The 72,089-nt window shown below is 44.5% G+C and overlaps 2 protein-coding genes and 3 non-coding genes across 5 annotated transcripts; 3 read left to right on the forward strand and 2 right to left on the reverse strand.

Annotated features, from left to right (window-relative positions):
• Positions 1 to 4,527: 4,527 nt before the first annotated feature.
• trnar-ucg (transfer RNA arginine (anticodon UCG)) lies at positions 4,528 to 4,616 on the forward strand. The gene is given in 2 exon segments: positions 4,528 to 4,564; positions 4,581 to 4,616. It is a non-coding gene; the product is annotated as a tRNA-Arg (tRNA).
• Positions 4,617 to 15,663: 11,047 nt separating this feature from the next.
• On the forward strand, positions 15,664 to 43,321 carry LOC137363005 (histone H2B 1/2-like). The gene is made up of 2 exons (XM_068027123.1): positions 15,664 to 15,723; positions 42,953 to 43,321. Exons 1-2 carry the CDS (start codon positions 15,664 to 15,666, stop codon positions 43,319 to 43,321), a joined length of 429 nt encoding a protein of 142 aa, XP_067883224.1.
• trnar-ucg (transfer RNA arginine (anticodon UCG)) lies at positions 21,944 to 22,032 on the reverse strand. Its single transcript is given in 2 exon segments — positions 21,944 to 21,979; positions 21,996 to 22,032. It is a non-coding gene; the product is annotated as a tRNA-Arg (tRNA).
• On the reverse strand, positions 27,769 to 27,842 carry trnat-agu (transfer RNA threonine (anticodon AGU)). Its single transcript has one exon. It is a non-coding gene; the product is annotated as a tRNA-Thr (tRNA).
• Positions 43,322 to 44,221: 900 nt separating the features above from the next.
• On the forward strand, positions 44,222 to 44,984 carry LOC137363006 (histone H2A-like). Its single transcript, XM_068027125.1, has 2 exons — positions 44,222 to 44,587; positions 44,949 to 44,984. The coding sequence occupies exons 1-2, from the start codon at positions 44,222 to 44,224 to the stop codon at positions 44,982 to 44,984; spliced, it is 402 nt and encodes a 133-aa protein (XP_067883226.1).
• Positions 44,985 to 72,089: the final 27,105 nt, after the last annotated feature.

The raw sequence follows: 72,089 nt of genomic DNA on the forward strand, positions 1-72,089 counted from the left end.
CTCCACAAACATCAGTAGTACAGTCCAAAAAATTGGGTGGGAATCAGAAAGTTTCCAGTCAAATCTGGAGTCAGACAGGGCTGTCCTCTTTCCCCTGCCTTGTGTGTTTGCTGTATCGAACCCTTTGCTGAGTCTATTTGGAAGGATGCGGGCATAAGAGGGGTGACAATCCCAGGCAGCGGAGTCACTCAGGTAAAAGCCTCCCTGTACATGGATGATGTTGCTGTAGTCTGATCGGATCCGCTGTCCATTCACAGACTGATGAGCATCTGCGACCAGTTCGAACTGGATTCGGGAGCCACTGTTAACCATGGCAAGAGCGAGGCCATGTTCCTTGGAAACTGGGCTGACCGATCCTTTGTCCCCTTCACCGTCAGGTCAGACTACCTGAAGGTGCTGGGGATATGGTTTGTAAGGGCTGGGACGCGCACCAAAACCTGGGAGGAGCGAGTAGCCAGGGTACAACATAAACTGAGCAAGTGGGAGCAGCGATCTCTCTCTATTATGGGTAGGAACCTGGTCATCGGGTGCAAGGTGCTCACGTTGTTGCTGTAAGTGGCACAGGTCTGGCCCATACCCCACTCCTGCGCTGTGGCGATCACCCGAGCCAATTCCCGCTTTATCTGAAGACGCAAAATGGACAGGGTCCAGAGGGACACGATGTTCAAACCTCTGGATAAAGGCGAAAAAATGTACTCAACATCGCCCTCAACCTGATGGCCGCCTTAGTATGTGGCTGCATCAAGCAGTGCGGAGAGCCCCAGTATGCAAACACCAACTGTCACTATGTGCTGAGGTTCTATCTGACCCCGGTGTTGCGAAGGATGGATCTAGTCACATTGCCACGGAACGCTCCATCCAGTTGGACTCTGCGTTCGTGGAAATGTTTGTGTGGAAAAACACCTTTGACCACCAATCCATCAGGCAGTGGTCTGCACGGAATGTCCTCAAGTATATTTTTGGAAAAGAAAAGTCTGGAAGAGGAAAGACCGGCGGGAAAGCTCGGTCCAAGGCCAAGTCTCGCTCCTCCTGGGCTGGACTGCAGTTCCCGGTGGGCCGTGTTCACAGGCTCCTGAGAAAGGGCAACTATGCTGGGCATGTGGGTGTCGGAGCCCCGGTCTATCTGGCTGCTGTGCTCGAGTATCTGACCGCTGAAATCCTCGAGTTGGCCTGTAACGCGGCCCAGGACAACAGGAATACCCGCAACATCCTCAGACACCTACAGCTGGCTGTCCAGAATGACGAGGAGCTCACCAAGCTGCTGGGAGGGGTGACCATCACTCAGGGCTGGGTGCTGCCTAATATCTAGGCCATGCTGCTGCCCAAGAAAACCAGCGCTCCGGGCACCAAAACCAAGGCAATCTGCCAGGATTTTATCAAATACCCAAAGGTTCTTTTCAGAGCCACCCACAGTATCATTCTTGTAAATCTCCTCTGTACTCTCTACACAGCAATTATGTCCTTTTTGTCATGTGATGACCAGAACTGGACGCAATACTCCAGCTGTGGCCAAACCACCGTTTTAAACAGTTCTCGCATTACATCCCTGCTTTTGTCGACCAAGAAAGGAAAGCATACCATATGCCTTCTTCACCACTCTATATACCTATCCTGTCACTTTCAGGGACCTGTGGACATGCGCTCCAAAGTCTCTCACTTCTTCTACCCATCTCAGTATCTTCCCGTTTATTGTGTATTCCCTTGCTTTGTTTGCCCTCCCCAAATGCATTACCTCACACTTCTCCAGATTGAATTCCATTTGCCACTTTTCCGCCCACTCAATTAATCCATTCATATCATTCTGAAGTCCACAGCTATCCTCCTCACCATCAATTGCACGGCCAATTTTTGTGTCATCAGCAAATTTCCCAATCATAGCTCCCACATTTAATTCCAAATAATTAATTTTTTTTTGAAGCGATACAGCACTGAAAGAGGCCCTTCTGCCCACCGAGTCTGTGCCGACCACAAACCATCCATGTTATCCTAATCCTACACTAATTCCATATTCCTACCACATCCCCACCTGCCCCTATATTTCCCTACCACCTACCGATACTAGGGATAGTTTATAATGGCCAATTAACCTATCAACCAGCAAGTCTTTGGCATGTGGGAGGAAACTGGAGCACCCGGAGGAAACACACGCAGACACAGGGAGAACTTGCATGCTCCACACAGGCAGTAGCCAGAATTGAACCCGGGTCGCTGGAGCTATGAGGCTGCGGTGCTAACCGCTGCGCCACTGTGCTGCCCGTGTGGTAATATACACCACAAACAGCAAGGGACCCAACACTGAGCCCTGTGGAACGCCACGAAAAACCGCTTTCCATTTGCAAAAACATCCGTTGACGACTATCCTTTGTTTGCTGTCACTGAGTCAATTTTGGATCCAACCTGCCACATTCCCCTGTATCCCATGGGCTTTCATTTTATTGACCAGACTGCCATGTGGGACCTTATCAAATGCCTTACTAAAATCCATGTAAACCACATCCACCGCACTATCCTCATCAATGTTTCTTGTTACTTCCTCAAAAAACTCAATAAAGTTAGTGAGACATGACCTTCCCTTAACAAATCCATGCTGACTATCCCTGATTAATCCGTGCCTTTCTAAGTGGTAGTTTATCCTGTCCCTCAGAATTGATTCGAATAATTTACCCACCACTGAGGTCAGACTTACCACATCCTTTTAAAATAATAGTACAACGTTCGCAGAGCTCCAATCCTCCGGCACCTCCCCCATATCCAGTGAGGATTTGAAGATGATCCGCAGCGCATCCACTATTTACTCCCTGGCTTCCTTTAACAACCTCAGATGCAAACCATCCGGCCCTGGTGATTTATTCATTTTGAAGGATGTCAGACTCTCTAGTACTTCCACTCTCATTATGCTTATCGTATCTAATATTTCACACTCCTCTTCTTTTACTACAATGTCTGCATCTTCCCTCTCCTTTGTGAAGGCAGAGACAAAAAACTCATTAAGAACCCCGCCCACATCTTCTGGATCCACACAGAAGTTCCCTTGTACATCTCTGATAGGCCATACCCTTTCCTTAGTTATCCTCTTGCTCTTAATGGACTGATAAAACATCTTTGGGTTTCCTTCAAGTAGTTGTATCCAGTCCACATCCACCAAATCACCTCTCAGTTTTGTAAAATTTGCCTTCCCCCAATTTAGAACTTTTACTTTTCGAGCTGCCCTGCCATTACTTAGCTTTACAAACTCATTATTGCTCGTGTAATAAGTGTAATAAGTAGAATAATTTACCAGTTACTCACCGATCAGCATCTTCCCCTGGACCATGGATGCAGAAAAGGCAGAAGAGACCAAAGAGCACCTCCTTCCCCCAGTCAGTGTAGTCCCTCACACATCAACTCACAGCTTTACACTCTGTCCAAACAGCACTTTCTAATTAGTAATTATTCATAAATTACACTAACTAAAACATTAGTAACCTGACCAATTACAAGGTAGCTATTTGAGGGTTTTTAAACAAAGAGCTTTTCTCCCTATCCCAAAGGCTCTTTTCAGATCCACCCACAGTATCTGAAAGGGCTGATTACTGTCTGAAGTCTGCTGTACCCACACCTCTGTCTATCCCTCTTCATCGAGAACAACCAGCATCATCTTCCATTCCTTTCACCATCATGTGTTTAACTCGCTTCTCCTTATAGACAGTCAGATATCAATGTAATAATGAAATGATCTGTGTCAGTGCTGGCCATTTCCCTGTCCTGATTTCAGACCCTACTCTGGACACTTGTTTCCCATTCCAGGACCTTCTTGTATTAATATTCAGCACCACCTGTCAGTCAGAAACTTGTCTCAATGAACCGATCCTTTTACTGAACTTCCAACTGCTGCTGTCTATTTCTCGAGGGAAAGAGCTGCTCACTGTATAAGGATGTGAGGGGAATGTAACCCGGCTGCTGGTGAGACGGTCCCGTCTTCTCAATCAAAATTTTACTACAGTGATTCCCAGATTCCCAGCTGGTCTGTTGAGGATTTTGTTTTCACAGAAATATCTTGTTAAATACAAATCTGATTCCAACATGTCAGTAACAGGACAGAATGGGAACCTTTTAAAAGGATGAAGCAACTATTTCAGTGGCTTCTCACTGTCCCCCTGAAGCCTGTGTGAAGGGGAATTACCAATAGTCTGTAATTTATTCCTTCCACACCGAGTTTGAGTTATTTGTCGCGTGAAAGATTGCTGAACGGAGTCTTTTACTGTCAGTTACGGATGAGAAGTTGACAAAAATTGGCAACATAAAGCTGTTCATAAAATAGCACCAGCAATTTGAGTCGGTAAAAGCAAAATTGTGTTTTAAAAGTTTATTTAAACCGCTACGGGAAAATAGATTTTTATGTACTTTTCCAGTCGATCACTTCTTTTCCACAGTGAAATTGGCAGCTTTCACAAATTCAAATATTCTGCCAGGTTGACAGGTTCAACCAATGATTTTTTGTATTTTGTGCTTCGAGATTCTCTGATTGAATCATTCATGTAAGCTAATGGCTGTGTGGCCTAATGGATAAGGCGTCTGACTTCGGTATATTCTATGATGTTATCAGAAGATTGCAGGTTCGAGTCCTGCCACGGTCATTTTGACCCAAAGGGATTATGCAGGGATTTGGGGATTGAGTCGGGGACTGAACAGATTGGAAACCCGACATGGACTCAATGGGGCGAATGGCCTCCTCATGTGCTGTCACTGACTTTATGAGAAGAGGGTGACCAATCAGAAGTGGGCTGGGGTAACAGCGGGTTCAAACTGCAGGAATTCCAGGTCCCTGAATGACTGAGCTGAAACTGCTCAGTTTCACTGCAGGAAACACCGTCTCGGGGGAAATAACATCACAAATAATTCCATTTGACTAATTATTCAATTATAAAACAATGTGAAGGTGTGATGTTACTTTTCACTGTGAGGGGAGAATCCGCCATCTGGGTAAATCAGCAACTTTATAACATCGTCTGTACGTTTAGAAAAGAAATGATGAAAACTCTCCCCATAACCCTGGTGTGGTGGAAAGGCTCAATTCAGAGATTGGAATATAACGAGAGCACAACATAAATCATTAACTGATATTTCCGGCATAAAACACACCCCAGCTCCCGTTCCCATGTCACTGCTGTCCCTATGAGGCGGTGGGTGACTCTGAAAAGAGACTTTGTTTTGTGTTTCTGCAGGAAAACCACAAAGATCCTCCCAGGCAGTGAAACTCATCTTCCCAGAATCTCCATACCAGATTGAAACAGAAAACACAAAGACAGTGAGAAAGTTCCAGAGAGTTACTGAGCATTAAAACCAATGAAATAAACCAATTCTAGATAGATGTTGGTGCAGTTTTTTCAGAGCGATTGTGGGTGGCTCTTAAAAGAGCCGTTGTGGTTCGAGTGTTTTCACTACATGGTGGAGTTTTACTTGGAGTTGATGTACTTGGTCACTCACTTTGTCCCTTCTCACATTCCGAGCGCTTTGTTGGGTGGAAATATTTATTCAGGCAGTTTCAACAGCTCAGAGCCGACATTGAGTCAGAAACCAGAAATGGGAGTACGGGACACAGACAAGGAATTTATGCTGGACCTTTAGAAATCTCACTGGTTATAGGCCTCAGTTAGAGCGTTGTGTCTAATTCCATGCTCCACACTTTAGCAGGAATGTCAAGGCCTTAGAGAGGGTGCAGAGGAGATTTACTGGAATGGTATCAGAAATGCAGGAATTCAGCTAATGTGGAAAGAATAGGGGTCTGGGGTGTGTGAAGCTGGGGTCCTTCTTCTTAGAGCAGAATGGCAGTTAATAGTTGTGTTCAACATTGTGAAGAGTTTTTATAAGAATAAAGACGTTTGACTGCAATTAGACAGAGCCTTGGTGAGATCACACATTATGGGCGGCACAGTGGCGCAGTGGTTAGCACCGCAGCCTCACAGCTCCAGCAACCCGGGTTCAATTCTGGGTACTGCCTAGGTGGAGTTTGCAAGTTCTCCCTGTGTCTGTGTGGGTTTTCTCCAGGTGCTCCGGTTTCTTCCCACAAGCCAAAAGACTTGTTGGTAGGTAAATTGGCCATGCTAAATTGTCCCTGGTTTCGGTAGGTGGGAGGGAAATATAGGGTCGGTGGGGATGTGGTAGGAATATGGGATTAGTATAGGATTAGTATAAATGGGTGGTTGTTGGTCGGCACAGACTCGGTGGGCCGAAGGGCCTTTTTCAGTGTTTGTACCTCTCTGTGACTCTGGAGATGCGGATGCTCGTTGGGTATATCCAAGAGAGAGATCGATAGGTTTTTGGATGCTAAGGGAATCAAGGGATCTGTGCTAGTGTGGTAAGATGGAGTTGATGTAGGAAATCAGCTGTGATCTTATTGAATGGCAGAGCTATTTCGATGGGCCGAATGGCCTACTCCAATTTTTTATGTAAAGTTCCATTCCTCTCAGGGAATATTTTATTTTCAAAAAGAGAAATACTGCACACACTGGAAATCTGAATAATAACAGAAGATTCTGGAAACACTCAGCAGTTCCAGCAGTATCTGTGGAGAGAGGAAGGTAGGAGCAATGTTTCAGGTCTATAGAAGGGTCACAGAACTGGACCACTAACCCGAGCTTCTCTTCTCCACAGTTGTTTCCGGACTGGCTGAGTGTTTTCAGTATTTTAGGCTTTTTCTTTCTGTATTTCATCCTTTTCCCACTTGACTATTTGCTGTGAAACTTTCAGCGTTGTGCTCAATTCTTTGTGTCGTTGTGTTTCCTTTATTTGAAGTAATGTAAATAGTTTCCTGAAATGAATTTGCCAAATGGTTGGGCAAATTGTTCCAACCAGTTTTTGAGCAAGTTCTCCACATGCACAGTGAAGGATTCCTTCACATTTGCGAAGACCATACAGGACTTGCATATCGATAGCAATGCCGTGTCCATGTGTCATTTGACATTGCTAGCCCATTCCCAATGTACCACTTCAGGAAGCCATAGATATTTGCACTGCAGTGCTATATCATGGTGATCTATACCCGTCACCATTGTGTGAATCTGTATTCATTGAACTTATGAACTCGGCAACTTGCACAGTTGAGTTCAGTTTTATTGACACCATGCATTGCTGGTGTTGCCATGGGATCCCCTCGAGGCCCAGCTCTCACAAACATCTTTGTTGGATTCCATGACAAAACTGTTTTTAAGGGAATGACACCTAACCTCCGACCGCTTGCATATTTCCAATATGTAGATGATACGTTTGCTAAATTTGAATCCGCAGCTGCATGAAATAATTTCCTTGCACGTCTTCATGGGCTCCATCCTACACTCAAATTCACCTTTGGAATGGAGCAGTCAAATGAGCTCCCTTTCCTTGATGTACTAGTTGAGAAATCTGCTAAGGGGTTTTCTTCCACGGTCTACCGCAAACCTACCTTCACTGGTCAATACACGCGTTGGGACTATTACAGTTCCACGCGCTATAAAATTGGTCTTATCGACAACGTCATAAATAGGGCTGAGCCATTTGCTCACCATGCAAGCTTGATGCTGAAATAGGGCGAATCAAAGACATCCTGCATTACAATGGCTACACTGATCAGATCATTTCTATCTGTATATCACACAAACTTATAAACGGGCTGAAGGACGTCATTTTGAGCCCTGAAAAGTGCCCAGTCTCCCTCAAATTACCCTGGAAGGGTAATATATCCCCAGTATTTGAGTAACAGGTGAAGCGAGCTGTTTCCTGCTGTTACTGTGCAGGAGCAACAAGTGTGGTGTTCGCCACTAACAGGATGCTGCTGTCAAGCAAAAGAGACATCCTGCCTATCACACAAATAGGTAACGTGATATATGAATTTGAATACCAGTGTGATGCTAGGTTTCTAGACCGTACATCCCAAAACTGGCGGATTGTATCAAATAACATGTCCCTTCCGCTGTTCGCAATGTGCCCAACCCAACCAACCCGTGCTTGCAAAACTCAAAACACAGTATCCAACATGAGATGTGATTCCACAAAAGGACAACATTTGCTAAATAATTCTCAGTGTGCTAAGAATTACACTGACAACCGATTTAAGACTGTCAGTAGGGCTCGCAGTGTGGTGCACTGGTGTGTACTGTAAGCTACATATATTAATACACAGGGCCCTGTTCTTTGCAGACAGAAAGAACATGCACACATGTTGTGCCAGTTTCAGCTAAACAAAATAAGTGACAGCCATTCACTGGCTCATTCTACAGGGCAATGCCGTGACCAATCAGAGTCAAGCTGCCTGGTTTAAATTTCAGACAAAGCTGGGCAGTTATCTGTCAGTTACCATAAACTGATGCATTCTGAATGGCAATGCCTCGACCAATCAGAGTTCACTTGCCAACCAATCAGCACTCTCTTCTCATACAGAAGAAAGTTGTTGTTTTCCCTTAAATTGGTATTCTTGTGGATTGCCCTGCTGAGTGCAAGACGAAAACAACTGGCTACCAAAGTTTGGACAACATGTCACCATTTTCACGAAATGATTACTTTTATTTTCAATATAAAAATATAAAGCAATATGAGTGTAACATTTACAGACAAATTCTATTACCTCACATTGCCTGATTCTTTCACACTGACAGACTATGTGAACTACTGTCCCGATTTTGCAGTTCTCACTTCCAGTTAGCAAATGTCAGCAATCTGTGATACAGTGCAGTTTACAGACCAGACCGTCAATCACAACATGCAATAATTGTTCAGCTTATGTTGGACTGGTGGGATTTAGAAATACTAGGAATTGAGATGAGCTGTTATTGTATTTAATTATTTGTTTCATGGGATGTGGACGTCGCCAGCCAGGCCAGCATTTATTGTCCATCCCTAATTGCCCATGAGAAGGTGGTGATGAGCTTCCTTCTTGAACCACTGCAGTCCATGTGGGGTAGGTACACCCACAGTGCTATTAGGAAGGGAGTTCCAGGATTTTTACCCAGCGACAGTGAAGGAAGGAATGGCGATATAGTTCCAAGTCAGGATGATGTGTAGCTTGGAGGAGAACTTTCAGGTGGTGGTATTCCCATGCATCTGCTGCCCTTGTCCTTCTAGGCAGTAGAGGATGCAGGTTTGGAAGGTGCTGCCTGACTAGCCTTGGTGCATTGTTGCAGTGCATCTTGTAGATGGTACACACTGCTGCCACTGTACGTCAGTGGTGAAGGGAGTGAATGTTGTGGACGGGGTGCCAATCAAGCGTGTTGCTTTGTCCTGGATGGTGTCGAGCTTCTTGAATGTTGTTGGAGCTGCACCCATCCGGGCAAGTGGATAGTATTCCATCACACTCCAGACTTGTGCCTTGTAAATGGTGGACAGGCTTGGGGAGTCAGGAGGTGAGTTACTCACCGCATGATTCCTACCCTCTGACCAGCTCATGTAGTCACACTATTTATAAGGCTACTCCAGTTCAGTTTCTGGTCAATGGGAACCCCCAGGAAGTTGATAGTGGGGGATTCAGCGATCGTAATGCCGTTGATGTCAATGGGAGATCGTTAGATTCTCTCTTGTTCGAGATGGTCATTGCCTGGCACTTGTGTGGCGCGAATGTTACTTGCCACTTATCAGCCCAAGCCTGGATATTGTCCAGGTCTTGCTGCATTTCTACATGGACTGCTTCAGTATCTGAGGAGTCGCGAATGGTGCTAAATTTTGCAATCATCAGTGAACATCCCCACTTCTGACCTTATGATTGAAGGAAGGTCACTGATGAAGTAGTGAAGAAGGTTGGGCCGAGGATACTACCCTGAGGAACTCCAGCAGTAATGTCCTGGTGCTGAGCTGATTGACCTCCAACAATCACAACCATTTTCCTTTGTGCTAGGTACGATTCCAACCAGTGCAGAGTTTTCCTCTTGATTCCCATTGACTCCAGTTTTGCTCTGGCTCCTTGATGCCATACTCAGTCAAATGCTACCTTGATGTCAAGGGCAGACACTCTCACCTCACCTCTTGAGTTCAGCTCTTTTGTCCTTGTTTGAACCAAGGCTGTAATGAGGTCAGGAGCTGAATGGCCCTGGCGGAACCCAACTGAGCGTCACTGAACAGGTTATTGCAAAGCAAGTGCCCCGTCGATGACATCTTCCATCACGATACTGATGATTGAGAGTAGACTGATTTGGCAGCAATTGGCTGGGTTGGAATTGTCCTGCTATTTGTGTACAGGACATACCTGGGCAATTTGCCACATTGCCGGGTAGATGCCAGTATTGTACCTGTACTGGAACAGCTTGGCTAGGGGCGCGGCACGTTCTGGAGCACAGGTCTTCAGTACTATTGCTGGAATATTGTCAGGGCACGTAGCCTTTGCTGTATCCAGTGCCTTCAGTCGTTTCTTGATATCACATTGAGTGAATCGAATTGGCTGTAGACTGGCATCTGTGATGCTGGGGACTTCAGAAGGAGGCCGAGATGGATCATCAACCCAGCACTTCTGGCTGCAGATTGTTTCAAATTCTTCATCCTTATCTTTTGCACTGATGTGCTGGGCTCCCCCATCATTGAGGTTGGGGATATTTGTGGAGCCACCTCCTCCTGTTGGTTGTTTAATTGTCCACCACCATTCATCATTGGATGTGGCAGGGTGTAGATCTGATCCATTGGTTGTGGGATCACTTAGCCCTGTCTATTACATGCTGCTTCTGCTGTTTGGCATGAAAGTAGTCCTGGGATGTAGCTTCATCAGGCTGATGCCTCACTTCAAGGTATGCCTGGTGCTGCTCCTGGCATGCCCTCCTGCACTCTTCATTGAATTAGGGTTGATCCCCCAGCTTGTTGGTAATGTTAGAGTGGGGGAATATGCCGGGCCATGAGGTTATAGAATGTGGTTGACTACAATTCTGCTGCTGCTAATGGTCCACAGCACCTCATGGATGCCCAGTTATACATTGCTGGTTCTGTTCAAAATCTATCCCATTTAGCACAGTGGTAGTGGCACACAACACGATAGAGGGTATCCTCAATGTGAAGACGGGACTTCATCTCCACAAGGACTGTGCAGTGGTCACTCCTACCAATACTGTCATGGACTGATGCATCTGCGGCAGGCAGATTGGTGAGGATGAGTTCAAGTATGTTTTTCCCTCTTGTTCGTTCCCTCACCACCTACCGCAGACCCAATCGAGCAGCTATGTCCGTTAGGAATCGGCCAGCATGGTCAGTAGTGGTGCTACCGAGCCACTCATGGTGATAGACATTGAAATCCCCCAGCCAGACTACATTCTGGACCCTTGCCACCCTCAGTGCTCCCTCCAAGTGGTGTTCATCAGTCTTTCGCTGTCTCTTGCTGGTTTGCTCAGTACCGTTCTCTGTCTGTTCCTTTCTGAGTCCTGATAATATCTTCCTGGTTTTCTGTGTGTCTTTCTCTGCCTGCCTCATTGTCGGTGCTGTTACTCCGTGTCCTTGTGTCATTGCGCAGTGAGGGTGAGTCCGTCAGCATGTGTGTTGCTGAGTCCGGGATTCTTGAGAAATCCGACCACAATCCTATTTTTAGAAAAACATTGGGGAAATGAACATATTTCACTAACGGGCAGCCAAACTTTAAAACAGCAGTTAGCAGAGTGGCGCAGCGGAAGTGTGCTGGGCCCATAACCCAGAGAACAATGGATCGAAACCATTTTCTGCTATTTATGCTTCGTAATAATGCAAACTGTTCACTTTCAAAACATCAAGTATTTCCCCATAATAACAAGATGCTTCCAAAGGCACTCTATTGCAATCAGCTTCTTCCTTCCAGTGAACACATCAATCAGTAACAAATCTCATTTGCTCACACGAACACAAGCTGCAAACACGGACCAGCCGAGTCTCTCCCACTTTGTCAACCCCTTCCTGCAGAGCCTCCTCTCCACCACCAGATGGTGATGTTGGCCACAATAAAACCAGGACAAATGGTCACAGTGAGGAGACGGTCAGTCACAGAAAATAAAACAATAACAGGGAAAACCTTTACACAACAACAGGGGACATCTTTACACAACAGAAAACATATTTACACACCAGGAAATACCTTTAGACAACAGGGAGAACACAATCATACAAATGCCTTGTTTCTCCGACTCAGTCTCGTTGTCTCTCTCTCTGTCCCTCAGTTTTGCTTCCTCACTGTCTATTGGTTTTCTGTGTGTTTTTCTCTCTGTCCCGTTGTCGATGGTGTTACTCAGCGTCCTTGTAACATTGTGTAGCCAGGCTGAGCCTCCCAACACCTGTATTGCTGTAATAAAAACAGAAAATGCTGGAAATGCTCAGTAGGTCTGGCAGCATCTGTGGAGAAAGAAACAGTTAACAGTTCAGATCTGTTTCCTTAGCTCACATTAACTTTGTTCTCTCTCCACAGATGCCGCCAGACCTGCTGACTATTTCAAGCATTTTCTGTTTATGTTTCAGATTTCCAGCATCCGCAGTATTTTGCTTTTGTACGTGTGTTGCTATGTCTGGGACTGTTTGAGTGCAATGCTATTGCTTTATAAACAGCGTTGAAACAAACATTTATCTCGCTAACACACAGCACTAATACACAGCTGGATATAAACAGCAGCCTGCAGCAGAGGGCGCAGTGGAAGTTTATTAACACAAATAATTCACCAACACTATATTTACTGCTATCCCCAATCACACCACGCTTCGTCTTAACACGTTTTACTCTTTATTTGCATCAACATCTTCCTTCCAGTAAACACTTCAATTTGGAACACAGCTTCCAAATCACCTTTATTCACAAACCCGAACACACACCAGCCCAGACTTTCCCCTTCCTGTCAACCCATTCCTGCATCACTGCCTCTCCACCAACAATTGTTGCTAGAATCATACAATCATAGAATGGCGACAGCACAGAAGGAGGCCATTCAGCCTGTCGAACCCGTGCTGGCTCTCTGTTAGTGCACTAAAATAAAAGCAAAATACTGCGGATGCTGGAAATCTGAAACAAAAACAGGAAATGCTGGATTCACTCAGCAGGTCTGGCAGCATCTGTGGAAGGGTCACTGACCCGAAACGTTAACTCTGCTTCTCTTTCCACAGATGCTGCCAGACCTGCTGAGTGAATCCAGCATTTCTTGTTTTTGTCTCTGTCAGAGCAACTCACCTCATTTCACTCCCCAGTCAGTTCAATTTTGGAGGTGGGAAAACTTCTCGAAAGAATGATTCGGGACAAAATTAATAGTCCCATGGACAAATGTGGGTTAATTCAAGAAAGCCAGCATGGATTTCTTAAGGGACAATCATGTTTAACTGTCCTGCTGGAGATTTTGATGAGGTAACAGAGAGGGTTGATGAGGGCAATGCTGTTGATGTGGTCTACATGGACTTTCAAAAGGTCTGGCAGCATCTGAAAGGTCACTGACCTGAAACGTTAACTTTGCTTCTCTCTGTACAGATGCTGCCTGACCTGCTGAGTATTTCCAGCATTTCTTGTTTTCATTATGGCACAGAGTTCCCTTTTCAAACTTACAGAATTAACCACAATAGTGTACTCTGAGATTCAAGTTAAATATCAGCCCAATATTTACACACATTATGAGTTTATAAGTTTCAGTATTAATTCCCATAGTGCATCCTGACATATACATTAGATATAACATAACATAAGAACAGAAGAAATAGGAGCAGGAGTAGGCCATTCGGCCCCTCAAGCCTGCCCTGCCATTCAGTAAGATCATGGCTGATCTGCCCCAGACCTCAACTCCTCTTTCATGCCAGCTCTTCATAGAACTCAACTCTCCAATATTTCAAAAATCTATTTACATCCTCTTTAAATACTTTCAGTGATTTAGCCTCCAATACTGACTGGCGTAGAGAATTCCAGACATTCACTACCCTCTGAGAGAAGACATTCCTTTGCATCTCAGTTTAAATGAGTGGCCCCTTATTCTGTAACTATGTCGCCTATTTTGAGATTCCCCCACTAGTGGAAACATCTTCTCAACATCGACCCTGTTAATAAAAACAAGAAATGCTGGAAATACTCAGCAGGTCTGGCAGCATCTGTGAAGAGAGAAGCAGAGTTAATGTTTCAGGTCAGAGACCCTTTTTCACCCTGTTAAGCACCCTCAGAATCTTGTACGTTTCAAAAAGATCACCCCTCATTCTTCTAAACACGAATGAGTAACCTGTTTAGCCGTTCTTCATAAGTCAACCCCTTCATCCCAGGAATCAGCTGAGTGAATCGCTTTTGAACTCCTCCAATGCCAGTACATCCTTTCTTAAGTCTAAATCTCCAGTGCGTCATCAGATTGAGAGAATCTGAAAGATAGCATAACCTGAGATACAAACTGAAATTTCAGTTTAAAACTCCCCTGGATTGTGAAACTAAAAGATACAATAGCAATTCAATTTGTATAGACTGTGCTTTGGATCATATTCCAGCCCTCATACAGTATCAGACTGGAAGATACTGTAGCAATTCCATTAGTGCAGACTCAGCTCTACATTACAGAGCAGGGAACATATTTAAACAACCGGGAACACTTTTACACAAGATGGATCATATTTACACAACTGAGAAGATCTTTACACAACAGGGACCCATTTTACACAATAACAGAGAACATCTTTGCACAACAGCGAATACAGTAACACAACAGAGAACATATTACACAGCAGGAAATATCTTTAAAAGAACACAGGGAACATCTTTACACAACAGAGAACACAATTACATAAGTCATCAGTCTTTCGCTGTCTCTTGCTGGTTTGCTCAGTACCTTTCTCTGTCTGTTTATTTCTGAGTCCTGATAATATCTTCGTGGTTTTCTGTGTGTCTTTCTCTGTCTGTTCCTTTCTGCGTCCTGATAATCTCTTCCTGGTTTTCTGTGTCTCTTTCTCTGTCTGTTCCCTTCTGGGTCCGAATGATCTCTACCCGGTTTTCTGTGTGTCTTTCTCTGCCTGCCTCATTGTCGGTGCTGTTACTCTGTGTCCTTGTGTCATTGGGCAGTGAGGGTGAGTCTGTCAGCACGTGTGTTGCTGAGTCCGGGATTCTTGAGAAATCCGACTCCAATCCTATTTTTATAAAAACATTGGGGAAATGAACATATTTCACGAACAGGCAGCTAAAATTTAAACCAGCAGTTTGCAGAGTGGCGCAGCGGAAGCGTGCTGGGTCGATGGATCGAAACCATTCTCTGCTATTTATGTTTGGTCGGAAGACAAACAGTTCACTTTCAAAACATCAAGTGTTTCCCCATAATAACAAGATGCGCTCGTTTGCGATCAGCTTTTTCCTTCTCGTGAACACATCAGTCAGTAACAACTCACTTTTGCTCACACGAACACAAGCTGCAAACACGGACCAGCCGAGTCTCTCCCACTTTGTCAACCCCCTTCCTGCAGAGCCTCCTCTCCACCACCAGATGGTGATGTTGGCCACAATAAAACCAGGACAAATGGTCACAGTGAGGAGACGGTCAGCAACAGAAAATAAAACAATAACAGGGAAAACCTTTGCACAACAACAGGGGACATCTTTACACAACAGAAAACATATTTACACAACAGGAAATACCGTTACACAACAGGGAGAACACAATCATACAAATGCCTTGTTTCTCCATCTCAGTTTCGTTGTCTGTCTCTCTCTCTCCGTTCCTCACTTTTATTTCCTCACAGTCTATTAGTTTTCTGTGTGTTTTTCTCTCTGTCCCGTTGTCGATGGTGTCACTCAGCGTCCTTGTAACATTGCGTAGCCAGGCTGAGCCTCCCAACACCTGTGTTAGAGAACCTAGAATATAGAACAGTACAGCACAGGACATGCCCTTCGGCCCACGATGTTGTGCCGAACCTTTAACCTACTCTAAGATCAAAACTACCTACATACCTTTCATTCTACTATCATCCATGTACCTATCCAAGAGACGCTTAAATGTCCCTAATGTATCTGCTTCTACTACCACCGCTGGCAGTGCATTCCACGCACCCACCACTCTCTGTGTAAAGAACCTACCTCTGACATCTCCCTGAAACCTTCCTCCATCACCTTAAAATTATGCCCCCTGGTGATAGCCCTTTCCACCCTGGGAAAAAGTCTCTGGCTATCCACTCTATCTATGCCTATCATCATCTTGTACCCCTCTATCAAGTCACCTCTCATCCTTCTTCGTTCCAATGCGAAAAGCCCCAGCACCCTCAACCTTTCTTCGTAAGACATGCCCTCCAGTCCAGACAGCATCCTGATAAATCTCCTCTGCACCCTCTCTAAAGCTTCCACATCCTTCCTATAATGAGACGACCAGAACTGAACACAATATTCCAAATGTGGTCTAACCAGGGCTTTATAGAGCTGCAGCATAACCTCGCGGCTCTTAAACTCAATCCCCCTGTTAATGAAAGCCAACACACCATACGCCTTCTTAACAACCCTATCAAACTTGGGTGGCAACTTTGAGCGATCTATGGACATGGACCCCAAGATCCCTCTGTTCCTCCACACTACCAAGAATCCTGTCTTTTAGCCTGTATTCTGCATTCAAATTCGACCTTCCAAAATGAATCACTTCACACTTTTCCAGGTTGAACTCCATCTGCCACTGATCAGCCCAGCTCTGCACCCTGTCAATGTCCCGTTGCAACCTACAACAGCCTTCCACACTATCCACAACTCCAGCAACCTTCGTGTCATCGGCAAACTTGCTAACCCAGACTTCCACTTCCTCATCCAAGTCATTTATAAAAATCACAAAGCGCAGACGTCCCAGAACAGATCCCTGCGGAACACCACTGGTCACCGAGCTCCAGGCTGAATACTTTCCATCTACTACCACCCTCTGTCTTCTATGGGCCAGCCAATTCTGTATCCAGACAGCCAACTTTCCCTGCATCCCATGCCTCCTTACTTTCTGAATGAGCCTACCATGGGGAACCTTATCAAACTCCTTGCTAAAATCCATATACACCACATCCACTGCTCTTCCTTCATCGATGTGTTTTGTCACATCTTCAAAGAATTCAATAAGGCTTGTGAGGCATGACCTGCCCCTCACAAAGCCATGCTGACTGTCTCTAATCAAACTATGCTTTTCCAACTAATCATAAATCCTGTCTCTCAGAATCCTCTCCAATAATTTGCCCCCTACCGACATAAGACTGACTGGTCTATAAATCCCAGGGTTATCCCTATTCCCTTTCTTGAACAAGGGAATAACATTTGCCACCCTCCAATCATGTGGTACTACTCCAGTGGACAGTGAGGACGCAAAGATCATCGGCAAAGGAGCGGCAATCTCTTCCCTCGCTTCCCGTAATATCCTTGGGTATATCCCGGCTGGCCCCAGGGACTTATCTGTCCTCATGTCTTTCAAAATTTCCAGCTCATCCTCCCTCTTAACATCAACCTGTTCGAGCATATCAGCCTGTTCCACGCTGTCCTCACAAACGTCCAGGTCCCTCTCACTAGTGAATACTGAAGCAAAGTATTCATTTAGGACCTCCCCTACCTCCTCCGACTCCAGGCACAAGTTCCCTCCACTATCCCTGATCGGCCCTACCCTCAGTCTGGCCATCCTCTTTTTCCTCACATAAGTGTAGAACGCATTGGGATTTTCCTTAATCCTACCCGCCAAGACTTTTTCATGTCCCCTTCTAGCTCTCCTAAGTCCATTCTTCAGTTCCTTCCTGGCTACCTTGTAACCCTCTGGAGCCCTGTCTGATCCTTGCTTCCTCAACCTTAAGTAAGCTTCCTTCTTCCTCTTGACTAGCTGTTCCACATTTCTTGTCATCCAAGGTTCCTTCACCCTACCATCCCTTCCTTGCCTCATCGGGACAAACCTATCCAGCAGTCGCAGCAAGTGCTCCCTAAACAACCTCCACATTTCTGTCCTGCATTTCCCTGAGAACATCTGTTCCCAATTTATGCACCCCAGTTCCTGCCTAATAGCATTGTAATTCCCCCTCCCCCAATTAAATATTTTCCCATCCCGTCCGCTCCTGTCCCTCTCCATGACTACAGTAAAGGTCAGGGAGTTGTGATCACTATCACCGAAATGTTCTCCCACCGAGAGATCTGCCACCTGGCCTGGTTCGTTGCCAAGCACCAAATCCAACATAGCCTCCCCTCTAGTCGGCTTATCTACATATTGAGTCAGGAAACCTTCCTGGACACACCTGACAAAAACTGCTCCATCCAAACTATTTGCACGAAGGAGGTTCCAATCAATATTAGGGAAGTTGAAGTCACCCATGACAACAACCCTGTTACTTCTGCACCTTTCCAAAATCTGCCTCCCAATCTGTTCCTCCGTGTCTCTGTTGCTATTGGGGGGTCTATAGAAAACTCCCAATAAAGTGACTGCTCCTTTCCTGTTTCTGACTTCCACCCATAATGACTCAGTAGACAAACCCTCCTCGATGACCTCCCTTTCTGCAGCTGTGATACTATCCCTGATTAACAATGCAACTCCTCCACTTCTTTTACCTCCCTCCCTATTCCTTTTGAAACATCCAAACCCGGGAACATCCAACATCCATTTCTGCCCCTGTGATCTCCAAGTGTCCGTAATGGCCACAACATCGTAGCTCGAAGTACTGATCCATGCTCTAAGTTCATCACCCTTATTCCTGACACTTCTTGCATTAAAATAGACACACTTCAACCCATCATACTGGCTGAAACTTTGCCCTGTCAACTGTCTAACCTTCCTCACAGACTCTCTGCACTCTGTATCTGCCTGTTCAACAGCTACCCCATCCACTGATCCGTAGTTCCGGTTCCCATACCTCTGCCAAACTAGTTTAAACCCTCCCGAAGAGCTCTAGCAAACCTCCCGCCCAGGATATTGGTGTCCCTCCAGTTCAGATGCAACCCGTCCTTCTTGTCCAGGTCCCACCTTCCCCAGAAGGTATCCCAATGATCCACATAACTGAAGCCCTCCCTGCTACACCAGCTCTGTAGCCACGTGTTCAGCTGCACTCGCTCTCTGTTTCTAGCCTCACTAGCACGTGGCACCGGTATCAATCCTGAGATTACTACTCTGCTCGTCTTGCCTTTTAGCTTCCAACCTAACTCCTATATTCGCTTTTCAGGTCCTCATCCCTTTTCCTAGCTATGTCATATGTACCACGACTTCTGGCTGCTCCCCCTCCCCTTTAAGAATCCGAAAGACTCGATCTGAGACATCCCTGACCCTGGCACCCAGGAGGCAACATACCATCCGGGAGTCTCGTTCGTGACCACAGAATCTCCTGTCTGTTCCTCTAACCATTGAATCTCCTATCACTATCGCTCTCCTATTCTCCACCCTTCCCTTCTGAGCCGCAGAGCCAGGCTCAGTGCCAGAGACCTGGCCGCTGTGGCTTTCCCCTGGTAAGTCCCCCCCCACAACCGTATACAAAACGGTATACTTATTCTTGAGGGGAACGGCCACAGGGGATCCCTGCACTGTGTGCCTATTCACTTTCCCTCCCCTGACGGTCACCCAGCAACCTTTATCCTGTGACTTGGGTGTCAGGACTTCCCTATAACTGCTCTCTATCATCCCCTCTGCCTCCCGCATGATCCGAAGTTCATCCAGCTCCAGCTCCCGTTCCCTAACGCGGTCTGTGAGGAGCTGGAGTTGGGTGCACTTCTCACAGGTGAAGTCAGCAGGGACACAAGTGGTGACCCTTACCTCCCACATCCTGCAAGAGGAGTATGCAACTGCCCTAGCTTCCATCCCCTCTGCTCCAAATTGACGACAGAGAATAAAAAAAATATAAAGGAAAACCTTACCTTACCAAACCCTCCACACAAGAGTCCTTTTTTTTGGTTGGAGGAGGAGGATGGGTGGGAGACACGACACGTGTAGTGTTTCGGGTTTAGCCACTGCCCGAATATAGAAGTTCACTTACCCAGCAGTCCCCGTGTCCGCGTCCGCCGAATCGTCAGGTAAGTACTTTATAGTGAAACGTACCTTCCCGGCTGCCCCCTGGCTCGCACTATCACCGCTCCTGCTGATCAAAGGTGTTGCTGTAATAAAAACAGAAAATGCTGGAAATGCTCAGTCGGTCTGGCAGCATCTGTGCAGAGAGAAACAGTTAACAGTTCAGGTCTGTTTCCTTCGCTCACATTAACTTTGTTTCTTTCTCCACAGATGCTGCCAGACCTGCTGACTATTTCAAGCATTTTCTGTTTATGTTTCAGATTTCCAGCATCTGCAGTATTTTGCTTTTGTACGTGTGTTGCTATGTCTGGGACTGTTTGAGTGCAATGCTATTGCTTTATAAACAGCGTTGAAACAAACATTTATCTAGTTAACACACAGCACTAATACACAGCTGGATATAAACAGCAGCCTGCAGCAGAGGGTGCAGTGGAAGTTTATTAACACAAATAATTCACCAACAATATATTTACTGCGATCCTCAATCACACCACCCTTCATCTTAACACGTTTTATTCTTCATTGACATCAACTTCTTGCTTCCAATAAACACTTCAATTTGGAACACAGCTTCCAAATCACCTTTATTCACAAACCCGAACACAAGCTGCAAATGCTGCAAACACACACCAGCCCAGACTTTCCCCTTTCGGTCAACCCATTCCTGCATCACTGCCTCTCCACCAACAGTTGCTGCTAGAATCATACAATCATAGAATGGCTAAAGCACAGAAGGAGGCCATTCGGCCTGACGAACCCATGTTGGCTCTCTGCGAAAGCAACTCACCTCGTCTCACTCCCCAGTCAGTTCAATGTCGGTGGTGGGAAAACTTCTCGAAAGAATAATTCGGGACAAAATTAATAGTCCCATGGACAAATGTGGGTTAATTCAGGAAAGACAGCATGGATTTCTTCAGGGAAAATCATGTTTAACTGTCCTGCTGGAGCTTTTTGATGAGGTAACAGAGAGGGATGATGAGGGCAATGCTGTTGATGTGGTCTACATGGACTTTCAAAAGGTCTGGCAGCATCTGAATGGTCACTGACCTGAAACATTAACTCTGTTTCTCTCTCCACAGATGTTGCCAGACCTGCTGAGTATTTCCAGCAGTTTTTGTTTACATTTCAGATTTCTAGCATCTGCAGTATTTTGCTTTTATTGACTTTCAAAAGGAGTTTGATACAATGCAACACAACAGACTTGTGAACAAAGTTATAACTCATGGAATAAAAGGGACAGTAGTAACATGGACATGGAATTGGCTGAGTGACAGGAAACAAAGAGTAGTGATCAATGGATGTTCTTCGGGCGAGAGGAAGGTTTGTTGTGGAGTTCCCCAGGAGTCAGTGTTGGGACCCTTGCCTTTCCTGATATATATTAATGACCTAAACCTTGGTGTACAGGGCAGAATTTCAAAGTTTATGGATGATACGAAAATTGGAAGCATTGTGAATTTGTAGTAACAATTCTGTGATTCTGTGATTCCAATATTCAAGTCATTTATATATATGGTGGTCCTGACACTGACACTTGTGGACATCACTGTTCACCATCTTCCATTCTGAAAAACAACTAAATGCCACAACTCGCTTTTCTTGATATTTCATACATTTTTTAATCTAAGCAGATACTGACCCTCCTATTCCTGGAACCTGAGTTTTGTTACCCAGCCTTTTATGTGGTAGTTTGTCAAACGCTTTCTTCAAATCAATATCGACAACATCCATTGCTTTCCCTTCATCAACCATTCTGTTACTTCATCAAAAAAATCAGTTATTTATTAAGAGATGCAGTACTGAAACAGGCCCTTCGGCCCATCAAGTCTGTGCCGTCCAACAACCACCCATTTATACTAATCTGACATGAATCCCATATTCCCTATCACAGCCCCACCATTCTTCTCCCACCTCCCTGCACTGGGGGCAATTTACAATGGCCAATTTACCTATCAATCTGCAAGTCTTTGGCTGTGCGAAGAAACCCACGCAGTCACAGGGAGAACTCAAACTGCGCGCAGGTACTGAACACGGGTCGCTGGAGCTGTGAGGCTGCGGTGCTAAACACTGATCGCCCAAAATGACCGTGGCAGGACTCGAACCAACAATCTTCTGATAACCTTGTTAAATACACCGAAGTCAGACGCCTTATCCATTAGGCCACACAGCCAATACTGAAGAAGTAAAAAGGTGCTGAACCTCTCAGTTTTCGGTCTACCCAAACCAAGTTCAAGGTCTGAATCATGAACCGATTGCCTCATTCGTTCTGTGAATAATACAATGATTTAATAGACAAAGTTTTGAAACATTCCTGCCCATAAATCTTAATAACAGAGAGTGTGTGGATCTCCTGACTCAGAATGTTTCATGGATACAGTCCTCAGATCCGACAAGGAACCCCTGAACATCCACAGTAAAGACAGTGTGGATGAGGAAATGTAAGAGCTGGGAGCTGAAACTCAGGGACGGCCGAGCTCTCCTGTCATTGAGCTTGTGTGTCTGCTCTGCTCGCCGCACTTCCGGATCTACTTTGTTTCCAATGAAAAGATGAAAAGGGCCGTTCGGTTTTCCTCTCACTGACAGCGTGTTTCACTCGGGTTAATATAACCCGGGACTTTTGCTGCTGAAATGAATTCTGCAAGGTCCCAGCACACACACCGGCTCCCTCCTTTCTCCCCTCTTTCTATCGGATTGTTTTACCAGGACGGGCTCAATAATAACAAACCCCCTGCAGGGAATGACCGCAAATTGAGCATCCAAATGGGGCAAGTGGGCAGCTTTCTGGGTTCTAGGTTCCCCCTACATCGCCCCTCCCTCCCTCCAGTCCAAGCCCCTCTTCACTTTCTTTGGGACTTTGATGAGGGTGAAATGGGGAAAGTTCCCATTGATGTTTGAATGCTGAATTGCTGCAAAGGTCTGCGCACGCGCGACATAACCCCGCCCCCCAGTGGGACGTCACAATGAGGAGTGGAGCGCATGCGCATCCTTCCCCAACCCAGTCTGTGAGGCCATTCACTCAATCAGGGGAAGATGATTTAAATCAGCTGCGAATGGAGACTTCCCGGGCCCGGGGGAAGGGAACAAACAGCATCTGCTTCCAGCAGCCACTGCTTTGGGAGCGTGTCCGCAGATGTGCTCAGAGATTAGCATTGAGTGGTGGGAAGTTGAGGGGGAGTCGGGGAGTGTTTGTAACAGACACTGTGGAGCAGGAGCTGCTCCCGGAACATGGAGTGAGCCGGGGACACGGGGAAGGGAGAGTTCATTCTCGGACAGTGTCTGTACAGGCTCAGGGAGACACAATGGGAAGAAATCACGATTGAAAATCACTGACAATTTCACCACCCAAAGGAGAGGGAATATTCCTGCTTTAGTTCCAGTCTCTCACTGTTTGTTGGATTGTGAACAGTGGGGGGAAAATAGCTGCAAAATAACGATGTGGACAGTTAGACAAAGAACATATATTGCAGATAACAGGTGAGAAGTGTGAAAGGCACATTTTAAATAGTGGCTGCTGGTTTTTTCGTTGAAATAGAAATGTGACTGTGTGAAGGTCACTGCTCTATCGGACAGTCCCAGTCATTGAGCAGTTCAGGGCTTGTGTTGTTTCTGAATGTCACAAACACCTTGCAAAACCACTGCAAACACCTGGTAAACAGAAGCTGAATACTGTAGTACTGCAGTGGAGTCAGACACTGACACTGTTTGTGTTCCTGGTTTTCATTTTGCGATTGTTCATAATGATTATAATTGGGACGATTACATTGATCGTTTTTGTATCTTCTACCTCATCAATTCTTTCATTCCTGCAGGAAAATACATGAAGGAACCTGACTGGATGTGGTGATTCTTGGACACAAAGAAAAGTGCAGCGAGCTCGTTCCAACGCACAGTCGGTACAGGATCACTCCCAAAGCACAGAGATACTGCCAGCTCATCAGTTCCACTGGAACAAATAAAAGTAGTCAGACAGACACTGATCCCAAAATCGAGAGACACATTTTCAATCCAACAGTCAAACAACAGCAGGACAGACAGAAGTTGTTTCCATTTCACTCCAATTCAGTACAGCTGACAGGTTGATACATCAATCACAGTATAAAAACAAACTCACTATCAGATCTAAATAAAGTCTGTCACCATGGTTACATTTTAAATATAAAACTTGAAACAGAACAGACACAATTTACCTCATTGAAAGGTACAGAATGAATGCAAGGAGGCTTCAAGGGGATTTGGACAGGGTAAGTGAATGGGCAAGAACATGGCAGATGGAATATAATGTAAATAAGTGTGACGTTCTCCACTTTGGTAGAATAAACAGAAAGACAGAGTATTTCTTAAATGGTGAGAGGTTGAGAAGTGTCGATGTCCAAAGGGACCTGGGTGTCCTTGTTCATGAGACACTAAAAGCTGGTGTGCAGGTGCAGCAAGCAATTAGGAAGGCAAATGGTATGATGGCTTCATTGAAAGCGTATTTGAGTACATGGTTAAACATGTATTGCTTCAATTGTATAAAGTCTAGCTGAGACTGCACCTGGAGTATTCTGTACTATTTTGGTTTCCTTATTGAAGGAAGGATAGACTTGTCACAGAGGGAGTGCAACAGAGATTCACCAGACTAATCCCCTGGGATGGTGGGATTGTCTTATGATGAGAGACTGCAGAAACTGGGCCGAAATTCTCTGGAGTTTCGAAGAATGAAAGGTGATCTCATTGAAACTTACAAAATTCTTATGGGGTGTGACAGGGTAGATATGGATAGGATGTTTCCTCTGTCTAGTGAGTCCAGAACAAGGGGACACAGTCTCAGAATAAGGGCAGGCCATTTGAGACTGAGATGAGCAGGAATTTCTTTACTCAGAGGGTGAGAAATCTGTGGAATTCTTTATCCCAGTGGGCTGTGGAAGATCAATCATTGAACATATTCAAGACAGAAATCGATAGATTTCTAAATACTAACGGGATCAAGGGATATGGAGATAGCAGGGAAAAATGGCGTAGAGATAGATGATCAGTCACGATCTGTTTGAATATTGGAGCAGGCTTGATGGGCTGAATGGTCTAATGCCCCAATTTCCTATCATCCTTTGAATCCCAATAATGTACATCAGAACGTTAGACCAAGTTATGCATTACATACCAGTTCAAAAATCCCACAGAGATTAAGACTGAAAGATACAGTATCAATTCCATTACTACAAAATGAAGGACTTGGAGCTTGCAGACCAGCCCATGTATAAGATTGAAAGTTATATTTTCATTCACAATCGTTTTCACAGAGCTAAATATTAAATACCAATCCACAACTTGTACAGGACTACCAAATAAAACCTACAACTGTAAAATACAGTTAATCCATATTTTGAATTAAACACAAGGCAAATAAATATTGATACATTAAGAGAGCTGGAAACAGTGAGAGCAGAGTGGAGCATAAAGAGCCCAGGAGAGGGAGCATGAGTTCACTCGGAGAGCAGGGAACAGTGAGAGCACGCGTCAAAAAAGGCAAAGGAATCCACAATTAATGGGAGAACACTGAATGGTGCAGAGAAAGTGAGGGACATTGGAGTGAATGTCCACAGATCCCTGAAGTAGCAGTACAGGTCAATAAGGTGGTTCAGCAGGTATATGGAATCCTTTCCTTTATTAACTGAGGTATAGAATATAAGTGTGACCTGGGTGTCCATGTCAATAAGTCACTGACAGCTAACATGCAGGTGCAGCAAGCAATTAGGAAGGCTAATAGTATGTTAGCCTTTATCACAAGAGGATTTGAGTACAGGAGTAGTGAATTCTTGCTTCAATTGTATAGAACCTTGGTTAGACTGCACTTGGAGTACTGTGTACAGTTTTGGTCTCCTTACCTTACGCAGGATATTATTGCCATGGAGGGAGTTCAATGAAGGTTCATCAAACTTGTTCCTGGGATGGTGGGATTGTCCTATGAAGAGAGATTGGGGAAACTGGGGCTGTATTCTCTAGAGTTTTGAAGAATGAGAGGTGATCCCATTGAAACCGACAAAATATTGAAAGGACAGTGAGGGTAGATGCAGCTATGTTGTTTCCCCTGGTTGGGGAGTCGAGAACCAGGGGACGCAATTTCAAAATAAGGGGGAAGCTCCTTAGGACAGAGATGAGGAGAAATTTCTTTACTCGGAGGGTTGTGAATCTTTGGAATTCTGTACACCAGAGGGCTGTGGAAGCTCAGTCATTGAGTATGTTTAAAGCAGAGATTGATAGATTTCTAAATACAAATGACATAAGGGAATATGAGGAAAGTGTGGGGAAAAGGGCATTGAAGTGGATGATCAGCCATGATCATATTGAATGGTGGGGTAGGCTCGATGGGCTGAATGGCCGACTCCTGCTCCTATGTTTCGATGTTCCTAATTCCACATGATCGGCGAGACGCAGCCTCAGGCCGACTTGTCGGGTGTTGCAAACAGATAACACTGCTTCTGATCTTCACCAGAACAGAGAGTGAGATGTAACATTGATCATCAAACAAACTGTGAGAGAATACAACAGAATAAAACACATGGAGAGACATTGTGGAATAACAAATAGATTTGATTGGAATGTTGAATTTTGATTGGAATGGATAAAACACCAGAAACAGCAGATTAAATTGGGATTCTCATCATTATATTGATCTGAGACAGAAAAGAGAAACTGATGGGAAGAAGGAAGAATGGAACTGTTCAGTTTTTTTGAGTTTTTCACTCACCCATGAAAGCTGATTAAAAAAAGATGCAAATAACAGAGAATTTCACCAAAAAGGGAGATTAAATGCTGCCGAAACCTTGGATCGAAGGATGCCCCAACAGATCACCTGTTTAACTGTCTCCTCACTGGGGGATTTCAATCAGTGAGCAATATTATTCTCTACCTTTTTTTTGTTAAATGAACCCAGAACTGTCACTTGGAGTTAATATCTGCATTCCGACTCCTGAATATTTTCTGGACACATTTCCTGCTGAAAGAACGAAGAACTCGTTTCTAATTTACACAATACTATATACACATTCATCAAACCTCTTAAGCTAGTATCCTTGGTGCTGCTCTCTCTTCTCCCAAACCTCATCTCATGTGACTGTTACATCACCACTCTGACAGTGGGAGGGGTTGATCCCACTGTCTTCAGCATTAACCCTTTACATCCTTATACTACACTGTCTGTCCAAACAAATGGGTGGAGGGAACTTCCTTCATTTATTCAAACACTTGAAAATCAACTCAAAGCCATCAGAGAGAGAGAGAGAGAGAGAGAGAGAGAGAGTCAGAGCACTTCCTGCATCCAGTCCTGACCCTGTCACACTCAGCAGCTGCTCACCCAGACCCCACTCTCATCAACACTGAACATTGTTACAGAGACCCTTCAAATAATGTTTATAAAAGGCGGAAAAATTCAAAGTTCATCGCAGCCGGATTGAATGGAACAAAGTTTAATATCTTCTCACCGTCTCTCAATACCCACGAGACATAGGTTTTCTTATTTGGTTCCTTTGATTTTTCTTGTTCCTGATTGACAAATATTCCAAACCTCGGATCAACCCTCCCACTTGCGTCATGTCCCCAGTCTCGGTTAAAAGCAACACATAACGACACAAACACTCTGAAATATACAACGCAGTCACACTTTCCTTCAGTGAGATTAATGTCGAGCTGTTTTCCAGATTGAATGTAACCGTGAACAAATTTGTATCAAAGAAGTTGCCTTTGGCGTATCAGCACTGAATTTCTGGACAAGGAGGAACAGCCATTCCCAACTCACATCCTTCACAAAGGCTGTTTTCTCCTGTGACTGAAATTCATCATGTAATTTGAATTCCAAGTTCAAGTTCACAAAACAGAGATATAAATGATTGATAAGGAAACTTCTAAAGCATATCACAAATGTGAAATAAGGCTCTGCTGGGAGTTGAACCCAGTCTCTTCTGTTTACTATACAGGTGCTTTAACCAACTAAGCTACAGAGCCAGATCACAAATGCTTGCGTAGTTGAAATCAGAGGAGGATCTGTTTATTCTCATCACACTTCTCCACTGGTCACAACATATTTTAACTTTTCCTACTTACTGATACAGTCATATACTCTATTTTTCCCAAAACTGAGAATGGAGGTGGAGGGGCGACATGATAGAGGTTGACAAAGTTATGAGTGGCAGAGACAGAGTGGACAGTCAGAAGCTTTTTCACAGGGTGGCAGAGTCAGTTACGAGGGGACATAGGTTTAAGGCGAGAGTGGCAAAGTTTCGAGGGGATATGCGAGCCAAGTTCTTTACACAGAGGGTGGTGAGTGCCTGGAACTTGCTGCCGGGGAAGGTGGTGGAAGCAGGGAAGATAGCGATGTTTAAGAGGCATCTTGACAAATACATGAATAGGATGGGAAGAGAGGGATACGGTCCCCTGAAGTGCAGAAGGTTTTAGTTTAGACAGGCATCAAGATCGGCGCGGGCTTGGAGGGCCGAATGGCCTGTTCCTGTGCTGTACTGTTCTTTGTTTATAGATGTGGTCACCCCACAGCTTAAGTGTATGCAGGGAGAGAGGGAATGGGTGACCACCAGGCAGTCAAAAAGAATCAGGCAGGTAGTGCAGGACACCCCGAGTGCGTCTCACTCTCCAGCAGGTATTCAGTTCTGAATACAGAGGACAATGATGCTTCACCTGGGGAGTGCAGCCGGAGCCAAGTCCATGACACCATGGGTGACTCAGCTGCAAAGGGGAGTATAGGGAAGACTGGAAAAGCCATAGTGATAGGTGATTCAATCGTCAAGGGAACAATCAGGTGTTTCTATGGCCAGAGACGTGAATCCAGGAATGGAGTGTTGGCTCCCTGGTGCCAGGGTCAAGGATGTCATTGAGCAGTTACAGAGCATCCTGAAGGGGGAGGGTGAACAGCCAGCAGTGGTAGTCCACATCAGAACCAACAACATAGGTAGATATAAGGATGTTGTGCTGCAGTCAGAACTTAGGGAGTGAGGTAAGAAATTAGCAAGCAGGACATCAAAAGTAATAATCTCCGGATTACTCCCAGTGCCACGTGCAAGTGAGTACAGGAATAGATGGATAAGACAGATGAATGTACAGGAATAGATGGATAAGACAGATGAACGTGTGGCTGGAAAAATGGTGCAGGAGGGAGGACTTTAGATTTTTGGGACAGGTTGGACGGGTTGCACCTGAACCGAGCCAGGACGGAGTTCCTTGCAGGATGTTTTGCTAGTGCTGTTGGGAAGGGTTTAAGCTAGTTTGGCAGGGAGATGGGGACTGGAAGGTAGAGTCAGATGGGACAAAATCAGAAATAAAAATGGCAGGCAGAAAATTAATGGAGTCTGGAAGAGAGAGGAAACACTGATTAGAAAATTCAAAACAAAAAATGTTGGCAGTGCTCAACGATATCTAAATCAATGCAAGGAGTATAGCAAATGAAGCAGATGAGCTCAGGGCACAGTTAGACACATGGCAGTATGATATCATAGCTATTTCAGAAACATGGCTAAAGGAGGGACAGGCATGGCAGCTCAATTTTCCTGGTTACAGGGTTTTCAGACGTGAGAGGGAAGGGGATAAAAAAGGAGGGGGAGTGGCAATTTTGGTCAAAGAAACTATTACAGCTGTGAGGAGGGATGATATGTTGGAAGGTTTATCAAATGAGACCGTATAGATTGAGCTGAGGAACAAAAAAGTGGCAATCACACTGCTGGGAGTGTACTATAGACCCCTAAACAGTCAGAGGGAGATGGAAGAGCAGATATGTGGGCAAATCGCTGAGAAGTGCAAGAACAATAGGGCAGTAACAGTGGGGGATTTGTACCACCCAAACATTAACTGGGATACTTTTTGTGTAGAGGGAATTGAGGGAGCAGAATTCTTGAGGTGCATTCAGGAGTACTTTTTTTAGCCAATATGTAGCAAGTCCAACAAGAGAGGGTGAAGTTTTGGACTTAGTTTTAGGAAATGAAGAGGGGCAGGTGGAAGGAGTGGCAGTGGGACAGCATTTTGGTGGTAGTGATCATAATTCAGTCAGTTTTAATATAATTATGGAAAGGACAAGGACAGAACAGGAGTTAGAGTTCTCAGTTGGGGCAAGACCAACTTTACTAAGCTGGAGAGTGATTTACCGAAAGTGGACCGGAAACAGGTACTTGACGGTAAATCAGTGTCACAGCAGTGGGAAGAATTCAAAGGGGAGATTCAAGGGGTTCGGAGTCAACATGTTCCCACAAAGAAAAAGGGTGGGAAGGCCAAATCTAGAGCCCCATGGATGTCAAGCAGTTTACGGGTATAATAAGGCAGTAAAGGAAAGTTTATGCCCAACACAGAGAACTGAATACTACAGAAAGCCGAGAGGAGTATAGAATGTGGAGGGGGGAAATCAACATTGAAATTAGGAAAGTTAAGCGTGAGCATTAAAGAATATTGGCAATCAAAATCATGGTGAACCCAAAGATGTTTTATCAATACATTGAGAGTAAAAGGATAAATAAGGAAAGAGTAGGGCACAGAAAAGACCAAAAAGGTAACCTATGTGTAGAGCAGCAGATGCTGACATTGTTCTGAATAAATGCTTTGCATCTGTCTTCACAAAAGAGGGGGAAGATGCATATATTGTAGATAAGGAAGAGGGGTGTGAAGTATGGATGTGATTCATACAGAGGGAGAGAGGACATATTAATGGGATTAGTGTATATGAAAGTTGATAAATCACGAGCGCCGGATGGAATGCACCTCAGGCTGTTAAAAAGAAGCAAGAGAGGAAATAGCAGAAGAACTGATCATCATTTTCCAGACCTCACTGGATACAGGTGTGGTGATGGAGGATTGGAGGACTGCTAACGTTGTACCTTTGTTTAAAAAGGGAGTGAGGGAGACCAAATAATTACAGGCCAGTCAGTCTAACATCAGTATTGGGCAAATTATTGGAATCTATTCTGTGAGACAGAATAAAATGTTACTTCGAAAGGCACAGATTAATCAAGGATAGTCAGCATGGATTTGTTAAGGGAAGATCTTGTCTGCCCAACTTGATCGAAAGTTTGAAGAATTAAGAAGGAAGATAGATGAGGGTAGTGCAGTTGATGTAGTCTACATGGATGTAAATGTAGGGGGTATGAGTTTGCAGATGGCACAAAGATTGGCTGTGTGGTAAATAGCAAGGAGGATAGCTGCAGGCTGCAGGAAGATCTTCATGGTCTGGTCAGATGGGCAGAAAAATGGCAAATAGAATTCAATTCAGAAGTGTGAGTTGCTGCATTTGGGGAGGTCAAACAAGGCAAAGGAATACACAATTAATGGGAGAGTACTGAGAGGTGTAGAGGAAGTGAGGGACCTTGGAGTAAATGCCCACAGATCCCTGAAGGTCGCAGGACAGGTCGATAAGGTGGTAAGAAGGCATATGGAATCCTTTCCTTTATTAGCCGAGGTATAGATTTAAGAGCAGGGAGGTTATGCTGGAACTGTATAAATCATTAGTCAGGCCACAATGAATACTGTATGCAGTTCTGATCACCTTATTACAGAAAGGATGTAATTGCACTAGAGAGGGTACAGAGGAGATTCACGAGAATGTTGCCGGGATTGGAAAAATGCAGCTATGAGGAAAGACTGGATAGGCTGAGGCTGTTCTCCTTGGCACAGAGAAGGCTGAGGAGAAATCTCATTGAAACATACAACATTTTGAGGTGCCTGGATAGAGTTGAAGTGAAGGGCCTATTTACCTTAGCAGAGAGGTCAGTGACTAGGGGAAATAGATTTAAAGTGATTGGTAGAAAGATTACGGGGGAGATGAGGAAAAGTTTTTTTCAGCCAGAGGGTGGTGGGGGTCTGGAACTCACTGCCTCAATTCAATCAAAAGAAGTTTGGATATACATTCAAGTGCTGTAATCTGCAGGGCTGCAGACCAAATGCTAGAAGGTGGAATTAGAATGGGTGGAAAGTTTTTCATCTGGCACAGACACGATGGGCCAAGTGGCCTCTTTCTGTGCCTTAAACTTTCTTTGATTCGATGATACTATAATTACCCAGCTGTTGTAATGGAAATTGAACTTGTTTCTCTGGACCATTAGTGGAGGCTTCAGGATTACTCGTCCTGTAATGTCACCACAAAACCACCATACCGCTGTATGAGATTTTTTACTGGTTTGTTCTGTGGATTTCAGTCTACACAAATGGAATTGATAATCTATTTCACTCTGATAATGTTTGAGATGTTTTTGGCTGGTAAATAATGTGTATCTCAGTCGACTGTATTTTTAAATTCCGCAGTCTGGGTGAGTTCAGGCATCTAATTTACATCACAGTTTGCACTTTCTATCAGCATTACTTAATCTAATACTGTTTTATTTTTGGACTGGCAATGTTTAGATCAATCTACACTCATGGAATTGATACTGTATTTCTGTTTGATATTGTATGAGTTTTTAGAATGGTATATAATATTTAGATCAATCTACACTAATGGAATTGATTCTGTATCTTTCCATTTCACAGTGTGGGTGAGTTCTGAACTGGTATCTAATTTGTGTCTCAGGTTACAATATCTTTCAGCACCTTAGAAACTTTCACTGTAATGAATGTTGGACTTGTATGTAACTTGTATCTCAGGGGACACTATGGGGATGTTTAAACATCCTTTATCATGAATGGATGTGAGCTTTGAGTATGGTATTTAATTTAAATCTCAGGGTACAGCATTACAAGAGATTCTGTGCCATTCAATCAATACCGTGTGCCAATGCTATCTGATATTTAATTGATAGCGAAGTCTGCATTATATTTAGATTGACACATTGTATTTCAATCTGTTAATGAGGGTGACTTTGACCTGGGATTGATGTATCTGACTGTCAATGGGACTGAATTGGGGTGAAATGGAAACAACTTATTTTTCTCCTGCTTTGTTTGATTGTTGGATTGAAAATGTGTCTCTGGAACTCGGGATCAATGTGGGCCTGACTACTTCTGCAGTCTGAGACTAGGGAACTGATGAACTGTCTATCCCTCTGTACTCTGAGTGATAATGTACCTACTGTGTGTGAGAGGAGCTGGCTGCACTGTTCCTTGTGCCTCGAGTGCAGCAACCATCACATTCATCACGATTCCTTCAAGTATTTGCCTGCATGAAGAAAAAATATGTCTTAACTCAAGAACAGGGGAGGTGCAAAATATCAAAGAGCTGAATTTAATTTCGCAATTAATAATCATTAAAAACACCCACAAATGAAAACCAGTGTCAGTATCTGTCTCCACTGAAGTACTGAAGCTCCCAGCTCCTGCATCACAAGTATTCTGGGCAGATCCATCTAGACAAAACACTGCACTGGGATCGTCCCAACTTCTCTATGCTCTACACATATTTCCAGCCACCCTGCTTCATATGCACAAATAAACAAAAATAAAGCCCACTCTGTATGTCCCTCAATTCCTTTCTTCCCATACAGTTGTTCCACCTCCCCTTAAATGCATCAATACTATTTGCCTCGACCTCTCCCTGTGGTTGCAAATTCCAGATTCTAACCACTCACTACGTAAATACATTTTTCATGAATTCCTCATTGGTTTTATGAATGTCGATTTTATATTTTTGGCTCGTTTCAGACACCACAAGTGGAAACGTGTCTCTGTGTATTCTATAAAAGCCCTTCACTATTTCCTCACTTTTTTCATTTTTTAGTGTGATGTCGGCATCACTGGCTATGCCAGCATTTATTGCCCATTCCAAATTGCCCTTGACAAAGTGGTGGTGAGCTGCCTTCTTAAGCCGCTGCAGTCCTTGAGCTGCAGGAATTCCAGCAGTGCTGTTTGGAAGGGAGTTCCAGGATTTATACCCAGCGACAGTGAAGGAATGGTGATATAGTTCCAAGTCAGGATGGTGTGTGGCTTGGAGGGGAACTTGCAGGTGGTAGTGTTCCCATGCATCTGCTGCCCTTGTCCTTGTTGGTGGTGGAGGTTCTGGGTTTGGAAGGTACTGTCGAAGAAGCCTTGGTGTGATGCTGCAGTGCATCTTTTAGCTGGTACGCACTGCTGCCACTGTGCATCAGTGGTGAATGGAGTGAAGATTGAAGGTGGTGGATGTGGGCAATCAAACAGGCTACTTGAGTGTTGTTGGAGCTGCCTTCATCCAGGCAAGTGGACAGTATTCCATCACAATCCTGACTTGTGTCTTGTGAATGGTGGACGGCTGTGGGGAAACAGGAGGTCAGTTAATCGCCGCAGAATTCGTAGCCTCTGACCTGCTCTTGCAGTCACAGCATTTATATGGCTGGTCCAGTTCAGTTTCTGATCTATGGTAACCAATGGTCAATGTTAATGGTGGGGGATTCAGTGATGGTAATGCCATTGAACATCAAGGGGAGATGATTAGATTCTCTCTTGTTTGAGATGGTCATTGCCTGGCACTTATCTGATGCCAATGTTACTTGCCACTTATCAACCCAAGCCTGGACGTTGTCCAGGTCTTGCTGCATCTGGACACGGGCTGCTTCAGTATCTGAGGAGTCATGAATGGTGCTGAACATTGTGCAATCATCAGAAAACATCCACACTTCTGGCCTTGTGATGGAGGGAAGGTTGTTGATGAAGCTGCTGAAGATGGTTGGGCCTAGAACACCTCTCTGAGGAATTCCAGCTGTAATGGCCGGAGACTGAGATGATTAACCTGAACAACCACAGCCATCTTCCTTAGTGCCAGGTATGACTGCAAACAGCAGAGCATTTTGCCCTGATTTCTATTTACACTGGTTTTGCTAGGGCTGCCTTGTTGCCATGCACGTCAAAGGCTGCCTTGATGTCAAGGGCAGTCACTCTCACCTCACAGAGCCCCATCTCTGGGCAAAAAGTCTCACTTCTCAAGGGGTGTCTCGAGAAGACACAGTGGCGCAGTGGTTAGCACCGCAGCCTCACAGCTCCAGAGACCCCGATTCGATTCTGGGTACTGCCTGTGTGGAGTTTGCAAGTTCTCACTGTGTCTGTGTGGGTTTTCCCCGGGTGCTCCGGTTTCCTCCCACAGCCAAAGACTTGCAGGTGATAAGTAAATTGGCCATTGTAAATTGCCCCAAGTGCAGGTAGGTGATAGGGAAGAAGGGATTACTGTCGGGTTAGTATAAATGGGTGGTTGTTGGTCGGCACAGACACGGTGGGCCGAAGAGCCTGTTTCAGTGCTGTATCTCTAAATAAATAAAAAAATGCAATGTTTCTTTAACTCGAAAATAAAATCAAAAGTCTGTAGATGCTGGAAATCTGAAATAAACAAAAATGCTGGAAATACTCAGCAGTTTAGGCAGCATTTGTGGAGGGAGAAACACAATTAACATTTCAGGTCTGTGTCCTTTCATTTTACAATATGTTTTATGTCCTGGTAGATAACAGTGCATTCAGTTTGCAGTAATGGAATTAATACTGTGTCTTCCAGCCTGACTATTTGTGAGATTTGTGGAGTGGTGTGTAACATGTAGCTCAGTCTGCAGTCTGGTTACATTATTGAGATTAATTCTGTACTTTACAATCGGGTACTGTTTGTCTGACATTGAATTTGTAGTTCAGGCTGCTGTCTTGTGAGAGTGACACAGTGCCTTGCAATCTGACAGTGGATGTGATTTTGGACTGGGATTGATGTACCTACGTGTCAGTGGGACAGAGTTGGGGTGAAATGGAAACAACTTCAGTCTGTCATGCTCTGTGTGACTGTTGGATTGACTGTTAGTCTCTGGAACTTGGGATCAGTGCCAGTCTGACTAGTACTGCTGGCAGTGATTGTGGAACTGAAGTCTCTTTTTTCTCTGAATGATACTGTACTTACTGTGTGTGAGAAGCCGGCTGCATATTAATTCTGCTTCCTTCAAGTATTTGCCTGTAGAAAGAAAAAGTATTTATTATAATTCAGGAAGAGGTGTGGTGGAAGTTACAAGAGAGACCAAAATAATTATTCAATGAATAATCATTGTGAACAATCACAAAGGAAACCCAGCAATACAAAACAGTCAGTGTCTGATTCCACTGCAGTCCTTCAGCCCCCAGCTACTGCATACCAGAGGCTTTGGCCGTTTTACAACAATTAAATGACATCCAGAAACAATCCACTGGGCCATGAATGGGACTGACCGACGGAGCAGGGACTTTTACACAGGTCAGATTTCCAGTTCTCGCTCCCATGGTCTAACCGTTCAAGCGAAACCAAACAGCCGCTGTTTAAAATGTGTCCTTCACACTTCTCACCTGGTGCCTATAATAGATTCTCTTTGTGTAACTCCCCACATTCTGACTGTCCGTTTCTGTTTCCACACTTCACTGTCCAATAACAATAAACTGCGGGACCAGGCTGGATCGCTCTCTTTGAGCTGGCGCGGACACGATGGGCCGAATGGCCTCATTCTGCGCCGGAAATTTTCCATGTTTCTGTTTGCGGAATTGTTGCAGAAATCGACGCCAGCGCTCCCCTCCCCCAGCACTGCCTGTGAGCGGAAGAAGATGGTTTAAAACAGCCGCGAATGGAGAGATCCCAGTCCCTGGGAAAGGGAGCAAACAGCAGCCTCCTTCCAGCAGCACATCGCTTTGGGAGCGTGTCCGCAGATTGACTCAGAGATCAGCATCGAGTCCGGGGCAAGTTCAGGGGGAGGCGGGGGCTGTTTGTAAGAGGCGGATTGGAGCTGGAACTGGTCCCGGAACATGGAGTGAGTGGGGGAAGGGAGAGGCCATTCTCGGGTTTTGTGTCGATGGGGGATGGAGACAGAATGGGATGAACCTGTTACTGCAATGCAGTCAAACAATGATAATATTTGTATGACTGGGCTTCCTTTGTGGGGGCTCATTATTATTTGAGAGATTAAATTCATTAAAACTCTGTATCTTTGATCTCACCTGTATTTTAGTTACAAACATACTTTTGTTCAAACAGACAAATAATTGAATGAACCAGAATAAATGTGATGTTTCCTCCACCAAGTTACAAGGAAGAGAGTCACCAGCTCCTTCTCACACACAGTCCGTACATTATCACTCACAGAGCGCAGAGACACAGACAGGTCATCAGTTCCACAGTCTCAGACGGCAGAAATAGTTCCAGAGACACATTTTCAATCCATCAATCAAATAGAGCAGGAGAGACAGACGTTGTTTCCATGTCACCCCAACTCAGTACCACTGACAGGTAGATACACAAATCCCAGTCCAAATTCTCACCCACTATCAAATTATCAGTGTGTCAATCGAACAATAGTGCAACCTCAGCTACAAATTAAACACACATAGAACTGACACATTGTTCCTGTTTCAAAGTTACAGAATTAACCTCAATAACATTCAAGGAGCAGCTACTGCGTGTCCTTGATAAGTATGTACCTGTGAGGCAGGGAGGAAGTTGTCGAGCGAGGGAGCCGTGGTTTACTAAAGAAGTTGAAGCGCTTGTCAAGAGGAAGAAGAAGGCTTATGTTAGGATGAGACGTGAAGGCTCAGTGAGGGCGCTTGAGAGCTACAAGCTAGCCAAGAAGGATCTAAAGGGAGAGCTAAGATCAGCAAGGAGTGGACACGAGAAGTCATTGGCGCATAGGATCAGGGAAAACCCTAAGGCTTTCGAAAGGTATATTAGGAATAAAAGAATGATGAGAGTTAGATTAGGGCCAATCAAGGATAGTAATGGGAAGTTGTGTGTGGAATCAGAGGAGATAGGGAAGTGCTAAATGAATATTTTGTGTCAGTATTTACAGTAGAGAAAGAAAATGTTGTTGAGGAGAATACTGAGATTCAGGCTACTAGGCTAGATGGGATTGAGGTTCACAAGGAGGAGGTGTTAGCAATTTTGGAAAATAGATAAGTCCCCTGGGCCAGATGGGATTTACCCTAGGATTCTCTGGGAAGCTAGGGAGGAGATTGCAGAGCCTTTGTCCTTGATCTTTATGTCGTCATTGTCGACAGGAATAGTGCCGGAAGACTGGAGGATAGCAAATGTTGTCCCCTTGTTCAAGAAGGGGTGTAGAGACAGCCCTGGTAATTATAGACCTGTGAGCCTTACTTCGGTTGTGGGTAAAATGTTGGAAAGGGTTATAAGAGACAGGATTTATAATCATCTTGAAAAGAATAAGTTCATTAGAGATAGTCAGCACGGTTTTGTGACGGGTAGGTCGTGCCTCACAAACCTTATTGAGTTTTTTGAGAAGGTGACCAAACAGGTGGATGAGGGTAAAGCAGTGGATGTGGTGTATATGGATTTCAGTAAGGCGTTTGATAAGGTTCCCCACGGTAGGCTATTGCAGAAAATACGGAAGTATGGGGTTGAAGGTGATTTAGAGCTTTGGATCAGAAATTGGCTAGCTGAAAGAAGACAGAGGGTGGTGGTTGATGGCAAATGTTCATCCTGGAGTTTAATTACTAGTGGTGCACTGCAAGGATCTGTTTTGGGGCCACTGCTGTTTGTCATTTTTATAAATGACCTGGAAGAGGATGTAGAAGGGTGGGTTAGTAAATTTGCAGATGACACTAAGGTCGGTGGAGTTGTGGATAGTGCCAAAGGATGTTGTCGGGTACAGAGGGACATAGATAGGCTGCAGAGCTGGGCTGAGAGATGGCAAATGGAGTTTAATGCAGAAAAGTGCGAGGTGATTCACTTTGGAAGGAGTAACAGGAATGCAGAGTACTGGGCTCATGGGAAGATTCTTGGTAGTGTAGATGAACAGAGAGATCTTGGTGTCCAGGTGCATAAATCCCTGAAGGTTGCTACCCAGGTTAATAGGGCTGTTAAGAAGGCATATGGTGTGTTAGCTTTTATTAGTAGGGGGATCGAGTTTCGGAGCCACGAGGTCATGCTGCAGCTGTACAAAACTCTGGTGAGACCGCACCTGGAGTATTGCGTGCAGTTCTGGTCACCGCATTATAGGAAGGATGTGGAAGCTATGGAAAGGGTGCAGAGGAGATTTACTAGGATGTTGCCTGGTATGGAGGGAAGGTCTTACGAGGAAAGGCTGAGGGACTTGAGATTGTTTTCGTTGGAGAGAAGGAGGAGGAGAGGTGACTTAATAGAGACATATAAGATAATCAGAGGGTTAGATAGGGTGGAAAGTGAGCGTCTTTTTCCTCGGATGGTGATGGCAAACACGAGGGGACATAGCTTCAAGTTGAGGGGTGATAAATATAGGACAGATGTGAGAGGTAGTTTCTTTACTCAGAGAGTAGTAGGGGCATGGAACGCCCTGCCTGCAGCAGTAGTAGATTCACCAACTTTAAGGGCATTTAAGTGGTCATTGGATAGACATATGGATGAAAATGGAATAGTGTAGGTCAGATGGTTTCACAGGTCGGCGCAACATCGAGGGCCGAAGGGCCTGTACTGCGCTGTAATGTTCTAATTCTAATTCTAATTCTAATTCTAAAAAAAAACATCTTCTGAGATCCAATATTTACACAGGTCATGATGAGTTTATTATCAGTATTAATTCCCATAATGTGTCCAGACATATCCATTAGATACAAGTCAAAATCTCAAGTGCATAATCAGATTGAGAGATTCTGAAATATAGTATAACCTGAGATACAAACTCAGATTCCAGTTTAAAACTCATCCGGATTGTGAAACTAAAAGATACATTATAAATTTGATGAGTTTAGTCTGAGCTATAAATTACATACCAGTCCTAAAACCTCATAGTGTCAGATGGAAGATACTGTACAATTCCAGACTGAGCTCATTTTACACACAAGTCCAAGAGTCTCCCTCAGACTGAATGGCACTGATCAAATTGATTAGTACAGCCTGAGTTACATTTGCACATCAATCCTGTATCACATTGAAAGACACATTATCTTTCACTATTATGTTCACAGTGACAGATATTTAATACTTGGCAAAACTTCAAACATATTGTCTGCTTAAAACCAACCACATCAGTGGCCTGTTGCTGTGCTGACATTTTATGTAGAATGAATCCAGACTTGCAAACAGTCCCAGGGATGGAAGGTTATATAATGATATATAGATATTGACCAGATATTGACAGATAAAGTGATGCTGAAACACATGCTCAGTGCCAGATGCTGAAAACTATAGGTTGATTATTGCACTCACTCACAGTACCTCAGCCTGAGTCATCTAAAGCAACCTAACACACAAATAGTAGCACTGAGAGATTGAGAAATAGTCCAAAACTCACATGTAGTACCAGGCACTGACAGATACAAACTGAAAACTATCCACACATGGATATGGGATTGGCTAACTCACAGAAAACAGAGAGTGGGGATAAATGGAGCATATTCAGATTGGCAAACTGTAACTAATGGAATGCCACAGGTACAGTGCTGGGGCCTCAACTATTTATGGTCTATATTAATAACTTGAGTGAAGGGACCAAGTATATTGTTGCCAAATTTGTAGATGGTACAAAGATAGGTAGGAAAGAAAGTTGTGAGGAGGACAAAATGTGTCTACAAAGAGATATAGATAGGTTAAGTCAGTGGGAAAACATTTGGCAGATGGAGCATAATATGGGGAAATGTGAGATTGTCTACTTTGGCAGGTAGAATAGAAAAACAGAATATTATTTATATAGAGAGAGACTGCAGAATGCTGCTGTACCAAGGAATCTGGGTGCCCAGGTGCATGAATTACAAAAATGTTAGCATGAAGGTATCGCAATTAATTGGCATTTTTAGCAAGGGGAATGGAGTATAAAAGTAAGGAAGTTTTGCCATAACTTTACAGGGCAATAGTGACATCCCATCCCCATACAGTTTTGGTCTCCTTAAATAAGGAGGAATTTACTTGCATTGGAATCACTTCAAAGAAGGTTCACTCGGCTGATTGCTGGGATGTTTGATTGTCTTATGAGAAAAAGTTGAGCAGGCTGGGCCTATACTCACTGGAGTTTAGAAGATTGAGAGGTGATCTTTTTGAAACCTGTAAGATTCTCAGTGGGCTGGACAGGTAGATGTTTCTCCTTGTGGGGGATTGTAGAATTAGGGGCCAGAGATAAAGATGAGCAGTCGCTCTTTCAAGATGGAGATGAGGAGGAATTTCTTCTCTGAGAGGGTTGTTAATCTTTGGAATTCTGCTCTCCAGAGGACTGTGGAGGCTGTGTCATTGAATATATTCAACGCAGCAATAGACAGATTTTTGATCTACAACAGAGTCAATGGTTATGGGGGCAGGCAGGAAAGTGAAGTTAAGGCCACAATCAGAACTGCCATGATCTTATTGAGTGGCAGAGCAGGCTTGATGGGCCAAATGGTCTACTCCTGTCCTATTTCGTATCTTCTTATGTTCTTACACACACACACACACACAACCAATGTGTGGTGGATCTAGAATTAATCCCACTTTCATACAAAATACCAGTGATTGGAAGGTACAGAATTAATCCCACAGATAGATACAGTACCACCGACAGGTACAGAATGAATCCCATGCTCACAGTCAGCACCCAGGATCGAAAGATACACGTGATTTCTACCCTCACATAACAATATCAGGCTGAGTTACAGAATGATTTCCACATTCATACTGGGCACCAATGACTGCGAATTAATTCATCCCACAATCACACACACTACCAAAGGCTGACAGATGCAGAATTAATCCCACACTCCTATGTAGTAGCAAAGACTGACACATACAAAATCATTCTCAAATACTCCTACAGTACCTGGCAGATTCAGTGACTGCCAAACTCACATAAATCACCACAGACTGACAGATAAAGAATGAACTCACACACACACTGAGATACTGACAGATATACCTTGAATTCCACACATACAGAACCACTGACAGATTAAGACTAAGTCCAAAATCACATAACATTCCAGAGACTGACAGAATGAATCAAATACTCATACACAGTGCCACTGACAGAATGTATTCCACACTCACATACAATACCGAAGACTGACAGATACAGAATGTAACTCACACTTTCACAAAGTACCAGTGAGTGACAGGTACAGAATGAATCCCACATTCACACATGATACTAGAGATGGACAGCTAAAAAACAATAAGACTGCCAGAATAGATAGAATTCACATCAAAATTCTAAAATATGGCAGAGAAACACTCGACACAAATACATGTCTCATTTCCCTCATCTAGAAGGAGGAGAGCATGTCAGGGGATCGCCGTGATGCGGTAATTGTGATCATCTTGAAAAAACGTTGACACGACCGACTGTGTTAACTATAGAGGGGTATCCCTGCTGTCCACCACAGGGAAGGTCATCACAAGAGTCCTTCTCAACTGCCTCCTCCCCGTGGCTGAAGAACTCCTACTGGAATCACAATGTGGATTCTGTCCATCAACAGGCACAGTGAACATAATCTTCACAGCAAGACAACTTCAAGAAAATGTAAGGAGAAGCAGCAACCTTTATACATAGCCTTCTCTGACCTGACAAAGGCCTTCGACTCTACCAACCGAGAGGGATTATGGAATGTCCTCCTCAAACATACTGCACTGCGACATGCAAGCTGTAATCCTTGCCAACGGATCTATCACTGACCCAATCCGAGTGCAAACTGGGGTCAAGTAAGGCTGTGTCATCGGCACCAATGCTCTTTTCCATCTTCCTTGCTGCATCACTCCACCTCATCTCCTCACACTCAAACACAATACCTGACAGAGACAGAATGAATCCATACAGCACCAGAGACTGAGTTACCAAATGACATAAAACACTCAAACACAGTAGTCTAGACTAAAAATGAAATTAATTGCACACTCCCATGCAATAGCAGAGACACAACGACACAGAATCAGTCAATAAGTGTCCTCCCAACAACAGCCAGGACATTTCCAGGAAGCTCCACACAGGGAGCGGCTCTTTCAACAGAAACTGGGGCTGGAGAGAGTCTTTGTGAAATATACTTCCTGATTGCAGTATGGGTGTTTGTGATTGGTTGCAAATATTTAATCTGATTGGATGGCGAAAGAGACCAATTGTAAAATTACAATAAAAAACCATTGTGACATCACTCCCAATCACGCAATCACAATCTTTACTTTCCCCCATCCCTCATTAGCATAGTGCTGTGGGATTGTCTATTTAATCCGCACTCGGAAGGGGTTTGGTTTATTTCTGAGTCTGAAATTGAAACTGAAGACGGTTGAGGAGAAGAAGAAAGCAGCTGCTAAGAAGGGCGCCAAGAAAACTGTGAGTAAACCGTCAGCAAAGGGCGGCAAAAGGCGGAGAAAGTCGAGGAAGGAGAGTTACTCCATCTACATCTACAAAGTGATGAAGCAGGTTCACCCCGACACCGGCATCTCCTCCAAGGCCATGAGCATCATGAACTCGTTTGTGAACGATATTTTCGAGCGCATCGCGGGTGAAGCTTCCCGCCTGGCCCATTACAACAAGCGCAGCACCATCAGCTCCCGGGAGATCCATACCGCCGTGCGCCTGCTGCTGCCTGGGGAGCTGGCCAAGCACGCCGTGTCGGAAGGGACAAAGGCGGTGACCAAGTACACCAGTTCCAAGTAAAACTGCACAATGGACTGAAAAAACATCCCAAACACAACGGCTCTTTTAAGAGCCACCCACAATCTCTCTGAAAAAGCTGCATCCGAACATCTCTATGAAATCATTTTAAGACAATGTGTAACATAATAAATGTCCCACTGCTGTGTTTTTGTCTGCTGTCCCATAAACCGAACTCAAACCCAAAATCCGCTCATGCGCCTTTACTTTTTTGCTTAAAGCTGTTATTGTGGTTTTGCACAGCCCCTGAATGACCGCATTAACAGCTGCTTTCATGGGTAAGGGTCAGACCTCAGTCCCTTCACCCTATTCCTGAAATGTGAACCGATTCATCATTTTATGAACAGCAACTCTCCGCAGTGTTACAGCCCGGAATGGGATTATTACACAGCAGACTAAGGGCTGTTTGAGGACTCGATCCGGCTCCCTCTTTTCAGAGAAGGACACTGGGCTCTGATTGAAGATAAACTGAATGTTTCCCTTCAGGGAAGTGCTGTGAACAGGGCTTTAGTACCTCCCGGGACAGTTTGAAAGCAATTGTAGAAAGATCCACAATTTAAACAACATTTTAAACCCACGTCTGTAATTGGTGATGGAAAGAGTTGAATAGAACAAAATAAAGAGAAGGGATTTTAAATATTTGACTAAGGATGACATTTATTTTAATCCACTCCTTTCCGACAATGAAATTGGCGGGCTTTTTGAAATTGACAAATTTTCTGCTTCTGATGTTGTGGCGGTAAATCCCGCCCACTTCTGTTTGTCAGTGACCTGATTGGTGAAGAATATAGGCAAATGAGGTGAATTTAGTAGCGACCAATGGGGAGAGTTTTCAGTCTCTAAGTAAAGTAAATGCTGCGGAAATTATTCATTCTTTGTGAAAGTATTTGTGAGATTGTGGAAATGTCTGGAAGAGGAAAGACCAGCGGCAAAGCTCGGGCCAAGGCCAAGTCTCGCTCCTCCCGGGCTGGACTGCAGTTCCCGGTGGGCCGTGTTCACAGGCACCTAAGAAAGGGCAACTGTGCTGAGCGTGTGGATGCCGGAGCCCCGGTCTATCTGGCTGCTGTGCTCGAGTATCTGACCGCTGAAATCCTCGAGCTGGCTGGCAACGCGGCCCGGGACAACAAGAAGACCCGCATCATTCCCAGACACCTGCAGCTGGCCGTGCGCAACGACGAGGAGCTCAACAAGCTGCTGGGAGGGGTGACTATCGCTCAGGGTGGGGTGCTGCCTAATATCCAGGCCGTGCTGCTGCCCAAGAAAACCAGCGCTCAGAGCTCCCAGAAAAAGTAAAGCGGCCGAAATGTCATCTAATAAACCAAAGGCTCTTTTCAGAGACACCCACAGTCTCTGTGAAAGGGCTGGTTCCTGTCTGATTCCAAAATGTCAGTAACAGGACCGAATGAGAACTATTTCAAATGTTTAAGCATCTGTTTCAGTGATTTCTCACTGTCCCCTCAAACCTGTCTAATTTATTACTTCAACACCAATTTTGAGTTATTTGTCCCGTGACAGATTGCTGAATAGAGTCTTTTACCGCCAGTTACAGATAAGTAGACAAAAAATCACAGATTAAAACTACGTAATATATCTAACCCATCACGAACTTTTTTTATTCCGCTTTTATCAGCACAAAGTCGTGGCGCGATTTTACGAACAGCTTTAAACTAACGCCAGATTTTCCATCAATTCGCTTCTTTCTGACACTGAAATTGGCGGCTTTTTCGAATTCAAACTGTCTGCCAATTTAAGCCAGTGATTTGTTGTATTTCCTAATTCGAAGCTCTGCGATTGGTTAAGACATGTGAATGAGAAGAGGGTGACCAATCAGAAGTGAGCTCGGGAGAGCGCGGGCTCAAACTGTGGGAATTCCAGGTCCCTGAATGACTGAGCTGAAACTGATCAGTTTCACAAACCCTGTCAGTTTCAGTGCAGGAAACACCGTCTCGGGGGAAATAACATCACAAGTGGGTCTGGTTCCAGTGACCGATTCAACGGCTGCTGCAAAACTCCCGGATTCCCTCATTGCAGCGAAATCATTTTGAAATTCTATGAAAACAATGAGTGATTCTGGAGGAGTGATGTGGCTTTTCACTGAGGGCATGTGTCGACTGGGGAAATAACTAACTGTAGAGCCTCGGGCACTGTTTACACAGCCCGTTTAGAAAATCAAATCCACTGCACATCCTTGCTGCAACTGAAATGTCAAATTCGGGGATTCCATTTTTTTTCATCCCGAACACAGCAGATTGATTGAACAAAGAATTAAAAGTAAAATACTGCGAATGCTGGAAATCTGAAATATTTCAGATTGATTGAACTGTTCTGAACAGCCTATCCCAGCTCCCGTTTCTCGGTCACTGCTCGCTCTGTGAGGCGGTGGGTGGCTCTTAGAAGAGCCTTTGTTGTGTGTTTGCTGAAAAGGGTCGAATTGTTCAGCCGCCGAATCCGCAGAGAGTGCGGCCGTGCCGTTTCAGAGCGTACACCACATCCATGGCAGTGACTGTATTGCGCTTGGCGTGCTCAGTGTAGGTGATTACATTGAGTGTGAGACAAATTCCATCCATCTTTTGTACTTTATGAGATTAATTTTGACACTTCCTGGTACATTATGTGACAGCGAGTTTAATTCTACATCTATCTGTCTGTGGTACTGTGTCTGAGTGTGAGATTATTTGAGTATCAGTCTATGAAACTAAATGTGATTGTGTCATTCATTCTGTATGTCAATCATGAGTATTGTATGCGTGGCAGCTTCTGTATCTAACTGCTACTGTGGCTGAATGTGGATATCATTCTGTATCTGTCAGTGTCTGGAACTAAATGTGAGTGTGAGATTCATTCTGTATGCACCACTCTTTACAGTCAGAATGTGACTGTGTGATTCATTCTCTATGTGTCAGTCTAAAGTACTATATATGCCATGGTTTTAATTATGTGTCTGTCATTTTATGTGAGCTTGGGTATCAATGTATATATGTCAATCTCTGGTTCTTTCTGTGAGAGTGAGATTAATTCTCTATCTGCTGGTCTCTGAAATTAATTGATTTTGTGATTCACTCTGTGTCTGTCAGTCTATGATACTGTGAATAAGTGGGGGGTATATATGGTGTCTGTCTGAACTTGGTATTGAACATGATTGTAGGATTCATTGTGTATCTATCAGTATCCAGACTGAATGTGAAATAAGGTTCATTCTGTACATGAAAATCTCTGTTATTCTATGGAAGTGAACTCAAATATGCCTATCAGTCTTTGACACTGTATCTGATTGTGGGATTAACTCAATACCTTTCAGACTTTGCTACTATGCATATGTGTGGTTCAAGTTCTGCATGTCAGTCTCTGTTACTCTTTGTGAGTGTGGATATCTTTTATGTATCTCAGTCTCTCGCAATGAATGCAAGTGTGGGATTAACTCTCTTTTCAACAGTATCTGGTAATGATTGTGAGCATGTGACTCCTACAGTATCTGTCAGTGTTTTCTATTGTATGTGACTGTGCAATTCTTCCAATGTCTTTCAGTGCCTAGTACAGTGTGTATGGGATTCATTCTGTACCTGTCAGTATCTGGTACTGAATGAGATTGTGGGATTCATTCTGTTGTCTGTCAATCTCTGCTCGTGTATGTGAGTGATATCTGTTATGCATATATTATTTTCTGGTACTGGAAGTGAATATTGTATTTATTCTTTACCAGTTAGCCTCTGGTACTACGTATGAGTGTGGGTCTCATTCTGTATCAGTCAGTTTCTGGTACAGTCTGCGTGTGCATATCCAGGGCTCATTTTGCATTTGGCAGTCTCTGGTACTGAATGTGTGTTACAATTTATTTTTTATGTGTCTGTCTCTAGGACAGTCCATTACAGTGGGATGAATTTTGTATCTCCCAGCTACTGGTATTGTCTGCAAACGTGATACATTCTGTATCTATGTGACGCTGGTGCTGTATGAGTGTGGAATTCTTCTGTACCTGTACTTAATATGTATCTACGGGATGCTATTGAGAACTATTTGTTGGACACCATAATGTATCACTATTTTCTTGTCTCACTGGTATTTTAAAATATAAACCACTGCACATTTTAACTGTGTGTTTTACTCAGTTGTGGTCTGAGCTTTTTGGACTATTATTTAGTCTGCAACTGTATGAACACATTTGTGAATGACAACATATATTTCAAACTCACACATGGCATGCTCAGTATAATCAGAATCATTCAATTGATACGATATCATTCAGTACAGCTCTTGCAGAGATTATTGGATTGGTATGTAATGTGTAGTGCAGTGTGCACTAATTGACATAATACTGTAACTTTCCTTTTGATACTGTATCAGATGTTTGTACTACATTGTAATCTGTCACTCAGTCTGCAGTCTGGGCTACATTATTAGGATTCATTCTGTACGTTTCCATCAGCTGCTCTACCTCATATTTAATTTGTAGCTTAGGGTGCACTCTTGTGGGATTGATCCGGTGCCTTTCAATCTGATAGTGGGTGTGATTTTGAACTGAGATTGATGGATCTACCTTTCAGCAGTACTGAGTTGGGGTGAATTGGAAACAACTTCTGCCTCTCCTGCTTTGTTTGATTATCTGCTGGATTGTAAATGTGTCTCTGGAACTTGGGATCAGTGTGAGTCTGACTGCTTCTGCTCTCTGTGACTGTGGAACTCATGGCCTGTCTGTGTCTCTGAGCGCTGGGAGTGATAATGTACCTACTCTGTGTTAGAAGGAGTGGACTGTACATATCCTTGTGCTGGGGAATCATCACAATCCTTCTGGTTCCTTTAAGTATTTGCTGACAGAAGGAAAGAAAAATATCTCTTGTAACTCAAGATCAATTGAGGTAGAAACTAGAAAAGACATGAATGTAATATTTCAATTAATAATCATTATGACCAACCACACAGGATGATCAGTAATACAAAGAGTGTCAGTGTCTGATTCCACTGCAGCACTCAGCTTCTGCTGATCAGGTTTTCTTTGGTAGTTTTATAACAATTTAGTGACATCCAGGAACAACCCAACATCTGCACTGCTCCATGAATGGGAATACCTGCTGGAGCAGGGATATTTGCACAAGTCAAGTTTTTAATTCCACCTGGCATTATAATGCAAGAACATAATAACTAGGAGCAGGATTAGGCCATTCCGCCACTCAAGTCTGTTCCACCATTCAATAAGATCATGGCAGATCTGATCATAGTCTCAACTCCACTGTCCTGCTTGTCCCAATAACACTTCACTCCCTTGTAAATCAAAAGTCAGTCTAACTCAGCCTTGAATATATTCAATGACCAGCCTCCACCATCCTCTTGGGTAGAGAATTCCAAAGAACAACAACCCTTTGAGAGAAGAAATTCCTCTTCAATTCCATCGAAAATGGGAGCCCCCTTATGTTGAAACTGTTCCCCCTAGTTCTTGATTCCCTCATGAGGGGAAACATCATCTCAGTAAATACCCTGTCAAGCCCCTTCAGTATCTTATATGTTTCATAAGATCACCTCTCATTCTTCTAAACTCCAATGAGTGTAGCACAACCAGGTCAAACGTTCCTCATAAGACAACATCTTCATCCCTGGAATCAACCTAGTGATGTTTGCCTGATGTACCTCCAATGCAAGTATTTTCCTCCTTAAATACGGAGACCAAAACTGTATACACACTCAAGGTGTGGTCTCACCAACACGCTGGACAGTGGTAACAATACTTCCCTACATTTCTACTCCAACCCCATTGCAATAAAGGTCAAAATTCCAATAGCCTTCCTAATTACTTGCTGTACTTCCATGCTAACTTTTTGTGATTCATATAAGAGGACACTCAGATCCCTCTAAACCACAGTATTCTGCAGTCTCTATCTATTTAAATAACATTCTGCTTTTCTCTACATCATACCAAAGTGGATAACCTCACATTTTCCCACATTATACTTAATATGCCAAATTTTTCCCACACACTTAACTTGTCTTTATCTCTTTGCAGACTCATTGTGTCCTCCGCACAACTTGCTTTCACACCTTTCTTTGTATCAACAGCAAATTTAGTTACAATACACTCGATCCCTTCATCCAAATCATTAATATAGGCTGTAAGTAGTTGAGGCCCCAGCACTGATCCCTGTGGCACTCCACGAGTTCCAGTTTGCAAACCTGAAAGTGACACCTTTATCCTAATTCTCTGTCTCTTGTTAGTAAGCATGTACCAGCGACCTGGGTTCGATTCTGGGTACTACCTGTGCAGAGTTTGCAAGTTCTCCCTTTGTCTGCGTGGGTTTTCACCGGGTGCTCCGGTTTCCTCCCACAGCCAAAGACTTGCAGGTTGATAGGTAAATTGGCCATTATAAATTGCCCCTAGTATAGGTAGGTGGTAGGGGAATTGAGGGAAGTTGGGGATGTGAGAGGGTAATGGGATTAATGTAGGATTAGTATAAATGGGTGGTTGATGGTCAGCACAGACACGGTGGCTGAAGGGCCTGTTTCAGTACTGTATCTCTAAATAAATAAAATAAATAATATAGTACCCATTAACACCACGAGCTCTTACCTTGTGTAGTAACATTTTGCATGGCACTTTGGCGAATGCCTTTTCAAAATACAAATACACTACATCCACTGGTTCCCCTTCAGTTACCCTGCTTCTTACATCCTCAAAGAACGCTAATAATGTTGGCAAACTTGATTTCCTTTTCATAAATCCATGTTGACTCTGCATGATTGTATTATAATTTTCTAAATGTTCTACAGATTGGAGGGTGGCAAATGTAACCTCACTATTTAAAAAAGGAGAGAGAGAAAAAACAGGGAATTACGGACCAGTTAGCCTTACATCAGTAGTGGGGAAAGTGCGAGAGTCTATTATAAAGGATGTGGTAGCAGAACACCTGGAAAGCATAAACGGGTTTGGACAAAGACAGCATGGGTTAACGAAAGGGAAATCTTGATTAACAAATCTACTGGAGCTTTTTGAGGATGGAACTAGTAGAATAGATAAGGGAGAACCAGTGGATGTGTTGTATCTGGATTTTCAGAAGGCTTTTGATAAGGTCCCACATAAGAGGTTCGTGTGCAAAATTAAAGCAGATGGGATTGGGGGTAATATACTGGCATTGATTGAGAATTTTTTGACAAACAGGAAACAGAGAGTAGGAATAAACGGGCCTTTTGCCAGGTGGCAGGCAGTGACGAGTGGCGTACTACAGGGCTCAGTGCCTGGGCCCCAGCTATTCACAATATATATTAATGACTTGGGTGAGGGAACATTTCCAGGTTTGCAGACGACACAAAGCTGGGGAGGAAACTGAGTTGTGAGGAGTATGCAAAGAGGCTCCAATGTGATTTGGACAAGTTGGGTGAGTGGGCAAATGCATGGCAGATGCAGTATAACTTGGATTAATGTGAGGTTATTCACTTCGGTTGTCAAAACAGAAAGGCAGATTATTATCTGAATGGTGACAGATTGGGAAAGGGCGAGGTACAAAGAGACCTGGGTGTCCTTGTACACCAGTCGCTGAAAGCAAATATTCAGGTGCAGCAAGCCGTTAGGAAGGCAAATGGTATGTTGGCCTTCATTGCAAGCGGATTTGAGTACAGGAGCAAGGAAGTCTTACTACAGTTATACAGGGCTTTGGTGAGAGCACATCTGGAGTATTGTGTGCAGTTTTGGTCTCCTTATCTGAGGAAGGATGTTCTTGCCATGGAGGGAGTGCAAAGAAGATTTACCAGGCTGATTCCTGGGATGGCAGGATTGACAATGAGGAGTGATTGGGTTGACTAGGCCTATATTCACTAGAGTTTAGAACAATGAGAGGGAATCTCATAGAAACCTATAAAATTCTAACAGCACTAGTCAGGCTATATGCAGGGAGGATGTTCCTGATGGCTGGGGAGTCCAGAATCAGGGGTCACGGTCTCAGGATATGGGTATTCCATTTAGAACTGAGATGAGGAGAAATTTCTTCACTCAGAGGGTGATGAACTTGTGGAATTCTCTACAAAGAAAATTACAGCACAGGAACAGGCCCTTCGGCCCTCCAAGCCTGCGCCGATCCAGATCCTCTATCTAAACATGTCGCCTATTTTCTAAGGGTCTGTATCTCTTTGCTTCCTGCCCATTCATGTATCTGTCTAGATACATCTTAAAAGACGCTATTGTGTCCACGTCTACCACCTCCGCTGGAAACGCGTTCCAGGCACCCACCACCCTCTGCGTAAAGAACTTTCCACGCATATCCCCCTAAACTTTTCCCCTCTCACTTTGAACTCGTGACCCCTAATAATTGAATCCCCCACTCTGGGAAAAAGCTTCTTGCTATCCACCCTGTCTTTACCTCTCATGATTTTGTACTGCAGAATGCAGAGGAGGCCAAGTCATTAAATATATTCAAGAAGGAGATAGATATATTTCTTAATACAAAAGGGATCAAGGGATATGGGGAGAAAGCGGGAAGAGGGGACTGAATTATACGATCAGACTTGATCATTTTTGAATTGCAGAGCAGGGCCGAATGGCCTACTCCTGCTCCAATTTTTCTATGTTTTCTGAGATGACTGACTTAATCATTGGTTCCAGCATTTTCTCAATGGCAGACATTAGGCTAACAGGCCTATCGTTGCCTGCTTTCTCTTTACTGCTTTCTTGAACAGGGACATTACATTTGCAGTTTAATATCCACTGGAACTGTTGCAGGATCTAGGGAATTTAAGAAGATTACAACCAATGCATCCACTATCTATGCAGACACTTCTTTTAAACCTTAGAATGTAGGCCATCAGATCCAGGGGACTTGTCAACCTTTAGTCCCATTAGTTTTCCAAAAACATGTTTTTCTCGCGATGGTGATGTTTTAAGGTCCCCCCTCCTTACTCCCCTTGATTTTCTACTATTCTTGGGATGTTTTTTGTGTCTACTTCTGTGAAGACAGATGAAAAGTTCTTGTTCAGAGTATCTGCCATTTCCTTGTTTCTCTTGGATCAATCGTTCAACGGAAACCGACAGCTGCTGTTTAAAATGTTTCCTTGACACTACTCACCTGGCGCCAGCAATAGGTGTTGTTTGCATAACTGTCCCCATCCCTACTGTCTGGCTCTGTTCCCTCTATTCACTGCTCAATAACAACACAGTGTGAAACTGGAGCTAAACCATGAACATGCATTACAGGTTTGAGGAGAGAAAACAACAATGATTTTCAACAGCAGCTTCTTCCTGCTCTGTCTCCGTTACCTTGTCCACAAACAGCCTGAGAAAGGCTTCTCCTTCTGCGCTCACTCCATGTTCCTGCTCCACTCCGCCTCTTACAAACAGCCCCCAACTCCCCCTGAACTTGCTCCGTTGTCAATGCTGATCTCTGAGCCCCTCTGCGGACAGGCTCTCAAAGCAATGTGCTTGCTGGAAGGAGACTGCTGTTTACTGACTTACCCCGGGGCTCTAAGTCTCCATTCCCGTCTGTTTCAAACAAACTTCTTCCGCTCACTAATTAAATGACGCAGAAGGACACGGCTGGAGGAGGCGCATCGCGCATGCGCTTCTTTCCCCACTCATTTACAAAAAAAATAAATTGGAATAAAAGCAAAATACTGCGGATGCTGGAAATCTGAAATAAAAACAAGAAATGCTGGAACCACTCAGCAGGTCTGGCAGTATCTGTGAAAAGTGAAGCAGAGTTAACGTTTCGGGTCAGTGACCCTTCATCGGAACTGACAAAAATAAACTGGAACTTTCCCCAGTTCAGTTTTCTCCGAGTTTGAGCAAAGGAACTGGGACTGTGGGGAAAGGTCAGAGAACGTTTCAAGCTGGGGGATTCCCCCTTTCTGAAGCTCAGTTTGAGATCATTCCCTGCAGTGTGTTTGCTCTTCATTCACCCGTCTTCTCAAAGCAATCCTCCGAGGGAGTCGCTGTGTTTGCTGCGATCGATCAGGAGTTAATATCTGACAGTAACAGTCCCAGATTAATGTCATCACATTGAAACTGTCCTTCACTGACAGTCATATCGAACGGTGTGAGCTGAGAGATTACAGAGATCAACAGGGTCAAGAGCGTTAAATTTGGAACATTGTTCACCTCACTCTCTAACTGTTACCCAGAGTCTAGGAATAATAATGTGTCTGTTTCTGATACAATATCAGTTAGAGATGAGACTGCACCGTCTGTCTCCCACGGATCTTTCAAGATAAAATGAGGCTTCCAGGTCAGCCTGTAACTGCTGATGGGGATCTCTCTCTCTCTCTCACTTATTCACTTTCAGCTCTGTCTCTAGTGCTCCATAAAAACGTGGGATCCAGTTATTGGGTGTGATATGGACACACGAATAGAAAATGCACGATTGACACTCCCTCTCTAATGCTGTACATATGTTTGGGATACCATTATTTAGGATGATATGTATGCACTTTATTGTGTTACTAATACTGTCTCTGACGATACATAAGAATGTGTAATACAGTGTGATATGGACACACTGTTACGAATGGTCGGACTGATTCTCTCTCTCTGTGGTGCTGTATATTGAAAGGGGATAATGTTAGTGAGCATCATAGAATCATAGAAGGTTTAAGGCAGAGAAAGAGACCACTTGGCCCATCATCGTATGCGGCAGCCGAAAAACAGTGAACTTTAAGGAATGGCAGGGGGGGCTTCAACCTCGAGAGTCCACCTCCTGTGCTATGTGGGAGCTCCTGGATGCTTCCCGTGTCCTGGAGAACCATTTGGCGGTCATCACCTCGTAGCAGATGTAATGTACAACAATACTCCGCTCTCGTTGATTGACGTCTATGCCCCGGTTCAATGCAGCGAGCAGCTGACCGTCTTCCACCATCTCCCACTGCTGCTGGCGACATCCAGGCCGGTCATCCTAGGCGGTGACTTCAAAGGCATCATCGATGCACCTGGATGATCCGGCAGAGACGACAGCAAACTGGATGCTATGTCCAGATCCTTAATAGAAACAGTAAAAGATGCCAAACTGCACGACGTCTTCAGCAAACCTGCAGACAGAGCGCAGCATAGATACACATGGTCAAGAACGGACGGGTCTGCCCATTCCAGGATTGACTTCCTATTTGTGTCCCGTGTTTTCACGGTCAGATCCACCGACGTCAAGCCGGTGTTCTTCTCCAAGCATTGCCTTTTACTGGCTGACTTTCACTTACAGGATGACCAGCGGGTTGGCAGGGGGACATGGTAGCTCAATGCTACACTGCTAACCCCAGAGAATGTTGAGGAACTCAAAAGGGATTACAAAGGTTGGAGGACCGTGAAACCCCACCTTTGAGTCTCCAGTTCAGTGGTGGGAAGCGATCAAGGAGAACATCAAGAGGTTCTTTATCTTCAAAGGGGTTCAGAGGGCGAGAGAGATAGACAGATGGAAATGTCACGACTCCAGAAAAGTATGCAAAATCTGCTCTGGCTTCAGTCGATGGGGTTCATGGTCAAGGAGGACCTTCATGAGGTGAAGAGCCATCAGGCCTCGCTCTTTGCCACGGAGGCCTACAAGATCATCTTCCAGTCCAGAGTCCGCTCCATTGAGCAGGATGAGATGTGCTTGTGTTACTTCTTCTAAAAGGTACACAGAGAGAGCTTTGTTATCAGCAGCCTGCAGGAAGAGGATGGCTCGGTAATGTCTTCGCAGTCCGACATACTAAGGATCAGCAAATCCTTTTATGCTGGGCTGTATGACGCGAAGCCCACAGACAGCAGAGCCTCCCAGTCCTTACTGTCATCTATCACAGAGGTCTTAGATGACAGCAGGAGGGAGAGACTGGACAAACCGCTAATTCTGGATGAGCTGACTAAGGCCATCAAATCCTTCGAGATAAATAAAACTCCCGGAAGCGACGGCTTACCGGTTGAGCTGTATTTGGCCCTGTGGGACTGGGTTGGCCCGGACCTGCTGGAAGTATACGACAGTATGCTCCTAGCCGGCAGCATGTCAGAATCCATGAGGAAAGGCATCATCACCCTCATCTACAAGGGGAAGGGGGAGAGGGCAGAAATCAGAAATTGGCGGCCCATCTCACTGCTTAATGTAGACTACAAGATACTGTCAAAAGTCATAGCCAGTCGAGTCAAGTCTGCTCTGGAGTTGGTGATCCACCCTGATCAGACCTGTACTTTACCCACTCAGGGATACGATCACCCACATACGGGACAGGAGGGTGGACACCTACCTCATCAGCCTGGACCAGGAGAAGGCTTTTGACAGGATATCGCACACCTGCATGATGGACGTACTTTCGAAAATGGGGTTTGGGGAGGGAATCTGCAATTGGATCAAACTGCTCTACACAAACATCAGTAGCACAGTCTCAATCAATGGGTGGGAATCAGAAAGTTTCCCGATCCAATCTGGAGTCAGACAGGGTTGTCCTCTCTCCCCTGTCTTGTTTATTTGCTGTATTGAACCCTTTGCTGAGTCAATTAGGAAGGATGCGAGCATAAGAGGGGTGACAATCCCAGACAGTGGAGGCACTCAGGTTAAAACCTCCCTGGACATGGATGACGTCGCAGCCTACTGCTCGAACCCGCTGTCTGTGCGCAGACTGATGAGCATCTGCGACCAGTTCGCACTGGCCTTGGGAGCCAACGTTAACCACGGCAAGAGAGAGGCCATGTTCTTTGGGAACTGGGCTGACCGATCCTTTGTCCCCTTCACCGTCAGGTCAGACTACCTGAAGGTGCTGGGGATATGGTTCTGAAGGGCCGCGGCATGCACCAAAACCTGGAAGGAGCGAGTAGCCAGGGTACAACACAAGCTGAGCATGTGGGAGCAGCAACTCTCTCCATTATGGGTAAGAACCTGGTCCTCAGGTGCGAGGCGCTCACGTTGTTGCTGTAAGTGGCACAGGTCTGGCCCATACCCCATTCCTGCGCTGTGGCGATCACCCGAGTCATTTTCCGCTTCATCTCTGGATCCAAAATGGACCTGGTCCAAAGGGACATGATGTTCAAACCTCTGGATAAGGGTGGGCATAATGTACCCAATATCACCCTCATCCTGATGACTACCTTCGTGTGCGGCTGCATCAAGCTGTGTGCAGATCCCCAATACGCCAACACCAAGTGTCACTACGTGCTGAGATTCTCTCTGTCCCCAGTGTTGTGAAGGAAGGACCTGGTCGCATTGCCGTGGAACGCTCCATCTAGTTGGACTGTGCCGTACCACCAATCATTCGTGGAACAGTTTCTGCGGAAAACACCTTTGACCACCAATCCATCAGGCAATGGTCTGCACGGAATGTCCTCAAGGCATTACGGGAAAAGGAGATGGTGGATGCTGTCGGATGGTTACCCGAGCAGACTGCCAAATCATTTGGCGGAATGCCTCATCACCAGAACTTTCCAACAAGCACCAAGGTGTAGCTTGGCTGGTGGTGAGAAGAGCCCTCCCCGTCAGATCCTTCCTGCACGCCCGAAGTCTCAGCCCCTCCGCACAATGCCCTCGAAGTGTCTGCGGTGGGGATGAGATGGTTGCCCAGCTTCTTCTGGAATGTGTCTTTGCAAAGCAGGTGTGGAAAGAGATGCATTGGTTTTTGTCGAGGTTCATCCCAAGCAGCTCTGTAACACAGGAGTCTGTGCTCTACGGGCTGTTCCAAGGGACACACACCGAGATAACCACAAATGCTGCTGGAGGACTATCAATTCGGTGAAAGACACTCTTTGGTCTGCCCAAAACGTGGTGGTCTTCCAGCGCAAAGAGTTGTCCACCACCGAATGTTGCAGACTGGCACACTCGAAGGTCCAGGACTACGTGTTGAGGGACGCACTAAAGCTTGGGGCAGCCACAGCAAAGGCTCAATGGGGAAAGACCACCATGTAAGCTCCCCCCACCAAGCTGATCTGAGGGGCTGGATCCATGGGAAACCACTCGAACTGTATCGTTAATATTCTCAATTGCTGTCAATGTAAAACTGTAATTGACATGACAATTGTGAATAGGAAGGGTTGGGAAGGAACTCATGACAGTATTGAAGGAAACTGATCTCCCTTGCAATGTTTGTATTTTTGGTGCTGTTTGGATACTGTTTGGCAATGGAATTTTTACAGATTTTTATGAATAAAGTATATTTTGGAAATAAAAAAAATATATATTTCCAGACCATGTCCAACACGTTTCTACTCAGTGTGAAAACCCACCACGGAAAGACTGGAACATACAATCATTTGATCACATCATGATTAACATCACTCAGACACCTGAACCATTAGGTCACTGACGAAGTCATGATGACTTCGAATTTCTCATGAAATGACTACTGAACTAACTGACTGGAAGAATTGCTTTAACTCCACGTGACCAGAGAGGCACAGCCTCAGACCGACTTGGCAGATGAATATTGATTGAATAATTTCTGTGTGAGGAATGTTCCAGCATCATAAACCAGGGGAACGTGCTGACTGAGCTGTGTCTTCATCTCTTCTGGGCAGTCGGATAGTTCACCCTTCATTCTGCTCTAATTCACTTTCCCAAAGCGGATCTACAGATTCTCAAATCTGGAGACTGGGTTTTCTTATTTTGTTCCTTTTGATTTTTCTTGCTCCTGACTGAATAATATATTCTAAACCTCGGATCAACCCTCCCCTTTGCGTCGTGTTATAGTCTTGGTTAAAAGAGACACAAAACGGCACAAACACTCTGAAACATACAACACGGTCACACTTTCCTTCAGTGAGATTAATGTTGAGCTGTTTTCCAGGTTAAATGCAACTGCAAACACATTGCTCTCAAAAATATTGTAGGGGATTAAGTTGCCGTCGAAATATTGGCACTGAACATCTGTACGAGCAGGAACAGCCATTTCAAACTCACATCCTTCACAAAGGCAAGCACTGAGCTGTTTTCTTTTGTGAATGAAATTCATAAGAAAAGTTAAAGTTCACAAGAAAATGGATGTAAATGATTGATAGCTAAACTTTTGAAGCAAGGATATGAATCCAAGATTTTCTGATTATAAGTCAAACACTCGAACCAATTAAGCTACTGAGCCAGATCACAAGTGCTGTGACAACTAAGGGCAGAGGAGGGCACTCTTTATTCTCATCCCACTTCTCCACAGGTCACAACATCTCTGTGAACTTTTCCCACATACTGATACAGTCAATCATATACTCTATTTTTCCCAGAATAGAAGACACTGACCAGGTTTCTTTAATGAAGAACAAAATTATCCATTTATTGTCAAACAAGTTTTAACTAGTCATGAAGTAAAGCATAAACACACAGGTGGAAATTTTAAAAGTTCCTTTTTCACCTTTACCAACCTTTAAAGTCCTTTTTTTTATCTTCGAGCCACACGCACACACACACACACCGGATAGCTAAAAAAATAAAAGGGATTTTTTTTTAAATTCAGCACTCTGTTGCAGACAAAAAAAACCTCTTGGGCTGTTTATTTGCTCATTTTTGAAGAAATCATCAGATGAGATATGTTGCTCCAAAACTGGAATACAGTCTAACGTCCGAGTATACGTAGACAGGTCACTCGGGTATTTTAGATCAGTTCTTTTCAGAAGGCATTGAGAATTAATTTTAGCAGGCCTTCTTCAAAGACATGCGACAAGATGAATTAACTCAGTAGACTTCTCAGGGTCTTTTAAAGATTTTCTGTAAAACAAACTGGGTTGTGGTCTTCTCTCCTTCCTTGACGATTCTGCAGGCTAACTTTATCAGCTGCTCACTCCAGCAGGTAAAACACACTGACTGCTACAACCAAATGTTGTGAGTTTTCTGCCTTCTTAGGTTTGCGCTGCTGCTGCCAAGCTTGTCCAATCAAGGGGCACGACTGACTTCACTAACCACATTTCTCCCTGTTACCAGGGTTTCTGCTCTATATTTAACTTGAATTATGTGACAACCAGTAAACATCGTTGCCAAATTGGTTCTTTTGGTGCCCTCTTGAAAAAGAACTGGTCCTACATTTATTCAGTTTGATTATGACTTCTTCAAAAAATATTTTAAAAGAAACAAAATCCGTTCCATAACATCATGTACTTTCCCTAAGCTACAGGTTATTGCAAGTCTCTCTGGCTGTGTTTATTTTCGGTGATTTTGTAGTCAGGTTCTTTTGGAATCCATGTGTTTGCAGGTCTTTGTGAGTGAGAGATGTGGTAATATGTTTAAAAGATTTCCCTGTAAATTATTCATATCTCCATCTTTCCCCGAACTTTGTACAAACACATTAATATGGGAATCACACACATCAGGCCGTCAAACCTGTCTGCTAAACGTTGAAAGGTGACAGTGTTTATTGTGACGGGGTTCCATTTATGAAGACACATCTTGATGATTCACACATGTAAAACTTTGTATATGATGTTCATGACATAATGACATAACAAAGCATTTCCTTGCACTTGCCATGCTTGGTGAACATTTTCTCTGCTGATGCCCCTTGAATATATTAGAGAACATGGTGACGAGGTTGAGATAAAAGTCTGGAAATATAGGCAGCAAACAGCAGCAGGGACTGCAGTGAACAAGATTTACGTGACATATTTGTGCTTATGTTGGTGGGTGAAATAAGATACTAAACACACAAAATCCTACATTTGAGCTCGCGTAAAAGATTGCTCTGTCTATGGAGATAGCATCAAAGAATGCTCAGGAAATTTGTCCCATGCCAGTGATCGTAACACACTTCAGGGGAACTTAAAAAAAATGGTAAAATGGGCTTTCACAGAACAGATGAAATTTTACACAGAGAAGTGTGAAGTGATACAATTTGGAAGGAAGAATGCCATATAAATGAAATGTTACAATTCTAAACTGGGTGCAGGAGCAGAGAGACAATGTACACCAATGTTAGAAGGATTGAAAAGGTAGCGAAGAGCAAACAGGACACTTGGCTTTATTAATAGAGGCATAGAGTAAAAGCATATAGGTTATGCTAAACCTTTATAAAATACTGGGAATGAATGGCCTCCACCTGTACCTCCACAGAAAGCTTCCATTCCAGGTTTACACACACTCATCAAGATCACTCTCCACAGATCCTGCCACTCCAGGCTCGGACACCCACTTCAGGATCACTCTCCACAGATCCCGCCATTCCAGGTTCGGACACCCACTTCAGGATCAGTCTCCATAGATCCCAGCACTATGGGCTCGGAGACCCTCTTCAGAGATCCTAAATCTCCAGACATGGACATCCTTTGAGGACCACTCTCCACAGATTCTGCCCTCCAGGCTCAGACATCCTCTTCAGCGTCACTCTCCATACATCCCGCCGCTCCACGCACGGATATCTCCCTCAGGATCAGATCAAAGAATGTTGCTTGTCACTTATCAGCTCAAGCCTGAATGTTGTTCAGGTCTTGCTGCTTGCAGGCACAGACGGCTTCAGTATCTGAGGAGCTGTGAATCATCAGCGAACATTCCCACTTCTCACTCATGTTGAAGAGAAAGCCATCAATGAAACAGCTGAGGATGGTTGGGCCCAGGGCACTGCCCTGAAAAACTGGGTATCCAGTCATGAATGGTGGTGGACAATTAAATAACGAACCAGATGAGGAGGCTCCAAAAACATCCCTATCCACAATGTTGGTGGAGCCGAGCACGTCAGTGCAAAAGGTGGTGCTGAAGCATTTGAAACCATCTTCAGTCAGAAATTGCTCAGTGGATGATTCATCTCGGCCTCTTGAGGTCCCCAGCATCACAGCTTCCAGTTTTCAGCCATTTTCCTTCACTCCACATAATGGCAAGAAACAGCTGAAGACACTCGATACAGCAAAGACTATGGGCCCTAACAACATTCCGGCTCTAGTACTGAAGACTTGTGCTCCAGAACAAGCTGCGCTCTCAGCCAAGCTGTTCCAGTAGAGCTACAACACGGGCATCTACTTGACAATGTGGAAAATTGCCCAAGTGTGCCCTCTCCATAAATAAAATGCAGGACAAATCCAATCTGACCAATTGCCACCCCATCAGTCTACTATCAATCATCAGCAAAGTGATGGAAGATGGCACCAACAGTGCTATCAAGCACCACAGCACTAAGCAATAATCTGATCATCGATGCTCAATTTAGAATCTGCCAGGGTCTCTCAGCTCCAGGAAATAATTTGGCAGATAGAGTAGAATGTGGGAAAATGTGAGGTTATCCACTTTGGTAGGAAGAATAGAAAAGGAAAATATTATTTAAATTGTGAGAGATTACAGAATGCTGCGGTGTAGAAGGATCTGGGTGTCCTCGTACATGAATCACAAAAAGTTACCATGCAGGTACAGCAAATAATTAGGAAGGCAAATGGAATATTACCCTTTATTGCAAGGGGAATGGAGTATAGAAGTAGAGAAGTCTTGCTGCAAATGTACATGGTGCTGGTGAAACCACACCGAGAGTACTGTGTACAGTTTTGGTCTCCTTATTTAAGGAGGGATATACTTGCATTGGAGGCAGTTGAGAGAAGGTTCATTGGATTGATTCCTGTGATGAAGGTGTTGTCTTATGAGGAACGTTGAGCAGGTTGGACCGATACTCATTGGAGTTGAGAAAAATGAAAGGTGAACGTATTGAGACATATAAGATTCTGAGGGGGCTTGACAGGGTAGATGCTGAGAGGATGTTTCCTCTCATGGTGGAATCTAGAACTAGGAGACACAGTTTCAGATTTAGGGGTTTTTCATTTAAGAAGCAATTTCTTCTCTCAGAGGGTCATTAATCTTTGGAATTCTTTACCGCAGAGAGCAGTGGAGGCTGGGTCATTGAATGTCTTCAAGATTTTTATCTACAAGAGAGCCAAGGGTTATGTGGGCAGGCAAGAAAGTGGGGTTGAGGTCGTGATCAGGTCAGCCATGATCCTATTGAATGGCGGAGCAAGCTCGAGGGGCCAAATGGCCTACTCCTGCTACTAGTTCTTCTGATCTTATGTTTGTATGATCTCATTGCAGCTTGGTCCAAACAGAGACGAAAGAGTGGAATTCCAGAGGAGAGGGGAGAGTGATTGCCCTTGAGTGAGTTTGGCATCAAGGATCCCCAGCAAAATTGAAGTCAATGGGAATCAGGGGGAAAACTCTCCACTTGTTGAAGTCATACCTCGCACAAAACAAGATGTTGTGGTTAGTGGAGGCCAATCATCTCAGCCCAGGACACTGCCTCAGGAGTTTCTCAGGGTTGTGTCGTCGACCCAAACATCCCAGCTGTTTCATTGACGACTTTCTCTTCAACATAAGTCAGAAGTGGGAATGTTAGATGATGACTCACAACTCTTCAGATACTGAAGCAGTCTGTGCCTGCAAGCAGCAAGACCTGAACAACATTCAGGCTTGAGCTGATAAGTAACAAGCAACCTTCTGGCCACACAAGTGCCAAGCAGTGAACATCTCCAATGAGAGAGAAAAAAAATCCACCTTTTGATATTCAGAAGCATTATCATAGTTAAATCCCCCACCATCAATATCTTGACCAGAAACGTAACTAGACCAGTCACATCTATGCTGTGGCTATAAGCGCAGGTCAGAGATTACGAATTCTGCAGCAAGTATCTCACCTCCTGACACCCCAAATCCTGTCCACCATCTACAAGGCACAAGTCAGGAGGGATGGAATACATCCCACTCAACAACACTCAAGAAGCTCAACACCATCCAGGACAAAGCAGCGCACTTGATCGGCACCTCACCCGCCACCTTAAACATTCAATCCCTCCACAACCAGTACACAGTGGCTGCAGTGTGTACCATCTCCATATGCACTGCAGCAACTCGCCAAATATCCTTCAACAGCACCTTCCAAACTCGTGACCACTACCACCTCGAAGGACAAGGGCAGCAGATGCATGGGAACTCACTACCTGCAGGTTCCCCTCCAAGACACTCACCTTCCTGACTTGGAACGATATCGCCATTTCTTCACTATTGTTGGTTCACAATCCTGGAACACCCTCCCCAATAGCACTGTGGGTGTTCCTGCACCATATGGACTGCATCAGTTCAAGAAGGCAGCTCTCCACCACCTTCTCAACGGCAATAGGAATGGGTAATAAATGCTAGCCTTATCAGCGATACTCACACCCAAGAATGAATAAAAACCAAATCACTCTCCACAGATTCCCCACAATCTGGGCTTGGACATTTACCTCAGGAGCACAGAGCTTTATATCACTGCAACATGAGTTCCAATCTTCATATTCTGTTCACTTTTCACATTATTTTCTCCCAGTCCACGAGCTTTTATTAATTCAGTATTCGCGTCTCTGCTCCTCCGCCGTTTCTAACATCTCACCTCTTACAAAAAAACACTCGGATCTATCGTAGGTAGTAGATGACCCCTCATTTTAAATTCCATCTGCCAAAGCATTGCTCACTCACTTAATCTATCAAGAAGATTTGAAAATAAATTTCTTGCCAAAGGATAATTTTCTGCATCTGCTCCCTCGCCATTTGCTTTTCCCATTTGTCTTTCACTTGGTGCAAATCGAGAGAAAGTAAAGATGGAAGGAAGGAGGGGAGGAAAAATCCTGCTCCGTTTCGTGATCCCTATTTGATCTTCATTCCAGTGCAGTTCGGGTGAAGAATTCCAATTGTCTGTCTCAATTTTAATAAAGTTTAACCAATTCTGGAATCACTGTCTGGACATGGACAAGAACAGGTTTCGAGGCTGACTTCACACATTAACAATACACTGAACAGTTCACAAACCAGCGACAAGGATGGGGTCCGAACCCACGTGTACAGAGCATAATGGATCAGCAATACATCGCCTTAACCTCTCGGACACCTTGTCAATTGCATAGGAACAACTGTCACCTTCAGCACAGTTTCTGGCTGTGCAGCCAGATGTGTAATGATGGAAATATATCTTCTGTCAGTTAATGAAGTTGGGAATGGAGCGGTGTGAAACATTTCCAGACCATGTCAAACACGTTTCTACTCAGTGTGAAAACCCACCACGGAAAGACTGGAACATACAATCATTTCATCACATCATGATTAACATCACTCAGACACCTGAACCATTAGGTCACTGATGAAGTCATGATGACCGAATTTCTCATGAAATTACAAATGAACTAACTGACTGGAAGAATTGCTTAAACACCACATGATCAGCGAGGCACAGCCTCAGGCCGACTTGTCGGGTGGTGTAAACAGATATCACTGCTTCTGATCTTCACCAGAACAGAGAGTGAGATGTAACATTGATCATCAAACAGACTGTGAGAGAATACAACAGAATAAAACACATGGAGAGACACTGTGGAATAACAAATAGATTTGATTGGAATGTTGAAATTTTGATTGGAATGGATAAAACACCAGAAACAGCAGATTAAAGTGGGATTCTCATCATTATATTGATCTGGGACAGAAAAGAGAAACTGATGGAAAGAAGAGAAGAAGGAAGAAAAGAAAGGAGGGAACTGTTCAATTTTTTCAGTTTTTTCACTCGCCCATCAAAGCTGATAAAAAAAGTTGCAAATAACAGAGAATTTCACCAAAAAGGGAGATTAAATGTTGCTGAAACCTTGGATCGAAGGATGCCCCAACAGATCACCTGTTTCACTGTCTCCTCACTCGGGGATTTCAATCAGTGAGCAATATTATTCTCTACTTCTTTTGTTAATTGGTCTCAGAACTGTCACTTGGAATTAATATCTGTGTTCCGACTCCTGAATAATAAAATTGTGAGTTTCTCGATATTTTCTGGACACAGTTCCTGCTGAAAGAACTAAGAACTCTTTTCTAATTTACACAATACTCTAAACACACTCATCAAGGCTGCTAAGCTAGCATCTTTGGTGCTGCTTTCTCTTCTCCCAAACTTCATCTCATGTGACTGTTCCATCATCACTCTGACAGTGGGAGGGGTTGATCCCACTATCTTCAGCATTAACCCTTTACATCCTTATACCACACTGTCTGTCCAAAAAAAATGGGTGGAGGGAGCTTCCTTCATTTATCAAAACACCAACAGCAGCACAGTGGCGCAATGGTTAGCACCGCAGCCTCACAGATCCAGCGACCAGGATTCAGTTCTGGGTACTGCCTGTGTGGAGTTTGTAAGTTCTCCCTGTGTCTGTGTGGGTTTCCGCCGGGTGCTCTGGTTTCCTTCCACCTCCAAAAGACTTGCAGGTTGATAGGTAAATTGGCCATTGGAAATTGTTCCTTCGTGTCGGCACATGGTTGGAGAATGGTGGGGATGTGGTAGAGAATATGGGATTAATGTAGGATTAGTATAAATGGGTGGTTGCTGGTTGGCACAGATTCGGTGGGCCGAAGGGCCTGTTTCAGTGCTGTATCTCTAAATAAGAAAAGTAAAATAAAAGCTACCAGTCGTAAATCAACTCAAACCCATTAGAGAGATAGAGGGAGACTGTCAGAGAACTTCCTGCATCCAGTCCTGACCCTGTCACACTCAGCAGCTTCTCACCCAGACCCCACTCTCATCAACACTGAACATTGTTACCGAGACCCTTCAAATACTGTTTATAAAAGGTAGAAAAATTCAAACTTCATCACAGCTAGATTGAATACAACAAAGTTTAATATCTTCTCGTCGTCACTCGGTAACCACAAGAGACAGTCCTTAAGTCAGTAGCATAAATTATCAGCTGGAAGAATGTTTGTCATTGGGTTGAATCATTTCTGTGTGAGGAATGTTCCAGCATCATAAACCAGGGGAACGTGTTGACTGAGCTGTGTCTTCATCTCTTCTGGACTGTTCACCCTTCATTCTGCTCTGATTCACTTTCCCAAAGCGGATCTACAGATTCTCAAATCCGGAGACTGGGTTTTCTTATTTTGTTCCTTTTGATTCTTCTTGCTCCTGAATGATAATATATTCCAAACTCGGATGAACCTTTCCCTGTGTCCCGGTCTCGGTTAAAAGCGACAAATAACGGCACCAACATTCTGAAACATACAACACGGTCACATTCTGCTTCAGTGAGATTAATGCTGAGGCAGTTTCCGTGTCGAATGCGATTGTGAACAAATTTCTCTCGAGGAAATTGTAAGTGATCAAGTATTTGCACTGAAATTCTGTGCAAGAAGGCACATTTTCAAACAGCCATTCCCAAATCACTTCCTTCACAAAGACAAAGACTGTGCTGTCTTAACGTGTGACTCAACTTCACAAACAAATTTGAACTCGAAGTTCAGGAGAAGACAGAGATGTGAATGATTGACAGTGTAATCTTTAAATCATAATTTTCCGTTTCTTCGTTGAAGTGAGGCTCAACCCTAATCCACTAGAGATCGCGGAAAGCTACAAACTTGGATCCAGAAAACAGAAAAGTAGTGAAACAGTTGGTGAGCACATTGTGACACTGAATAATTTATCACCACATTGCAACATTGACACATTCTTAGACCGTACATTATGAGACAGATTTGTGCTTATATTGGTGGATGAGGAAAGATACTAAACACACAAAATCCCAATTTGAGCTAGAGTGTAAGATTGCTCTTTCCACGGAGATAGCATGAAAGAATGCTCGTGAATTTCGTCCTGTGCCAGTGACAGCAACACACTTCAGAGGAACTTAAATACACTGGTAAAATGGGCTTTCACACAACAGATAAAATTTTACACAGAGAATTGTGAAGTGATACAGTTTGGGAGGAAGAATGAGACAATGTACACCAATCTTTTTTGATCAAGGTTTGAAAAGGTTTGCTCTTAGCAAACAAGACACTTGGCTTTATTAATAGAGGCATAGAGTAAAAGCAAATAAGTTATGCTAAACCTTTATAAAACAGTGGGGCTGAATGGCCTACTCCTGTACCTCCACGGAAAGCTTCCACTCCAGGCTCGGACACCCTCTTCAGGATCACTCTCCATACATTCCGTCACTCCACGCACGGATATCTCCTTCGGGATCATATCACAGATCCACAGTCCTGCCACATTCAGTCGTGAATGGTGGTGGATAATTAAATAACTAACAAGATGAGGAGGCTCCAAAAATATTCACATCCTCAATGATGGTGGTGCTGAGCAAGTCAGTGCAAAAGATGAAGCTGAAGCATTTGCAACCATCTTCAGTCAGAAATATTAAGTGGATTTGATCTGTGCTAATTTCAGCTCCTCATGCTCGCTGGTGCCTTGGTTCTCTGGTGCTAATTTGAGAGTAAATCATGCAGCTTGACAATTGGAGCCAAAGAAAAAGACACAGGAGAGGTTGAAAGTGCCAAAACCTGGGATTGAACCAAGAACTGTTTAACTGTTAGTACAGCACGAATTCAACAAAGCTATTTCAACAACACACAAAAGCCACCATTCTATCACTGCTTTGGAAGACAATATATACATTAAAGTGTTTGTAAAAAGTTACAGAACACAACATGTGAGTAATATTCCCCATTGTGTTCTCAGTACTGATGGACTGTGAAGTGGGAGACAACCAGAAGTCCCACTGTGCCACACTGACCCTGAGCTGTGAGTGAAATGAGATAAAGTTCAATCTTTAGCAGAGAGATTCTGGAGAGAGGTAAGAGTCCTGAATCAAGGAAAGACTTTCTGACACAATAAAAGCAAAATACTGCAGATGCTGGAAATCTGAAATAAAAACAAAAAGTGCTGGAAATACTCAATAGCTCTGGCAGCATCTGTGGTGAGAGAAACAGAGTTAACGTTTCTGGTCTGTGACCTTTCATCAGAACTAACACAGGTTAGAAAAGAATTAGGTTTTAAACAAGTGAAGGGGAGGGGCATGTGAGAGAGCAGAGGGCAGGAGAGATTAAATAACAAAGCTGTCCTGGGACAAAGGCAAAGAGTGTGTTAATGCTTGTGGTTGCCTGACACCAGTCATGCTCTGATGTTATTGAACACAATGTTCAATCCACAAGGCTGTAGAGTGCCGAATCAAAAGGTCAGGTGCTGCTCCTCGAGCTTGGGTTGATTTTCACTGGAACACTGGAACAGGCCAAAGACAGAAATGTTGACATGAGAGCAGGGGGGAGTGTTGAAATGGCAAGCAACTAGAAGCTCAGGATCATGCTTTCGGCCTGAGCAGAGGTGTTCCATCTAATTTGCGTTTGGTCTCCCCAGTTTAGAGGAGACCGCATTGTGAGCCGTGAATACAGTATACATAATTGAAAGAAGTACAAGTAAATTGCTGCTTCACCTAAAAGGAGTGTTTGGGGCTTTAGATAATGAGCAGAGAGGAGGGAAAAGGGCAGGTATTATATCTCCTGCGATTGCATGGGATGGTGCCTTGGGAAGGGGACGAGGTATTGGGGGTAATGGAGGAGTGGACCAGGGTGTCGCGGAGGGAACAATCCCTTCGGAATGCTGACAGGGGAGGGAAGGATGCGTTTGGTGGTGGCATCACGCTGGAGGTGGCGGAAATGGTGGAGGATGATCCTTTGGATGTGGAGGCAGGTGGGGTGGAAAGTGAGGACAAGGGGAACCCTGTCGCAGATCTGGGAGGGAGGGGAAGGGGGAAGGCAGAGGTTGAGAGTCCTGTCAACTACACTGGGAGGGGGCGGGGTGGGAGTAGTTGAAATCTGGTGATGTTGTTGAATTTAATTTCAAACACTCCTTGAACTCTCTGCTGATGAAGACTGAAAAAGGGAAGAACAACCACACAACAAGGGTCTCAAATCCAAGACCCTGAGATTAAAAGTCCCATGCTCTACCAACTGAGCTAACACGGCCTGATACAGTACTTCTACTCTGTCTGTTATTGGACGGATGCAGCTGTTGGCTCCACCCCAAGGGCGGGAATTTGTTCCACCAACTATGAGGCAGTTTCCTATCAATTCCCCAGATTATCAGTAAATCCACTTCCAGAAGCCCCAAAGTGTGATATATTCCTCTCACTCATCAATAATAAAACTGAAATCTTTTTACCTTCCAAATTCTGCCATCCATTTTGTCAGTATTTATTTCTCTCTCCTTTTTATTTAGTTCATGCATTTCTTCAGAATTTTTTTTTCAATTATATCTGAGGGAAGAAATGAACAGATCTGGCAGCTCAAAACTGGACATCCATGAGGCACTGTGGGTCATCAGCAGCAGCAGAATTGTATTTAAACACAATATGTTACCTCATGGCCTGGCATATCCTTCACTCTACCATTACCATCAAGCCAAGGGAGCAATAGTGGTTCAACGAAGTGTGCAGGAGGGCATGTCAGGAACAGCACCAAGCAGACCTAAAAATGAGTGAAGCGACAACACAGGATTACTTGCATGTCATATAGCGGAAGCAGCATGCAATAGACAGAGCTGAGTGATCTCACAACCAACAGATCAGATCAAAGCTCTGCAGTCCTGTCACATCCAGTCCTGAATGGTGGTGGATAATTAAACAATTAACAGGAGGACGAGGCTCCACAAATATCCCCATCCTTCATGATAAGGGAGACCAGTATATCAGTGCAAAATACAAGGTTGAATCATTTGCAACCATCTTCAGCCAGAAGTGCCAAGTAGATGATCAATCTCGGCCTCCTCCTGAGGTCCCCAGCATCACAGGTGCCAATCTTCAGCTAAATCCACTTCACTCCACATGATAGCAAGAAATGGCTGAAGGCTCTGGATACTGACAACATCCTGGCTGCAGTGCTAAAGACTTGTGCTCCAGAACTAGCCACGCCGCCCGCCTAGCTACAACACTGGCATCTACCCAGCAATGTGGAAAATTGCCCAGGTATGTTCTGTAGACAAAAGGCAGGGCAAATCCAACCCGGTCAATTCCTGCCCGATCAGCCTCCTCTTCATCATCAGTAAAGTGATGGAAGGTGTCGTTGACAGTGCTATCAAGCAGCACTTACACAGCCATAACCTACTCACCAATGCTCATTTTGGGTTCCGCCAGGGCCACTTAGTTCCTGACCTCATTGTGGCCTTGGCCCAAATATGGACAGAAGAGCTGAATTCAGGAGGTGAGGTGACGTGACAGTGACTGCTCTTGCCAAGGGCATCAAGGAGCCCTTGCAAAATTGAAGTCAATGGCAATCAAGGAGAAAAATCTCCACTGGTTGGAGTCATACCTTGCGCAAAGGAATATGGTGCTGGTTGTTGGTGGCCAATCATCTCAGTACCAGACATCGCTCAGGAGTTCTTCAGGGTAGTGTCCTCGGCTCCAACCGTCTTCAGTTGCTTCATCAAAGAACAAACAAAGAACAAAGAAAATTACAGCACAGGAACAGGCCCTTCGGCCCTCCAAGCCTGCGCCGATCCAGATCCTCTATCTAAACATGTCGCCTATTTTCTAAGGGTCTGTATCTCTTTTCTTCCTGCCCATTCATGTATCTGTCTAGAATCAATAAACTTCCTTCCATCATAAGGTCAGAAGTGGAAATGTTCACTGATGATTGCAAAATGTCCAGTTGCATTAGTAACTCCTCAGATACTGAAGCAGTCCGTGTCCACATGTAGAGAGACCTGGGCAAGATTGGGCTTGGACTGATAAGTGGCAAGTAACATGCACGCCACAAAAATGCCAGGCAATGACCATTTCCAACAAGAGTGAATCTAACCATCTCCCCTTGACAGTCAATGACATTACCATTGCTGAATCCTTCACAATCAACATCCGGGGGGTTACCAATGAGCAGAAACTGAATTGGATCAGTCATATAAATACCGTAGCTACAAGAGCAGGTCAGAAGCTGGGAATTCTGCTGCAAGTAACTCACCTCCTGTCCACCATCTACAAGGCACAAGTCAGGAGTGTGATGTAATACTCCCCACTTGCCTGGATGAGTGGAGCTCCAACAACACCAAAGAAACTCAACACCATCCAGGACAAAGCAGATCACTTGATCAGCACTCCATCCACTACTTTAAATATTCACTTCCTGCACCACCAGTGAACAGTGGCAGCAGTGTGTACCATCTACAAGATGCACTGCAGCAACTCACCAAGCCTCCTTCGACAGCACCTTCCAAACCCCCAACCTCGACCACCTAGAAGGACATTGGATGAATGGGAACACCACCATCTGCAAGCTCCCCTCCAAGTTACACACTGTCCTGACTGGGAACTATATCACCATTCCTTCACTGTCACTGGATCAAAATCTTGGAACTCCCTTCCTAACAGCACTGTGGGTTTACGTACAACACATGGACTGCAGCAGCTCCAAAAAGGCAGCTCACCACCACCTTCTCAAGGGCAATTAAGGATGGACAATAAAGGCTGCGTTTGCTGACAACGCAACCACTAGGTGGCACAACTCGCTTTCTCCCCCTGCTTTGCACCGGCCGCTTCCACCCTCCAAAGTCGCTCGCTCCAGACCTCGCTGCTCCCCCGCCTACTTCCCTGGCCGATTGTCTCCCGATCATGTCACCCCATTCTCCAGTCGTTCGCTCACTCCCCACCCCCCCTCCCCTAAAGCCACTAGCTCTAGGCTGCGCTGCTTCCCTTCTCTCGGCCACTTGCTCCCACGTTTGCCCAGTCTCCACGCGCCGCCCGAAGAAGCAAGGTGGGCTGCAAAGTGTGACGTAGGAGTGAGTAGTGAGTGGCCTAGAGGAGGGAAGTGGCACGGCCTAGAGCTAGCGGCTGGAGCGGGGGTTGGGGGGCAGAGAGCAAGCGGCCATAGAGCTGGATGACGCGAGTGGGGAACAATTGTCCAGGGGAGCATCGAGGTGTACAGCGAGCGGCTGAGGGGAGGAAGCGTCGAGGCCTGGAGCGAGTTGCCGAGGGGGGAGAGCTCCAGCCTCAAAGTCTCCTATTCAGCCGCTTCCTCCAGCTGAGTGAGGGGCTGGATACCTGATGACGATTCAGCGCACATGTGCGAAGATGGACCAAGCGCGGATATGCGATGATGTTGGCGCTGCGCAATGACATCATCCTCCACATGTGCCACTTAATCCT

The sequence above is a fragment of the Heterodontus francisci genome, unplaced genomic scaffold, assembly GCF_036365525.1.
Source record: "Heterodontus francisci isolate sHetFra1 unplaced genomic scaffold, sHetFra1.hap1 HAP1_SCAFFOLD_51_2, whole genome shotgun sequence".
Taxonomy (NCBI): Eukaryota; Metazoa; Chordata; class Chondrichthyes; order Heterodontiformes; family Heterodontidae; genus Heterodontus; species Heterodontus francisci.

Bases quoted from the DNA above. Each gene is read 5' to 3' on its own strand.
- LOC137363005 (XM_068027123.1), top strand. From the start codon at position 15,664: ATGGTGTCACTCAGCGTCCTTGTAACATTGCGTAGCCAGGCTGAGCCT. The intron at 15,724-42,952 runs GTTAGAGAACCT...AAGACGGTTGAG, and splicing joins CTGAGCCTCCCAACACCTGT to GAGAAGAAGAAAGCAGCTGC.
- LOC137363006 (XM_068027125.1), top strand. From the start codon at position 44,222: ATGTCTGGAAGAGGAAAGACCAGCGGCAAAGCTCGGGCCAAGGCCAAG. The intron at 44,588-44,948 runs GCTCAGAGCTCC...CGCTTTTATCAG, and splicing joins TGCTGCCCAAGAAAACCAGC to CACAAAGTCGTGGCGCGATT.